The sequence below is a fragment of the Mytilus californianus genome, unplaced genomic scaffold, assembly GCF_021869535.1.
Source record: "Mytilus californianus isolate M0D057914Y unplaced genomic scaffold, xbMytCali1.0.p SCAF_5, whole genome shotgun sequence".
In the NCBI taxonomy this organism is placed as follows: domain Eukaryota; kingdom Metazoa; phylum Mollusca; class Bivalvia; order Mytilida; family Mytilidae; genus Mytilus; species Mytilus californianus.
The window spans coordinates 34,547,940-34,608,887 of NW_026262701.1; the positions used below are offsets into that span (position 1 = coordinate 34,547,940).

Here is a 60,948-nt window from a genome sequence, read left to right on the forward strand (position 1 = left end):
GCAATGTTATCATATTGACCTGAAATTTTGCATATATGATACCTTAATTGCAACTACTCGCTGTGCAAAATATTTAAAAAAAAATATCCAATGGTAGTCTCTTTATGAAGCGCCATCTATATATAGCCATGTATGGTCAAAATCATGCTGAAAATTGGGCAATTAAAAATATGTTAATATCTGAGGTTAAAAATTATTTCCCCTATATTTGCTCATTCTGGTCTAAATATCCGCAGTTTAACGAAACTGTTAAAATGGTGAAATTTGCTATTTTCAAAAGTGTACATTTTCTAAGAGGTTTTGCTTGGTTTTCTGGCAGACTGGCTCTTAAGAATAGCAACCCTCTCTTTGAGTTTTCTTTCTTTTTCAGACACTTCCCATTGACATTTGGTTAACTGGCTGTTATCCTGAATATATAGGAAGTAGTTGTACCTGTTCAACTACCAATCAATCATTGTACCAATAAATTTATTTTCCGAATAACCAAAAAAAGTAAATTAATATGTTCTATTTCTACAATATAAACATGCTTTGAGACAACACAAGGCAACACTTTTGATTTCTACATTTCTTATTAAATGCAATATATACATTAACAATATCTGTAAAGTGTAGGAAAATATCAAATGTATTTGACTAGCTTTAGAAACAGAGAGATAAGCGAGGCTCGGCAAGCTTTTACCCGGGTTCGTTGCGAGTATAACTACATTTCATATTTTCCTACACTGTACGAATATTGTATTCATCCTGCAATTCAACATTGAGCTTAAACTTCTATTTTTTTTTTAAATTCCAATCGTTGAATTTGTTATTGAGGACCCCAAATTGAATGTGATGTAAACAGTAATTTGAACATAACTGTACGCTCGCATCAGAACCAGGATACCAGGAGACTATAAACGTCTAGTATACGTTTATCGCTTCATATGTTATCTGTCAAACTGTATTTGTATAGTAAAAGGTCGATTGCAGGATACATGCTTTACTTTGATATGATTTCAGTCATATTGTATATATAAATGATACAATTGATCAACCCTTTATTTATAGACATGTACTTCACTCGGGATCTTCCAATGTATGTTAATAAAAAAGATTTGCACCATGATCCCATTCGATATAATTGATGTCCTGGATTTATCATGTTTTAGCATGAAATTAGGCTAAATTACTGAAAGAATCCCTCCTTCATTATCTAATCTGAAAAAAAACCCTTATTTTGCATTGACCATAATATCATGGTGTAACTTAGATACACCGTATCAGGCAAACGCCCTCCGAGATGGTTTGACATATCTTAATTTTTATGCTGTATTTGAAGTGTTAGTGATAACTTAATGTATAAGTCATTACGGAGATAGTTGGTCAAAACGGGTTACCGGTCATTTAAAACTAGATATGGACGTCTTCGACTTACTAGTTTGCAATCCAGTTTGTAAATAGTTATCAAAGGTACCAGGATTATAATTAAATACGCCAAACGCGCGTTTCGTGTACATAAGACTCATCAGTGACGCTCAAATCAAAATAGTTGTAAGCTACTTCTTGAAAGTGGGGGTAAAAAGCCTAACTGCCATGATATTGTATGAAGGCGATAAGTTGATAGCATGGAAGATTTGCGTCATGTCCAAATTATCAAGTCAAATTATGGTATATAAAAGGATAAAATTAAAAAAAATATAGGAATCTGCTACATTTTCCTTTGGACTAAACTTTTAGTATTTTATTAAAACTATAATGATCCTAATTATAATGGAATGTCTTCCTCAATGTTCATTATCTTTCGCGTAATTATTTTAGATATACAATTTATTACATAAGTAAACAAATATCTAAAGATTTAACTGTTCACTTCTGCATTTTCATCTCATAAAAATAACACGCCAAGAAAAAAATGCCTATGTCAAATTTATGTCTGACAGTTTAAAAATGTGTATCGTTGCAACTTATCAAGCTAACTTACAATTAAAAATAAATCTTCAGACGCATCAGTCACAAATCAAAATGTACAACTATTCAATTAGGAAGGTAAAAAATGCCAAAATGTATAGAATAACTCTAAAGTATTTTAAATTTATCAGTGACAGGTGCGCAGAAAAATTCGATACAAGTGTTATCTGCCAATTCTTATTTAATTGAATGCATGTTTAAGTACCACCTGAAGGAGTCGTGGTTAACTTTTATCTCACTGCAATGTCTCTCCTTATCATATAATAAAAGATTCTACTTATACATCAAGTTAGAATCGATAATTATCCACTCTATACAATTCAAGATACAATAAAATATATCAAGCTAGTGTAGAGAAGCGATTGCCAAATCTGTTTCTCTGTCAGTACCAGAATATAATAGGGTAAATATTTATGATTGGTTTTGTCATCTGCCAATAAAATGTTCTTTTTTCTGTGTGGTTGACTTTATGTGTGGTGTTACAATAGGAAAACCAGAGAATGACAAGAACATACAACTAGTACACATTTTTGTTTAGGGGCCAGTTGAAGCCCGTCTCCGGGTGCGGGATTTTCTCGCTGTGTTGGAGAACCATTGGTGGGCTTCGGCTGTTTTCTGCTCTTTGGGCGGGTTGTTGTCTCTTTGACACATTCCCCATTTCCGTTCTCAATTTTACGATACAACTGAAATTCAACCGATGAAAAATACTCCGTGAAACTTTGAAGAAATTTAAAGCGACTACATTATGTGAATGCGAGAACACATTGTCAGATTGGGATTGTAAGCGATTAATCGATCAGCAAAATTGAGATACACGAACATTTTAACAATTAATAATGTACTTTAGACAAAATCAATCTTATGATCAATAAATGTTGTCTTTGCACAAACCTTATATGCACTGAACAAATAAGTGGAAAGTTTCTCGCAATAGCTCCAATGAGCAATACAGTACCGGTTACCTGGAGAATACGTGCCATGAACCAATCTGTGCTATTAATTAAATTCATATAGGGCATCACAAAATTATTTATTACATTGCAGAAATAGTTTATGTGGTTATTATGTATCAATCATCCATCAACCCAATAAGAAATGACATTATGGACTACATTATTTGAGTCATAAGTCAATACATTAATGATTGCATGTTTTTTTTTTCTGTATATACTTTAGATTCATGTAATATTTTTTTTCATATGAACCCGTTATATCTAAAGCATCTAAGATATTAAGACAAATATAAACGATTGTAATACCCCCCCCCCCCCCCCCCTCCAAAAAAAAAGGAGAAAAAGATACAGTACAAACAGTACAGTTTACCATCTATCTGAATTATCTGCTCAAACAAGATTAATAAGCTTAGCTGCAAGGACATACTTAATACACAGAGTGACGCTGCAATGAAACGTGTCATGCTAAGTAAAGATACTAAAACATTAAGAATACTGACGGTAAAACACGAACAAAAAGACAACTAACCTTAAACTCAAGACCTTAAAAATTACAACTGCTGTATCTTTAATGTATGATAACCCATGTAGCTCTTCAACTTTTTGAAACATGTATATTCTGTACAGAGTGTATGCATATGTAAAGTCTTTTAAAGTCTTTTTGGTCTTTTGGAAAATGTTGTTTGTGCTGTATTTAGACCCCTCTACCAAGAAATTTGTTTTGCATGCACACGTATAAAAATTGCGGTTTTTATCCAACGCAATCATAGGTTTTCACGTTGTTTTCAATTTAGATTTTTGCATATATAAAAGTGATATTGATCTTAATTGCGTAAACGTTTTCAAAAATTATGTATTTTTGTCTGAAAGGTATTTTTTATCTACATCGATATCAATCAAACTCTCTTATTGCTTTGAACCACCTAAAAACGCTGTTTTTATTCATTTATATAAAATTCTGACTAAAAATGTTTCACGTTTTATCTTTACATGACTCATTAATGTGAGTCGAATTAAAACGGTTAAAAAACAAACAAAATCACTGAAGAGGTTGAAGAGGAAGATCAAAAGTTTCAAAAAGTTATGCCAAATATGGCCAAGGTCATGTTTGTCTGATAATAGAAAATCCTTGGTGTTTCAAATGATTTTGACATTTTATAAACAGTTTATTACAGAAATGATGTTGTATTTTGCCGCTGAAAGTTTAACTAACGGCATACCATATAGATTGCTATAAATACCTTCCATCCCTTTGAAATTGATGTGAAAAATTCGAAAAGGGACATCTAATGGTCTCGATGAAGTCAACAAATAAGTCAACACAAATATTCATCATCAAAATAGCACTTTATGAATTTGGTGCGTCAGGAATAACCAGGGAAGAATAAATACTTGATGAGCTATATGACTGAAATAGCTAAAACCATCGAAAGTCAATTTCTCCTCAGTGAGTTGCTATTAGTTTCGTAACAATTTTTCACTATTTATAAACGAAAAATTAAAGATATGTAGATAATAAATCATGTCAGTGACACTGCCTTCAGTTGCTACAATTAAGTACTAACAAACAGTCTACCAGCAGCGGTATTGATCCAATGCTAAGCATCAAAATGAATACATTGTAAACTTGGTGTATCCGAAACGCTTTTCTGGGTTCACCTTTAGCAGGAACGCTCAAAACCAAAGCATTCACAGTCATGGATGTTTAAATACTACAGGAGGTAGATTTACGACCATAAGGGACCTATAAAACTAGTCTAAACCATCTAAAGGCAATAATTTTGCCTGAGAGAGTTGAAACCTTAGTTTCTTAATATTTTTATTAAACCTATAAACGGACAATTTAAGGAATATAGAATATAAATATGATTACTGGATTGTTGATACACCCGGGATTCCCCAGTTCAGCAGCAGCGATACCTATCCAGTGCAAAACAATAAAGTAACACTTTATAAATTTGGTGTGGTTAACCCAAGGTACAAAAAATCAATATGTGTGCAATCATATTACAATATCAAAATTCATGTCACGTGTTTCTATTACAAAGAAAGACTTTTTAACCGGGGCTAAATACAGAAATTTATTGGCTTATATTACTAAAGATAGATAATTAATTCCAGTTTGATAGCTAGTATTTGATTGGAGATTGATTAGGTTATTCTGTCAATCAGAATCGAGCTTTCATTTGAATATGGTTAGCTACGTTTTAAAGTGGCAGGAAAAAGGCAAAATCAAGGTGAACAGTTTCATTTTGAAAATTTAAATGATGCTGAGTTAGACGAAAGACTTCTAACTTTTGATTTTTTTCACAAATAATAAGAAGGAAAAAAATGTTTAAAATGAGCACTGAGACGGAAAAAACGATAGTACAACTTGAAAATAATGGATAAAATTAACGGTACCAATTTGACCAGATGATGCGCTTTTCGACATATAATGTCTCTTCAGCGACGTTCGAAGCCAACACATTTGAAATTCCAAAACCCAATACAAACGTTAACGTTGAAGAGCTGAGTGCACACACGATTTACTGTTTTTGTGTTATTACACAATGAATTAATAATGTAGCTTGAAAAGTGATCAATATGCTACATAACAATAAAAGAGAATAGATACATCATGCATTTATTGACCTTATCGAAATGCGGTACTTTTTTAATATCAACTTTATATTCTAAATTCGCTATTGAATTAAATAGAATGACTGAAGTATCATAAACCAAGTTTACTCGTTTCGTCTTACCAATCTTTTTGTAAAGAAGTCTTCTCATTTTTATCATTCCGATGAGTTTGGCATTTCAAGAAGGAAGCGGAAATGTAAAAAAAAAAACAAACAATAAGAATTGTGTATTGCCATTTGGACAACGTACGGGGTTCTTGGACACAGTTTTAAAAATACATTATGAATAAACTATCAAATTTGTCTATTTAGGAGTTGTCGAACATTCAAGTTAATCGTAATCTAAAATAAACTGGTCATTTTGATAAAAGGGTTCTCAAATGCAATTTAACAAACTGTAACAGCTCAGAAGTTACTGAAATTATTGTTGACATGTTCAAAGAGACAACTTTAATTTACAATACAAATGTCAAAGGTACTTGATTATGCTGTTTCCCCATATACAAAAGTTGTAGGATTAGGCTAGCTGCTGTGGAATTTGTTTAAAAATGTGCGTAACGTGTGCATGTTATGATATCAAAACTATACAATCTTAGACTTTAGAAAAGAACTATATTAGAACTACATTTAAAATGATGTACGGCTATATTGGACAGCCTTTAATCTTAGTCATACATAATTTTATTCGAGAAGTATGCTTTCATTATCCAATCAAGTTAAAATTGTCTTTTTAAGGCATACATAAAATCATTTAACCGAGGACCAAATGAAACTTTAATGATCATCAGCTAAAACCTGCACGGATGTTAAGTCATCCTTCCATATTATCTTTGACAGGTGATGCTTATTTTAATCTCATGTCTTGTAATTCAAACCATTTATTTGCCACTGCTGCAAACGCAATACATCCAAAAGCACAATCTATGCAAGAAAAATCTCAAAGGGCAAGTAAATAATACTTAAGATCTGATAGAAATTGTAATCCCATGTCAATAACATGTAAAGGTTTAACATCCTATAGTAAGGTTTTAAACTGCAAGTAGTGCAGAATTCATTTGATAAGACTTTCATTGTGCATTTATTTTGATGTAGATGTAAAGCTTCCAGCACTGGAATGTCATTATTATTTATATTTCAAATGACGAATATACGTGATTTTTATTCTTTTTTGTGATGTTCTGAATATCAGTATTGTAATTAAATCATATATCAAAAAGGTATAACTTTTCTATGCCAGTGGTTAGCTTACATCATTGGTCTGCTATAGTTATGATATAACATTTTGTTGGTCGCAGACAGTTCTATTGTTTTAGCGTCATGTAAAACACCTCTTTAAATGATATTAAATATATTAAAAAAGAAATGAATTGAAAACAGTCTGATAAAAGAAAAGTCAAATTTGATTGAATAATACGGTCATGGATTTTTTTAAAAAGAAGCGAAGCCCTAAAAAGAAAAAAAATAATACAAATTTAATTTATGTTTTAACCCTCTTGAGCCCCTTATATATCAGAGACATCTAGATATACAGAAAATCTGTTTAACTATCATTAACAGTTTTTTCTAGTGAAATTCAATAGAAAAAAGTGTATACAAATATGATTTGAATAATAAATTTTAAAAAGTCCGAAGGTATTATATACTTTTCATTACTAGTATTTTTCTTTTTAGTCCTTATACTTGGGAGCCAGGATGATCGAAGCTCGAATCTAATCCATTGAGATAAGTAAATTACGGGAATTGGATGAAAAAGGAAAACGAACAGGATGACCGCTTATTGACCAAGGAAATGAAATGAAAGCACATGAATACGAAAGCATGACAAACATATGCTCACTAATACAGGAAGCTACCTAAGGTTATGGGGTGAAAACTGTTGCTCATGTAAAATAAATATGCATTTACACGAATGTAGCCTTGTTTTGTTTTATCCCTGTGTTCCCTAATATTGGATTCGATGTCGTTAGCATGAGGAATGAATCAGTTTGAAATATAAACTGCTGTGTACTTGTTTCCACCATCTAATACAAACAATGTCAAACTTCGACAGTCAACAAGGGTATAAAACAATTCTCTTAAACCATATTTTGTGATTTGTGAACTGATTGAAAATTCTCATTCAATATACAGTTATGGAAATTCTGTTTAGTTTCATAGTAGAATAAATCACTTCAAGTGACATTGAAACATTTTCCCGCAAAAGCGATGTTCTAAAAGCACCAATGTCGATAAATTCATTTCTTCATCTGTAAGTCCATTTTGCATGACATTTTTGATATATGATTTATTTACAATACTGATATTCAGAACAATATGACTTTATAAATAACATATAATCATTTTTTCACGACAATACAGACTAAATGATTGCTGCTAAGTTTCCGCATTTCCGTCCTTAAATTGAAAAATCAGTTTGATTCATGATCAGAACCTTTCCACAATTTCCTTTCCCCTTAATGGCTCTGCTAATGTAAGGACGAGAATTTTGACAAGACAGTCTTGATATAATGATTTTTCATAACATAACTATGTAAAAATTATGTTATTTCGTATCTAGATACGTAAAGGCACGTCATCTGAAACTGGCCTTAATAACTATTCATTATTGAATCCCATGCTGAGCGACTGATCTAATATACAACTCGTAGTTGCATTTATTTGAGCCTTAAAACAGTTAAGTCTAAAAAAGGTAAATGTGATTGATCATTATGTGTGAGTATTTCCATACAAAAAGTTACTTATCGGAATCATAATGAATCATTTATACGAATTAGAGCATCTCTATCATGACATCAGATGACAACCACTCGGAAAGGCATTTATCATTGGTCATTGTCGGAATATCCAAAAGTCCTGAGGATTTCCTTAAAGATTAGTGGTAAAAAATAAAGATGAAAGACATTATCATAGACAGAAGAACAATCAAAGGTTAAATGTAAAAACTATAAAATTTCATATTGGACAAAGACTTCAACAGTCCGAGAGAAGCATGACCTTGTGCAATGCCTAAATATAGTATATAATATCGACAGGATGTAGTACCATAAATGTTCATAAATGTATATCAATACATTTTCAGACATGTTTTAATATATCAAAAACAGCATCAATGTTAGTGGTAAAAATCAAAGATGAAAGACATTCTCATGGACAGAAGAACCATCAAAGGTTGATTGTAAAAATCATAACATTTCATAGTGTATAAGTAGTTGGTTAAGTAGACATATGTAATAGATTTCTTTTCCAATGAGAGAACTATCCAACATAGTCCAAATGAAGCGGATTGAGACAACGACAGGTCATCGTACGACCTTCAACAAAGAGAAAACCCCATTCCTTATAGTCAGCTACTAAAGGCACCGACATGACAAAATGTGAAACAATTCACACAAAAAAAAAAACTAAAAAAAATGTCTGATTTATGACAGAAAAACATATATGACTGATAGCAACAAACGGCATCTACTGAAATACAGACACCTGACTAAGGACAGGCACATATAGAATTTTACGGTGTTTAACATGTTTGTGAGCGTTCGATCCTCCCTTAACCTAGGACAGTGGTGTATCAATCAACACAAGATAACAAATCAAACCGTAAAAAGTAAAAAACAGCTCAGAAATAAATCTTGCTCTGCCAGACTAAAGTATCAATCGGTACACATCCGACGGATTTAGTGTAAAAAATCATGAAGCATGACCTTGTGCAATGCCTAAATGTAGTATATAGTATCGACGTAGGATGTAGGACTATAAGTTTACAAAAATGTACAGCAATGTTTTAATTTATTATTTAAAACATAACATCAATGTCGGTATCTAAAAAACTATACTCAAAGATCTTACTACGGTGTTAATTTGATATCCTGTAAGAATGATTTAAGTCAAATGATCAACGAGTTTACAAAGATCACAACTTTTTAAAGTATCAATCGGTACACATCCGACGGATTTAGTGTAAAAAATCATGAAGCATGACCTTGTGCAATGCCTAAATGTAGTATATAGTATCGACGTAGGATGTAGGACTATAAGTTTTTCAAAAATGTACAGCAATGTTTTAATTTATTATTTAAAACATAACATCAATGCTAGTATCTAAAAAACTATACTCAAAGATCTTACTACGGTGTTAATTTGATATCCTGTAAGAATGATTTAAGTCAAATGATCAACGAGTTTACAAAGATCACAACTTTTTACGGGCCTAAATTAAAAAGAATATATAGATATAATAAAATGAATACTCATTGCAAGATTTACACAAATCAGCGGAAGCGTATCGTGTTTTTAGAATTAGTATATATGTATGTACTGGTCGACTAAGAGACACCAATTTTGGAAGCTATTTGTAAATTGTATATAGTAGCATCAAATACCAGAAGTTTAGATATATTAATGTCAAAATATCTTTGGTAAAGTACGATTGACGGAGGCGAAAACATAGTTTTTTCGGTATTTACATTATAAGAAGAGGTATATTAATATAAATGAAGTCTGTTACTTATACTTAAGTACTGAAATTCTTATACGACTGACATGTAATAATTATTATGCTATTCCAAAGTCCAACTCCCTAGAAATGGTACAGGTAGGAAAATGACAAAACTGGTGACAATGTTTATTTGGACGTCGAATCTACCGCAGAATTAAAATGTGCCTTGCAAATTGAAAACAGCGACTGTAGAACTTATGAAGGGTGGGTTTCAATGATTCTTCCTAACATTATTGATTAATTTTCGAGTACAAAGCTTGTCATTGATGTTCCTTTTACCGAAATTGTCATGATGAGAATATGCTCTGGCATAATGTTTCATTTGTAATATATTAATTCCATAGATATGTTGGTCAAACTTATATTTTGTGCAGTTCGGGTTGCTCTATTTTTGATTTTCTGTGTAGTGTTTTGCGGATTGTTGTTTATCTGTTCCTTTGATTGTGACCATGGTATTGTATATCTTTCTTTGACTCATGGTTTTCAATCAATCGGCAAACCTCGGCAGATTCCTCTACCCTACATTAGATTTTTAAAACTGCGGATGTGTGACGAATGGATTTTCGATTGGGTCCCCGGTACCATCTTGATGGTATGTAACAAGGTGACGATAAGAAATACGAAATTGTCGCGTTTATATTGTAGATCATACAGATATGTAGTTTTTTGTTGCTCCTTTAAGCATGTTTCATAGAAAAATCTACATACTAGGCAGATCTTCTTGCTGCAATGTCACTCTTACGGTTTCATACAATTGTGTAGTTTTGTTTTGCTTCTTTACGCCAGTTTTGTAGAAAAATCTACATATAAGGCAGACCTCCTTGCTGCAATGTCATTCTTACGTTTTCATACAATTGTGCAGTTTTGTTTTGCTTCTTTACGCCAGTTTTGTAGAAAAATCTACATATTAGGCAGACCTTCTTGTTGCAATATCATTATTACATTTTCAACTTCACTGAAATATATGAGATGCAAGAGATCACTGCCAAAAGGAGTATTGAATGAAAGGATATAGTCAAAGTTTGAAATTGAAATATTATATCTAACTTGCTTGGCATCTTGTGTTTTTGTCTTTCAAAAGGTTATACATTATAAGTGTACACGAATACATCGACAAGAGCTCCACAACAACAAATATTCCGTGGGAACGACTACCTGTTGCAATATTAATCCAACGAACGCAGTAAATAGGTTGACAGTCAACACTGCAACATTCAACAAAAAAAGTCTTTTAAGTTTGGAGTCTCATTGGCACTCATACCACATCTTCTTATTTATATTGAAAAGAATTCTTAGGTAATTTAGGTATTTTAGGTATAAAATTCAAAGAGAGAAGAACAACATACTCTTCGTTTATATTCATACGCACCAAAGTTAGGAAAAGACAATTTTATGATCTATGACCAATAGCGTTGACGTTATCGATATTCATTAATTAAACGAAGTAGAAATTAAAAAAAAAAGATATTATGTAAGAGCAATCAAGATACTGCATATATAAACGGTTCGGTATACACACATAATATATTATTCATTACTTTACAAAGCACTTAATAATCATAAAAAAATACAAATAATGGGGCAATCATACTCCGAAATAAATACTGGTTATTTGCCAGCCAAACCAAACTTAACCATGTAATCTTTTCAGTTGTTGTTTGTTTAACGTCAAGTGGTATATTTCATGCATGTTCAGGACGAGAACAAAATGAAAATAAATACAATAGTCCTACAATAGGGGTCGACCTGGATAAAGGCGGGAAATTGGGAATGCCACCGAAAAATGAGGGTATATTGAACAGGGAGGGAAGTTTAACCTTACAACAAGCAAAATACAGACCCGTTAAAAAGTTGTTGCAAGGGTTTGGAACGTGCTGTGACACTCTCTCTTCCTGTGGCATCTGATGGCACATCATCATTGTAACCGGACATGGCTGCGAATGGATGCATTCCGACCAGCAAAGCAAACTTCCCAACATGGCATGGTTTAACTGCTGGTCGCAAGAAGATAAAAATAACCATATTTCTATACCCCAGTCACCTTTCAGGTTTTTTTTTTCAGTAGAAACAGTATAAATAGAAGGATGTAGAAATGATATAAGTTGTTACACAACTATGAAAATTATTGACACTTACTTTTCAGTTTATTATACGAAAACAAAATGATAAATAAATATCATGCTACATTAAAGAGCATAACAAACAGTGACGGCATACATCCATTGGTAAACAGGTGAAACAAAATTTTCAATATAAAAAATATCAGTATCAGTTAATTAAAGGCAACAGTAGTATACCGCTATTCGAAATTCATAAATCGATTGAGAAAAGAACAAATCCGTATTACAAACTAAAACTGAGGGAAACACATCAAATATAAGAGGAGAACGACGACACAACAGAAAAAATGGTGGGTTGAACCTGGTTTTGTGGCTAGCCAAACCTCGCACTTTTATGGCAATGTTAAAAATAACACTAAAATGACACCATTACATAGTTATTACTTTGGAAGAGTTTAAAAAATGTAAGTATACATTAGTTTTATTTAGATACCATTTATGAATTATACCTTGAACTTCAAAGAGAAAACCGAGGTTCCTTCTTCATTAACAACTCTCAGTCTCAGCCCTTTTCTTTGTTGTCTGGACCTCCATGTATTTAAAGTTCCTGGTTCTTTTTGTATGTTATATTATAAAGAAAAACTCGTCAAACGAGACATTATTGTTATTTTGATTTGAATTTACTATCACTGGAAAGATTTATGCTTAAGTATATCACCCTTTCAATAGTACGCGCTACGGCACTACGATGATATCTTACAAACATGATTTTGATAGTAGATCCAAATCCATTGGGTAATTTCGTTCAAAACGAGTTTGCTACCTCTTTCGTGACAGTTTTTAACTTCACTAATGAATCATAACATTTTATTGTGTATAAGTAGTTGATTAAATTGGAATATGTGATTGATTTCTTTGCCAATGAGACAACTATCCAGCATAGTCCAAATGAAGCGGATTGAGACAACGACAGGTCACCGTATGACCTTCAACAAGGAGAAAACTCATTCCGCATAGTCAGCTATAAAAGGCCCTGACATGACAAAATGCAAATAATCCAAACAAAAATACCCACAGTCTGATTTATGACCAAAAATATCCAAGAAAACCAAAAAGGACTGACAGTAACAAACGGCAACTACTGAAAAACCAGCACCTGACTTACGACAAGCACATAGAATTGTGCGGTGTTTAACATGTTTGTGAGCTGAGCGTTCAAACCTCCTTAAACATGGGACAGTGGTGTAACAACACAAGTAAACAAAGCAAACCACAAAAAGACAAAAAAAGATAATTAATAAATCTTGTTCTCCCAGACTAAAGTACCAATCAGTACACATCCAAGAGATTTAGTGTAAATATTCAACAGTCTGAGAGAAGCAGGACATTGTGCAATGCCTAAATATAGTATATAATATCGACGTAGGATGTATAACTATAAATTTTCATAAATGTATACAATGTTTTAATTTATTAGAAACAGCATCAATGTTAGTATCGATAAAACATTATTCAGATCTTACTAATGTTAATTTGATACCCTGTAAGAATAATTTAAGTCAAATGATCAAGATTTTAAATAAATCACATCTATTTAAGGGCCTGATGTAATATGATCAATAAATATAATAAAATGAATACGCATTGCAAGATTTACAAAAATCAGTGGAAGCGTATCGTGTTTTAGAATTGGTATATACATGTAATGGTTGACTCAGAGACACAAATTTTGGCCATTTGTAAATTATATATGGTAGCATACAAAAAAATAGAATATGAATTTTCTCCACAAAAGACAGAGTACTGGTATCTTGTTTACCGTAACGTAGTTAGAATAACTGTAAAGCAATTATAAAGGGGTACAGTGGAACATTTTGAAGATCTCGAAAACATTATTGAAAAGAATTCTTAGGTATTTTAGGTATTTTAGGTATAAAATTCAAAGAAAGAAGAACAACATACTCTTCGGTGATATTCATACGCACCAAAGTTAGGAAAAGATAATTTAGAATCTATGACCAATATCATTGACGTTGTCGATATTCATTAACAAAACTACGTAGAAATTAAATAAAAGGTATCATTTAAAAATATATATAACCGGTTCGGTTTGCACACACACTATATTATTCATTACTCTACAAAGTACCTGATAACCATAAGTCATTACAAATAACGGTACAATCATACTCCGAAATACTTATTAGTTATTTGGCAACCAAACCAAACTTAAACATGTAATCTTTTAAGTAGATTGATTGATTGAGTGATTGTTGTTTGCTTAACGTCAATTGGCATATATGTCATGCATGTTCAGGACGAGAACAAAATGAAAATAAATAAATAGTCCTGCAATAGGGTTCAACCTGGATAATAGGCGAGAAATTGGGAACGTCGCTGAAAAATGAGGTTATATTGAACAGGGAGGGAAGTTTAGCCTTACAACAAGCAAACTACGGACCCGTTAAAGAGTTGTTGCAGCGGTTCTTGACGTGCTGTGACACTCTCTTCATGCGGCATCTGATGTCACATCATCATTGAAACCGGACATGGCTGCGAATGTATGCATTCCGAACAGCAAAGCAAACTCCTCACCATGGCAATGGTTGAACTGCTGGTCACAAGAAAACAAAAATTAACCATATTTCTATACCCCAATCACCTTTTAGGTTTCTTTTCAGTAGAAACTATATAAATGGAAGGATTAGAAATGATAAAAGTTGTTAAACAACTTTGGAAATTATTTACATTTACTTTACAGTTTATTATACGAAAACAAAATGATAAATAAATATCATGCTACGTTAAAGACCATTACAAACAGTGACGGCATATATCAATCGGTGAAACAAAATTTTCAATATAAAAAGTATCAGTATTAGTTAAATAGTTATTAATTTGAAAGAGTGTAAAAAAGATGTAAGTAAACATTAGTTTTTTTGGGATACCATTTATGAATTATACCTTGAACTTCAAAGAGGACACCGATGTTCCTTCTTTATTAATAATTCTCAGTCTCAGTCCTTTTGTTTGTTGTCCGGACCTCCATGTTTTGAAAGTTCCTGGTTCTTTTTTTTAATGTTATTTCATAAAGAAAAGCCTTTCAAACGAGAAATTAATTAGTAGTTTGATTTTAATTTACTATCACTGGGAATTCCCGGTGTTTTGCTGCAGTATATCACCCTTTCAACAGTAAGAGCTTTGGCACTATCATGCTATGTTAGAAAGATAATTTTGATAATAAACAAAAATCCCTTGGGAAATATTTCGATCAAAACGAGTTTGCTACCTCTTTCGTGACAGTTTTTAACTTCACTAATGAAGTTTATTCCAAAACAAAAAACAAAACAAAAAACGCATTGCAATATCATATACCTAATTATCTTTATCATTTAAAAATACCAACCAATTACTTGCAATATCAAGGTTTACAATGTTGATTAATGAAGTTGTCTAAGATACAGTTTATTGTAAAACAAAATTAATTTCCAGGTCAAAATTTTCTTTTTTCATGATGTTAGTGAAAGTTTGTTACATGTTTAATGTATAGTAATACACGGTTCTTATGTGTTCAATATGAAAAGGAGGAGATGCGTGGTATGCTTTCATATAAATCAAATATTCACCAAAGACCAACGGACAAGGAAAAAAACTCAGACTACACCGTATGACATTCCACAGTGAGAAAAAATCCATAACGTATAGTTACTATGATAGGCACAGGTATTACAACATGTGAACTAATTTAAAATAGAAAACCAACAACCTAATCATAAGGCTTAGCTATTAATATTCAACATAAAACAATTCTGGTAGACAGCAACCAACAGGTTCCCCCTGGCTTTGGACTGTCACATTAGGAATATTGCGATGTTTAACATGTTTATGACCACACAAAAACTTTCCTAACATAGGAAGGAGTAGTGTAACAATACAACAATACAACAGAAGAACAAACTGTCAACATGAGTTGAAAAGGAATGGATGACGGATAGATGTTTAAAGTGACTATTACATGCACATTAGGACGATGTTTAGTTGATTTTAGTCTCTGATGCATGATTTTTTTATTATTAATTGTTTTTGGCTTTTAACTATTCAGTAATTGCGAGTACTCTGAAATCGTATTTTCTTGTTTATTTGACCTGTCGATACTATTGTAATGCTTTTTTGTTATTTACTTATTCAGGGTTATATCTGGTCTATATTCCAGCTTTGATAAGTGATTGGTATTACTATAATTTTTTCACTTCTTCGTACTATGAACATCAAAATTATTTATTTTGAAAAATATTTCCTTTCTTCATTTGAACTGTACACGTATACCTAACAACAAAATTATTTTCATTTACCTGTGTTTGAAGTAATTGCAAATAGCTGATACTATTGTTCAAGCATATTGTTTTTCTTAAATTGTTTAACATTTCACATCGGTATAACATGTTACTTTAATTATTCTTCCCTTAGTTTATTTATTTTGTATTTACATTGTATCATAGATCAAATTTATTTGTTCAGTGTATGTTCACTGGTGTTAATATGTCTTTTGATTGAGTTAAGCCATTTCAATTGATAGTTTATAGTGTGTCTTTCTATATTGTGATGTTACACTATTGTTTCAGATAGGGGTGAAGGTTTGGTACCATTAAAACGTTTAAACCCGCTGCAATTGTTTGCACCTGTCCTAAGTCGGGAATCTGATGTTCAGTAGTTGTCGTTTGTTGATGTAGTTCATTAGTGTTTCTCGTTTCTCGTTTTTTATAAGATTAGACCGTTGGTTTTCCTGTTTGAATGGTTTTACACTAGTAATGTTTGGGACCCTTTATAGCTTGCTGTTCGGTGTGAGCGCAAAGGCTCCGTGTTGAGGACCGTACTTTGACCTATGATGGTTTACTTTTATAAATTTTGACTTGGATGGAGAGTTGTCTCATTGGCACTCATACCACATCTTCTTATATCTTTTATGTGATATGAATATAAAACCTGCTAAAGCCGGATTTTAACATGATAGTTCACACAGTAATAGTCACTAGCAAGATGTATTACTCTAGCAGGACATATATCATAGGTTTTACTCCTAAAGTTTTTCCAACGAATAAATAGACCATGTAGACTGTTTTTTCAACTTTTTTTTAAATCAATCGTCTTTTTCGCTCTCAATACAAGGCTAATATGTTTTTTTTCAAATTAACTTCCCTTTAAAAGTTATCTTGGTAAGAGCAAGTGAGCATCTTACCTTGATAATGGTTGTTTCATTATTTTGTGTGTGGGAAACATTCATATAGTTACGATGTTATAATTAAAATACACCTTTACAATTAAAAAAAAAATACCACACACAACCAAATATATTAAGGCATTCCGACTGCTTGCGTTATAAAATCCTTTGAAAAACCTAGAAGAATGGTGTCGATTTGTTTGTATTGTCTATGTTTCATATACCATACATATGTAATAATAGCAATTAGATATAATATACACTGCTATATATACAACTTAAAAAAGGACAGACGATTATTTCAAACTTGCATTAATCCAAAATGAAGATTTAGTATATGCAGATGTCTGTACATTGTTTTAAATCTTCGTTTAGGATATTATAGGTATTCCAGCTTAAATTAACTTAAATCTAATCCGCTCAGTTTTACGTTTTACTTCATTAATGCAGTAGATCAACTAACCTATTTAAAGTGATCCAAATTACTCCCGACTAATAATATGTAATGCATAAATCTTAAAGCTACCTGTAGCTCTTCACCAAATTCAAGATCAAAGTATTAAAACATATAAGACAGGTGTGAGATTACTGGCCGATTAAGCTCGTAATAATTATATCCACTTGTGTTATTTTTACTGACTGAAGCTCTGATACTTGAAAGTCTGCAATATTATTTTTTGCACTAATTATTTTGAGCTACCCGAATACTGCAATGTTTTGATGGAAAACGGTTGAGTTTAAACGATAAAAAAAACCAATAAAATTGCACAAGAAAGACCAGATGCATGACCAACTCAACAGATTCAATTTAATAGAAAAGGTTAAAAACGCAGATTTGCAGTCAAATTTCTCTATATTTATCAACGAAGCTACTGTCAGTAGGTATAGCTGTAGTTAATCTGTATTTTCATTGACTCCATACATGGCTGGCAGATCAAAACAATTTGTTTGATATTGGAGATGCAACGAAGAACATTAAATCAAAATGGCATGCTCAATCAGGAAGAAATTTAACTGTGAAAAAAGAAAGGTCAATACGACGGCAATTCAGTTATAAAGGATGGCATTAAAGAAACATTTTCTGAGTACAAGACTACCATCCAACAGTCCCTGGTTTTACTCTTAAATATTTTGTCAATTAATACATAGAAAATGTCTTATATAAAGATAAGTCAACGTGGTATGACTGCTAATGAGACAAAATTCCACCATTTACCAACTCACTTAAAAGTTAGCAACAGTATGGAAATCACTTAAAAGTTAGCAACAGTATAGAAATCACTTAAAAGTAAACAACTATAGGACACCGTCCGGCCTTCAAAAATCAGCAAAACCAATATCGCATAGCAAGCTGTAAGCATGATAAGAGGCTTCGAAATGACAAATAGAAAACAATTCAAAAGTGAAACCTAACAGCTTGCTTAATGTACAAAACAATAAACGAAAAAAAATATATGTTATAACTCATCAGATCGATACAATTTTGTAAGCACAATACAACTAAAAATAACACAGAAGACAAAAAGTACGATTTAAGAGTACTCGCAGTACTAAAATATCATTCACTGCATAGTATCTGTTTTCTTAATTTTGCTTTTAAATCAATTTTCGGTCATTGTGCTCCCGATGCCAGGCGAATATTATTTTTCAAGTAACTTCTCTTAGAAAAGATATCTATGCAAGGACAGGTGACCACCACACCTTGACAATGGTTGCTTTCATTATTTTGTTTGGGAAACGTTCATAGCATTACTTTTTCATATGTAATAATAGCAATTATATGTAATGTATACTGCTATATATACAATTTGCAGTTAAAACAGAACAGACAATTAGTTAAAACTTACATTAATCGAAAGTGAAGATTTATTGTTTGCAGATGTCTGTTACAGTCTTATAATTCTTCGTTCAGAATATTTTATGTGTTCCAGCTTAAATGAACTTAAATCTAATCCGTTCGGATTTACGTTTTGCTTCATTAATGCAGTACATCAACTAAACTATTTAAAGTGAACCAAATGATTCCCCAATAATAACATATAATGCATAAATTTTAATTAGATATAAAAAGATGTGGTATGAGTGCCAATGAGACAGCTCTTCATCCAAGTCGCAATTTGTAAAAGTAAACCATTATAGGTCAAAGTACGGCCTTCAACACGGAGCCTTTGCTCACACCGAACAGCAAGCTATAAAGGGCCCCAAAATGACTAGTGTAAAACCATTCAAACACGAAAACTAACGATCTAATCTATATAAAATACGAGAAACACTTATGAACAACATGTAGCTCTTAATCAAGTTCAAGATCAAAGTACTAAAAAATGTTAGACAGATGTGACATCAGTGGCCGATTAAGTTCGCAATAATTATTACAACTTGTGTTATTTTTAGTGTCTAAGAATCAATCTATCTGTTTGTATTCAATCTTTAGAGTCGACCAAATATTGCAATGTTTCAAGACAAGCGGTTCAGTATGGAACGATTTAAAGGATATAAAACGTGCACATGTCCAGATGTATGAACAATTCAACAGATTCAATTAAAAAGAAAAAGTCAAAGATACAGATTTGCAGTCAAATATCTTTACAGTTAAAAAGAAGCTAATTTAAGTAGGTGTAGCTGTAGTTTCATTGACTTCTTTCATGTCTAGCTGATCAAAACAATTGGTTTAAAATTGAAGATACAACGAAGAACATTTATATCAACATCACATGCTCAATCAGTAAGACATTTACTCATGAATTTCGGTTCAGAGACTTGTGTATGTAAATGGTCGCTTGTCGCGATTAATAAAAGATGGTACAAAGAAAAGTCAATAAGACGCCAATCAGCTATTTAGGGTAGCATTAAATAAACATGTTCTGAGCAAAGACTAGCATGCAACAGTAACGACTTATTTGATTATCATAAACGAATAAAGCTAAATGGATAGTTATTATCTGACTGAGTCGATATGTGGTACTTGATAGAAAAGTTTCGTATCTGCATCTTTATTTCTTATAAAGCCAATGCATTACATCAGTACAGAGATAACAACAATAACTATTTACAATATATACAAAACAAGGAGAGAGGTTACAGAAGTCACTAGCCAGGAGGACAAACAAAAGTATTACCATTTTTTATAAATAAACAAAGTTTCTTCAGGACTGGTTTCCGTGTACTCGACATAAGTTCCGAGAATTTAGATGTATTATGTCGTTGTACAAAATAGGAGGATAAATACTCTGTACGTTTTTGATCGAAAAAAGTACATTCAATTATATAGTGATATTCGTCACCGATTTGTCGATTGTTACATTGATGGCAAACACGGTTTTCTCTCAATACGTTTTGCCACCTTCCTGTTTCAATCGGCAATTTGTTATTAGTCGTTCTAAATCGACAAAGAACAACGGCATCTTTAAAGTCCAAAATATTAAAATATTCCTCAAATTCCAAGTTTTTCTTAAAAATTTTGTAGTTTATAGCTTTTGACGAATTTTGAATAAGGGAATTCCAATTCTGAAGAAACTGGTCTAATAATCTTTGCTTTATAACAGTTTTTAACCAATCTTTATCTATATAATTTTGTGTTTCCCATATATATGAAAAACCACAATCTTGAAATATTTTTTTGACAAATAGAATCCATTTAGTCTGCATATTATAATGAGCGTTCATATGGCGAGAAAGTTGATACAATATGAAGGAAAACTTTGCTTGTTTGCCGTACATCAAATTTGCCCAAAATAATACTGCTCGAACTTTTATATCTATGTCAACCGGATGGCGACCTAGTTCCCCGTAAACCATATAATTTGGTGTTGAGGATTTCAGATTTAAAAGTAATTTACAGAATTTTAAATGTATCTTTTCTAATACCTCATTATTACTAAAACCCCATACTTCGCACCCATACAACAGAATGGGCTTGACAATTTTGTCAAAAAGATCTAGCTGACATTTTATGGAAAGCTGATACATCCTTCCCATTTTCAGGACTTCGTACATGGCTTTTAAGGCCTTATCGGATAAATGTTTTTTTGTCATATTAAAATTCCCTGTTTTAGTAAAAATAATTCCCAAATAGTTAAACTGCTTTACTATCTCAATGTTAGTGTCATTGTAAGAAAATCTGAGATTTTTTGGCAAACGTCCAAAACCAAACACTAAAGCTTTGGTTTTGTCAACGTTTACCTTCAATTTCCAAACCTTACAATAATCATGAAAGGCATTGAGTTGAGTCTGCAGGTCCTGTGCTGATTCGGCCAGCAATACCGTGTCATCTGCATACAATATAATAAAAAACTTTAAATATATTTCTAATTCTCTTTCCAGATCTTCTGAAATAGTTTTAAGTCCTGTGATATTTTTACTGACTAAGAAATTTTCTAAGTCATTCAAAAATAAAGAAAACATACATATCAGTACTTTAAAACTACGCAATAAGCATTCGGTAATGAAATAGAAACGCTTTGAATAAAAAATGTAAAAAAAATAACTTTTCAATAGATGCATAAACTGTATAACTCTTTCAGTGATGTATTTGCTTTATATCTTTTCATCAATATATTGAAACAATATACGTTAATGCTTTTAATTTTAATCGAGATTTTGAATATGAATTTGATTACTCTTCAAAAAGAGAGGAAAGTTTTAAAATTATATTGAACCATGATTAATATATTAATGCAAAAGTTATCAACAAGTTTATAAAATGTGTTCAATCTCCATACATATGTTATCATTCTGTGCCTACAATCATAGACATTACAAACAGAAAAATCACAAGACATCAACACGTCATTTGCGGGAAAACTTGCAATCATGGTTTGTTTAAATGTGTTGTTAATATGTCTTCACACAACATTGAATCTACACATAGCTCTTCACCAAGTTCAAGATCAAAGTATTAAAAAATGTAAGATAGGTATGAGATCACTGTAATAATTGTATTGCCACTTGTGTTATTTTTAGTGTCTGAAGCTCAGATAACTTAAAAGTCAGCAATATAACTTTTTGTATAAGATATAGAGAGACACTCAAATATTGCAATATTTTAAGTAATTGTGGTTAAGTATAGAATGATTGAAAAGGCTACCAAACGCGTACAAGACCAGATGCATGACCAATTGAACAGATACAATTAAAAGGAAAAGTTGAAAATACAAATTTGCAGTCAAATTTCTTCACAGTTAAAAGAATCGAATATTAATGGGTATAGCTGGAGTTCTAGCTGTAGATTCATTAACTTCCTGTATGACTGGCTGTTCCCAAGACATCTTGGTTAAAGTTGAAGATACAACGGACAACATTTAAATCAACATAACATGATCAATTAGGAAGAAAATTAATTATGACATTCGATCCACCGACTTGTATATGTAAATGGCCGCGATTAATAGAAGATATTACAAGGAAAAGTCAGTACGACGGCAATTCAGTTATATACGGTGGTATTAAATACATATGTTCTGAACACAATATAAATGAGAAGATGTGGTATGAGTGCCAATGAGAAAACTATCCATCCAAACAAGACTACCATGCAACAATAGTGAATTAGTTGATTATCACTTTTGTCCTAGCAGGACTTCCATAATTCTAACAATGTGTACTCTTGAATGACAATGTCTTATATCAAAATATGTCAATGTGGTATGACTGCAAATGAGACAACTCTCCACCAGTTACCAAATCACTTAAAAATTAGCAACATTATAGAAAGAAGTTACAATTTAGCAATTATAGGTCACCGTACGGCCTTCAACGATGAACAGAAAACCCATACCGTATGGCAAGCTACAAGAGGCCCCGAAATAACAAATGGAAATCAATTCAAACGAGAAAACTAACGGTCTGATTAATACACAAAACAATAAACTAAAAACAAATATGATATACAGCAACAAACGTCAACCACTGAATTACAGGTTCCTGACTTGGGACAGGCACACACAGAATGTGAAGTGTTTAACATGTTTGCAAACGCCCTAAACCTTCCTAGCCTGTAACATTAGTTTCACAGACTTATAAAATCATTTGAAAGGGCTGAACTCATCAGATCGATACAAAGCACGAAACAACTAACAAAAACACAAAAGACAGAAGATCAGATTTGAGAGTTCTCGCAGTATTTAAAGCTAGTTCAAAGCCAATAATAACTTATAAAATCATGTATCTAAGTCTAAAATAGTATGTTCTTTTTTAAATTTTGATTTTAAATCAATTATCGGTCATTGTACTCCCGATGTTAGGCGAACATGTTTTTTTTTGTTACCTTCTCATTGAAAAATTTTCTTTTTAAGGGCAAGTAACAGCAAACCTTGATAATGGTTGCTTCGTTGTTTTGTTAGGGAAACATTTCACATCATTACGAATATAATGTAATAATTTTAGTACACCTTTCATTTAAAAAAAGAGGCAAATATATTTAGGCATTCCGACTTGCTCTGATTGTGTTATAAAATTCTTTGAAATACCTAGAAGAATGGTGTCGAATTTTTTTTGTATTGTCTATGTCTTATAATCCTTTAATTTTTCACATGTGATAATAGCAATTATATGTAATATATACAACTTGCAGTTAAAAAAGATCAGACGATTATTTAAAACTTGTATTAATCCAAAATGAAGATTTATTGTATGCAGAAGTACTTTACATTGTTTTTTTACATTGTTTTAATTCTACGTTCACGATACTCTAGGTGTTCCAGCTTAAATGAACTTAAATCTAATCCGTTCGGATTTACGTTTTGCTTCTTTAATGCAGTACATCAACTTAACTATTTAACGTGAACCAAACAACTCCCCAACAATAATATATACTCAACAACAAAAGAAACGCACCATCTCCATTTCTTTCTTTGGAGTAAAAATGTCTATTGCATATAACGTTTAAAAAATATTGAAATGAGTCAAAATTTTAAAACAATGTTCTTGAAGTCATAAAAACCAAATTCTGTGAAAAATGAGAATTGTCTTAATTTCAATTTTTGAGATCTCAAAAAAATGCATGTTTTACCAACAACAAAAAATATTGCCAAATTTGTGAAAACTTAAGTAATGTGTAACTTTCCACCTGAAAACAACAAAAATGATCAATTTGAAGCTAACTTATCTATAAGACTTTTGATTTTTTACTTTTGAATCTCCATTGTCGCTACTAAAATGAAAGTTTTTTTTGTTAAAGAAACAAATCAAAGGATATTGGTTATCCATCCATGACACACAATCAGTACATGCACAGCAAAAACAAAGGAACAGCGTTTTTATTGCTGTAAACTCTGCATTCATTTCAAGGTTAATATGCTTAAAATACAATGGATTTCTTAAAATTTCTAGCAAAGCGAAGAGGCTGAAAAACTACTATATATGATAAGATGATGTGCGTTATTTGTGTTGTTAAGTATATAATGCACAAATCTTAAAGCTTCACGTAGCTCTTCACCAAGTTCAAGGTCAAAGTATTAAAAAATGTAAGATAGATGTGAGATCACTGGCCGATTAAATTCGTGATAATTATTGCCACTAGTGTTATTTTTAGTGTCTGAAGCTCAGATACTTGAAGGTCAGCAATATTTCAATTTGTACTAAATGTTTATAACCACTTTAATATTGCAAAGTTTTAAGAAGAAATGGTTATCATACGTGTATAAGACCAAATACATGTACAACGCAACAGATTCCATTAAAAGGAAAATTTGAAAACGCAGATTTGCAGTCAAATTTCTTTACAGTTAAAAAGAAGCTAATATTAGTAGGTGTAGCTGTAGTTTCATTAACTTCCTGAATGACTGGCTGCTCAAAACAATTTGTTTAAAATTGAAGAAACAACGTAGAACATTTAAATCAACATTACATGTTCAATCAGGAAGAAATTTAATCATGAACTTCGGTTCACCAACTTGTATATGTAAATGGTAGCGATTAATAAAAGATAGTGCAAGGAAAAGTCAATAAGACAGCAATTCAGCTTTAAAGGGTAGCATTAAATAAACATGTTCTGAGCACAGGACTGCCATGCAACAGTAACGAATTATTTGATTATCATTGACGAATAAAGCTTAAAGGATAGAAATTTTCTGACTGCGACGATGTGTGGAACTATGTAGAAAATGTTAGCGGCTGTAGAAAAATCGTTTAATTTACAATGACGCAATAAACATAACAGTAATAACATAGAAACGTTATTAGTAAAACATGTATTAAACAAACTTTGCCTTTAATATATGCATAAATTATAAAGAATTGTAAGTTCAGAAATTATTGCGTGCATTAATATTGCGATTTTTGAAAAATTAAAATGCGAGTTTAACTATTGTGAATTTAGGAAAAGCTACATACAGATATATGTATTTGATATCAGAATGCGAGTTATTATTACTGTGATACTCAAGTAGTCGTGTTATTCGCATTAATAAAAACCTCGCAATAATTTCTGAATTTACAGTAACTCTTTCAGTGATTTGCTTTATATCAATACATCAATTATTGAAATTATATACGTTAATGGTGTGTAACTTTAATCGAGTATTTGAATATGTTTTTGATTACTTCTTTATTTAGAGACGGGAGTTTTAACGATATGGAATCATCTGCATTTTTTTTTATTAATCTGGTGCAATCTCCATCAAATATTTCCATTGTGTGCCTTAAATTCAAAGAAACTACAAACAGCTATCAACAAGGTGTTTGCGGGAAGACCTGAATTGTTGGTTTACATATGTTGTTGAGTTGTCGTCTCATTGGTATTAACCCCCTAACATTTGTATCTTCATTTTTTTTCTAGAAAAACATCAAAAATAGGCAGATGAGAAAATTGTAAAATTAAGTGCAGAAACAAACATCAACAAATTTTGTAGTATAAAAAGGGAGCTGTGTCTATGAGAAAACAACTATTCCCCCACACAAATACTTAAATATATAAAAGCATAACCATACAAAATGAGCTGCCTCGGCACCCGATCCTGCAATGTTAGCCAGTAATAGTGGAAATCTATTAGTAAAATTAGTCCGCTAGTAGTACTAATAACAGTATACTTTTATACTGCACAGTACAAATGTTAGAAGTTGTAGAACTAACAACGTACAATATATACATATTACTTAGTACAAACACGGATCTTTCAAGTCCGGGATATTATGGCGTAGTATTACAGTTTCAGTGTTACCACTAATAAGGTTAACAACGTACTTGTTATATTACCCGGATCAACGCCGGGAACAACTTCTGCGGTAAGCGACTGCTTATGTCAGTTTTTGAAACAACACAAATTGTAATTATGGAGTATTACGATATTAGTCGTTATAATTAAGCGACAGCTTTTATAGTTAAAACAATACTCTAAATAGTCCTTTTCTTTTCTTTTTTTTAACGAATGCTTGCTATTCTAAAAAGACTGATTTTGCTTACTCGGAATCATAAAAAGTTTATTTATTTTGTAAAAACGGCTTTTTATTTGTTGGCTTTAGATATATACCTCCACCTGAAGCTAGGCAATAGCTCTTTGGCCAATAAACATCAGACTGAAAAATGAAACTATATTCATTTTTTTCTTCATCTTTTTAGGTTTTATTGGAAAATAGTTGCTATGACGGATCAGTTAGATGATACCTCAGTTCTCACTCCAGCATGATGCAAAATGTATCAAAATAAGCATATATGACTTAAGGATGTTCGCTCATTTTTGTCAGATATTCGGAATCCTCTGGTTTTATCCATTTAGTACCCATTAAAAAATTTGCCCATTAAGCCCTACTTTTCTTTTCATAATTTTATTACATATAGATTAAAAAGTCATATTTGAAAATCTTATAAAACCTTGTTATTTTTTCATAGTTTTTGAAAGAAAATGCTGCCAATGTTAATTTTATGAAAAATCTAGAGAGAATCATTTCCCGCCAAATTTTCAATGGCTTATATCTCAAAAACAAGCACACGGACCTATCATTTTTTTCTTCTTTTTAAGTTCCGTTATGATATTCTATAAATTCATAACAGTCTTGTTATTTTGAAACAGAGTAGCAAACATCCTTAAACATAACAGTTGGATTATCCATACCTGCATGATGGATTGGATACGAAATTTATTAAATAAGCATTATATGACATAAATCGACATAATGCGAAGCATACTTTTCATAACAATTATTGAGAATAATCTGTACATTGCATGTGCATAATCTGTATATATAATTTTTGAGAATATGTTCATGTGCCATGGTATTGTTTACTATTTTGAGCGCTCTTGAATAAAGAATATGTTATAAGACAATTTCGCAGTGTAATATTTTTTAAGATATATTTTTTCGTTTACATGAATTAAGACGCATTTTTTGGAAAAGCAGTTACAAATATATATCAAATATAAACCAGGATTTATAAATGTTTTAACCTATTTATCGCCCCGTTTATCACTCGATTTATTTTTTAATGTTCTAAATTATTTTTATTGGAATCTAGGCTAAACCTCGGTGCTACTTTTAGGTATGCACCCAGATCTACAACGTACGTCACGAGTCACGTGTTATTTGTAAGTTTCCAGCCGCCATTTTTGGAATTTTGAAGCGATCAAAGGTAAGTATTCTATGATTTATTTGCCATGAAAGCATGTATCGGTAAAAATATATAGACAAGCGCATAACAGGGGTCGATACTGACATGGTTTAGCATTACTGTTTCATGTTAACACGACCTAACATTTCAAACACTCTCAAAAACCGTGAGCGGATCCTGCATCTGTACAATGTCAACATTGACGTTTGTGAAAGTACTATCTTTTCCCTCGTAACAGAATGATAAATATCCGAGGGGGGTGGGGGTACAAGTCAAATCGGCACCTGGTTAAGGTAGCACTACAGTCAGAATTTTCTGACTCCAACCAACAGTCTTTAAAGATTAATTTCTCCAAAACTACTCAATGGATTTTAAAAATCTTTAACTCATTTTAAAGCTGAAATATAACTCTTTCTTAATCTATAGATAAATTTATTTTTGGTATGATTAATCTCAAAATATAGCTCATTAATTGCCAAAAAAGTGGTCTTCCAACTTGGATGAAAATGGCACATTCAGGTCAAATGGTAGTAAAAATTTGTTTTCATCCCTTTAATCAATCATTCACAATCTACAAAACCGTGTCTCAGATTTTTGATATATGCCTCCAGTAATAAGATATATTATTTTTACTGCTGGATGTCAAACCTCATTTCACCTTTCATCTTTGGAGACCAATAAATTCATTTAGAAACAAATTATCCAAAAACTGGGACACGGTATTGTAGAAAATACTCCCTTCAATCACATATATCAAAGTCAAGCCAAAGGGGGTACCCATAAAGTTTCTATTTTCATTTTTTCCTTACAATTCTCATGAAAAATTGTTCTGAGAAATGACCTTAAAACTGAATTTCCTCTTAAGAACCCCTATAAATGCCACATAAATACAAAAATTCCACTGGGAACACCCCAGGAGTGTTCTGACACCATTACTTTATCAATAGAACCACACACATTGTGTCTTTGATGCTCTAATGCTGTAAAATTTGCATTTTGTGTGCACTGTATAACAATAACTTTGCATTTGGCGGGAGTTTGACGTCACAGATTTGACCAACATCTGTGATGTAGTAATTAAATAAAGACAAAGCTCCGCCTCTGTCCAGACAGTCTAAGATAAGAGAATAACAGGATTGGCCAGCTGCATCATAATTAATATTTAACATATCATTATTCTCACTATAAAGAATAATTTTCATTTGAATTTTAAAAAGAAATATAATATGACCATGATGACTGAAATTAGTTAAAATATTAAAATTAAAATACATGTCCATAAAAAGATCAAGACCATCCCCTTCTTGAAAATAGACTGTCCAACATGATTTATGAGTTTCATGGAATTAAAAAATTTCACATAAACTTAAAATTAGTTAAAATGCCTAATATTATTTTTAAATGTAGAAGACCAAAGACGAGAAATTTATACAGGCAGTCAGAGGCTTTCAAAGATACTTTCACACTCTTTTCCGTAGTTTTTTTTTCATTTTGGTAGATTTTTTCCTATTCATATCTTTTTCTTTTTCTCTGTTCTAAACTTCCATGTTTTATAAATTAGTTTTGTTGCAATGCAATGAGATATTTATCTTGTGGTCAGGGATTAACAGCTGGACACTGGTATCAACAGATGATTGACATATTAGCCCCTCCCAAATTACCATGTGCTTTTATTTACATAAGTTCATTATCGATTTACTCCCTGTTGTGATATGATAATGACTTTGGGATTTTTACAAACTGTGCAGAATAATACTTACTTCAAAATTATGTGATAAAAAAAATATCTTCAAAAAATCATTGTTAGACTGTAGTGCTACCTTAAATCGGCATCTAGTCAAATCCAATAATATTTCATTATTTGATACAATATAAACAGATAAATAATTCAAAAAATCTCAGTAAAAATGTATAAATGATCTTTCTATCTTTAAATTATTGTTGGGGTTTGGCTTTATCTTTTTAATTTATATTACTCATTACATCTACATATAGCATGTATAGTTAAAAATCACCAAGCAGTTAGAATACATATTATAAGTTTTCTCAACAATCTATGACTGACGTTTTGAATAGTTATCTTTTCAATTGATATTAATAACTTTTATCAATTACAGTTATTATTACATAATTTATTAACATGTTTGTTTGTTTTAAATCTAAACAGGTTGTTATTGATGTTTTTTTACTTTAAAAACTTAGTAAAATACATGAAGCCATTACACAAGCTGTTGTTGTTTGATCATGAGAAAATTAGAAGTAGGAAAAGGGGAAATTATGAGTCCCTTTCATTACTATCACTAATCAACCTTGAATGTCAATTAAGGTGGGTTTTTTTCAGGAAAGTTTAAACAGCATTAAACCAACAATAATGGAAAATTCTCCTTTAGTCATGTTGGTTAAAACAGAGACATATATATGTCTCTGGTTAAAACATGCATAAAAATATCTATAAATACCGCGAATACACATCAAGTTGAATGGAAAAAATACATGCACAGAAACCACCCAAAAATGAAAATAAGTCAATATTTCTAGACAACGCCTTGTTTATTTTAATCTATTTGCTTCAAATACTGAAAATATTTAACATGGGTGGCGAAATGACTACATCGGGTGCCGATTTAACAAGGTACCAATTTGACCAAGTGCAGATTTGATCTCAGGTTACATTTGTACAAGGAGACAAAATTCAGCTAAATACCAAAATTGCAAATACAATTACACATAACCCAGAGATCATTATTTGCTTTCCAAAATAAATTACTGTACCAATCGGAATTTTAACCTGTGACCCTTTGCACAGAAAGTCTCTGCTCTACCAACTCAGCTAAATGAGTAATCCACAAGCACATGTTTAAGTATCAACAAGGTAAGACCTAATGACATACCGGCAATGTCAACATCACTTACCCTGGCTGTGTAAGTGTAATTTCATTCCACCCTGTTTTTATTCCAGGTGACTGTTTTTCACTAGAGAATATTGGATGTAAATAGTGTGAAAGCGTCGATCTTGATCATTGTTTTTGTCCAGCCTGTGACTATTGTCGCAGAAAGCTCGACATAGGGATAGTGATCCGGCGGCAGCGTTAGCTAACTTCTTAAAAGCTTTATATTTTAGCAGGTAGAAGACCTGGATGCTTCATACTTTGTATAAAGATGCCTCATGTTACGAAGTTTCCGTCTGTCACATGTCCATTGTCCTTGACCTCATTTTCATTGTTCAGTGACTACTTGAAAAAAAAGTTAAGATTTTTTGTAATGTTAATTTCTCTCTCATTATGAGTAATAGTATAACTATATATGGTAAGGTATGTGCGTAGCTTGCAAGGTCCTTATGCCCGTCAGACAGTTTTCACTTGACCTCTACCTCATTTCATGGATCAGTGAACAAGGTTAAGTTTTGGTGATCAAGTCCATATCTCAGATACTATTAGCAATCGGTCTTATATATTCGGTGTATGGAAGGACTGTAAGGTGTACATGTCCAACTGGCAGGTGTCATCTGACCATGATCTCATTTTCATAGTTCAGTGGTTATAGTTAAGATTTTGTGTTTTGGTCTATTTCTCTTATACTGTATGCAATAGGTCTACTATATTTGGTGTATGGAATTATTTTATGATGTACATGTCAGTCTTGTAGGTTTTATTTGACCTTGACCTCATTTTCACGGTTCATTGCTCAGTGTTAAGTTTTTGTGTTTTGGTCTGTTTTTCTTAAACCATAAGCAATAGGTCAACTATATTTGTTGTATTGAAGAATTGTAAGCTGTACATCTCTGTCTGACATGGTTCATCTGACCTTGACCTCATTTTCATGGTTCATTGGTCAATGTTTAGTTTTCTTGGTTAAGTCTGTTTCTTAATTTAGAAACTATAAGCAATAGGTCAGCTATATTTTGTGTATTGAATAATTGTAAGATGTACATGTATTTCTTGTTTGGTTTATATGACAGTGACCTCATTTTCTTGGATCATGTTAAGTTTATGTGATAGTTGTAGTAAAGCTTTATATTTAGGACTATCAACATAATATCAATGATTAGTATTTAAGAAGGCGAGACATTTCAGGATGTGCACTCTTGTGTTTATATTAGACCAGTTTATTGTTTAATACATAAATTAATAGGTTAAAATTAGAATAGTTTTCAAGGAACCAGTTTCATTATAAATAGATATTGACATTGAAGATATGATTTTATATCGAAGTCTACCAAAACGCAAATGCACAGAAAAACTTTGGCAATCCAGTATATATGAATATTACAATTTAGTGACAATTTAAAAGCATATATTATATGATTTAATTGATGGTTTTCATTAGAAAAATTATCAAAATTTAATTTGTAAATAAATCATTATATTGTGTTATCATGTAGTGTTCAAAGTGAGTACTAAAATAGTTCATCAGAAGACATCACTGTATATGAATCTTAAATACTTAAGTGTGATAAATCCCAGTTCAAAGTAACTAGTGCAATCATTCCAGGTACAAAATCACTAGTCAGTAGTGTAATAATTCCTGGTTCAAAATCACTAGTGTTATTGTAAGCCATAATAGTGTCCTGTGAAAAATTAAGTGTCCAGTTGGACAGTTTTTCATAGAATTTTGGTATTTAATAATGTCCATTGCCATGATATATTGTCCCTCAAGTAGACAGATTTTTACTGCAAAAGTTATGAAATAGTGTCCACCCACAGGACAAGTTTTCATACTAGTTGCTATTAAATTGTGTCCTCCAAGGGAAGTAATACAAAGGTCATTAAAAAGTTTTATTGTACTTGAAATTTTAATAAAATCAGAAGGATTGAGTAGAAATTGATTTATATAAACAAACAAATAATGGATGGAAGTGAATATAGATACATTTAAGTTCTAAGAAATACCCAGCTAATGCTAATAACAATGAAAGAAGAACAATAAGAAGGGAGTGTGTAAAGTATAAAATCAAATGTGAAGAACTTAACTATATTTATCATGAGAAGAAGGCAAAAGAAAATATTGAATTTTGGTATTAAATAATAATGTCCATTGCCATGCAATATTGTCCCCTAAGTGGACAGAATTTTACAGCAAAAGTTATGAAATATGGTCCACCTACAGGACTAGTTTTCGTAGTAATTGTTATCAAATTGTGTCCTCCAAGGAAAATAATATTGAACAGCATCTGTTACTTGTTTGAATTTAAATCATTATACATGTATATATATATATATATATATATGTTGAAAACATATACAAGTCTAAATTGAAAACGACGTTCAAACCTTATACCTGGTATGATTGCGTTGGATAAAAACCGCAATTTTTATACGTGTGCATATATATATATATATATTAAAAAATAAGAAGATAAGGATGGTATGAGTGCCAATGAGACAACTCTCTGTCAAAGTAACAATGTATTTAAAGTTAGCAATTACAGAATTATAGTATTAAATAATGTCCATGTTCATGGACACTTTTTCATACCTGAGGACATAATTTCATAGGAAATTGTGTCCGGGACACATTTAAATAAGTAAATATTGTCCATGGACAGTATTTACTATGAAATAATGTCCGGTGGACATTATTTCATGGGGACATTAATAAATCCTACATTATCAGAATCCTGGTTCAAAACATTTATGTGAACATTCCATGGATGAAAAACACTAAGTTTACTTTGTCCATTTTTTACATAAATCAGCTATGCAAGTTAAATAGTTAATTCAAATATCCCCCAAAAATACCAAGCCCCATTTTTTATACATTTCCCCTTCAAAAAACTCTCTATAAAATTTTATCAAGAGTGGTGAATATTTTACTCTGGACCTGGATTAAAAACCCTAGTGAATTTTTGTTGGTGGATTATAAACACTTGGGATTTTCATCCTCCACTGGCGGAATCAAACCACTGTTACAACTGCATGTAGGTTTTACTTTTAACCAGTCCCTTGGTTTTTTTGTGTGTTGCTTAAGTGTTTTGTGTGTGGTTATAAATACACTGAAAATATGGAAAAAAAATTCAAATAGTTATAATTGCCATATAATAATAATAGTATAGGTAATATAATAATTACATATTGTGTGAAAAGATTGATTATGCTAATGGTTTGTTTATATTTTCTTTGTTGAAGCTCCGTGCCTAGACTGCAGTTTTTGGCAATTCTCAACATTAGGAAAGAAAACTTGAAAGAAAACTTGAAACAGCAACCAAGATACAGATACATGTATGAACAGTTATTGAATATGTAAAACTTTTATTTTAGCGTACTCAACATCACCTGATTTTGTACTTGAATTAACGTTTTCTGGCTTTCTAATGAACATTGAAAATTTATACTACTCTTATTGGAGACTCAGTTGCAGCAAATTACATTAAATTTAAATTCAAAAGAACACACATTCTAAAATTGAGAATCATTTGAGAACTGAAATGGGGAATGTGTCTAAGAGAAAACAACCCCACCAAAGAGCAGAAATAATCCAAAGGCTACAAATAGGTCTTCATCTCTAGCCAATGTAGAATAAACAAACAGCACTATGCACAAGTCCTAGTCACATGTCAGAATAGGTACATTGTAAATGAAGAAACTAAGCAAAATGACCATGATACATAAATTTACAAAGTTCTACTATCCAGGGATGGGCACGGTTACTGACAAATGTAATCGATTAATAATCGATTACATGAAGGTATTTTGTGCAATCGATTAATAATCGATTACCCAGATTTTTGTATGTAATCGGTTGCAATCGATTACTTTATCAAAAGTAATTACATTACTTTTCGATTACTGTCAATTACATGCTTCAAAATTTAAAACAAAAAAAAAGTAAGTTAAAAACTATTATGTTGATCAACGTTTGTATAGTAGATATTTAGAACTTTACCAAAAAACAGCATTTAAATCATTGTTTCCAAATTATAAGTTGACAGTTGTTATCAATCTTACTGAGGATCAGAATTATTTAAAAAAATCTTGAAATTTGACTTTCAACATGAATTAGAGATGACATTGCATTCCATCAATCACTTATATATATGTTTAAGGTTTTTTTCAATGATTTTGCTTTCGTACTGACTTAAGGTAGCTTTTTTTTTTTATTCATTAAAAGCAGGTATATTTTAGCATAATTATTTACAATGTTGGAAGTTTTCTCTGAAGAAAGTATAAAAAAGTAGAATTATTAATTAGTTCAGCTAATTTTAAGGATCAAAATTTATAATTATAATGACAAACATGATTTAATCCTTTTGTTGGAAAACCACCTTAATTATAGGTTATAAAACTGCCAATGGAGTACAATTTATAACCTGGGGCAAAACATTGTAAATCTCCATCTTAATTAGACAAACAGTAATTGAAATAAAAACAAAGTATGTGTCTTATATAGTGATTAGAAGACTTTGATCATCTGATTAGTAAAGACAAGAAGTTTAAGATTTTTTTATTCTATAATAAAATTATAAACAGTATATATTTATAGTGTCAACGAGGGATACATGTATCTTTTTTCTGAAAAGAATTTCAATGCATAGGCATTGGTTCACTGTTAAAAGGATTGTGTGTACTTATTTTCTATATACATGTATATCATAACATTATAAGAAATCAACTGTTTATCTATTCTAAGCTTAAATCTTATTGAAAAGTATGCTTTTAGGAAATTTAATACAAATAAGCTTACTACTTTAAGGAAGTACAGAACTTAACTTAAGACAGTCATTTCTTATTTCAAATCTATTTTCTTATTTCAAATCTATTTTCTTATTTCAAATCTATTTTCTTATTTTAATATAAAAGGTGTTGACTTATTGACAAGCACATAAATCCATTTGTTTCAAAAGCTAGATATAAAGTAAATTATGGTAGGGGATCTGGTTGATCATAATGCAGCTTGAGACAATAGATAGAAATATAAAGGCAGTTGATAAACTCTTAAGTCATATCAGTACTTCAAAGTGATGAATACATAAATGTTTTCATTTAAAATAGGTTATATTTCATCAAACTATTTTACTAAAGTAATCGAAATGTAATCGAAAGTAATCGATGATTACATTATGATTTTTGCTGTAATCGATTAAATTACGATTACAGATAACGATTACCCCATCCCTGCTACTATCAGTTACTGACATGCCAGTTCCAGATTTGAACTAAACTGATTGACAGATTATGTCTTCATCATATGAAAATCAAGCATAATCCCTCCTGTTTAGGGTGTAGTATCATACCATGGTTAAAAATATGAGAAGAACATAAAATTGAGAATGGAAATGGGGAATATGTCAAAGAGACAACAACCCGACCAAAGAGCAGACAACAGCCGAAGGCCACCAATGGGTCTTCAATGCAGAGAGAAAATCCTGTATCTTGCCAATACCGGTACCTGGTTTTAGAATAAATGTGTTTACATCTGATTTAACGACCCTATGAATGAATCAATATTAATTCCAAAATATGCCATCTTTAATTACCCCAAAACAGTATCGTTACTATATATCCCTTCTAAATAAGTCAGATTAAACTTTTATAAACTGAGGTTTACTGGGGTGACTGACAACATTTTTGTGCTTTGTATAGAATATTACCATAAAATATTTGATGTGAAATTTAATTGCACATCCAAAGTGAAATACCTGAACGTATAAGATGTCTACATGTTGATCTTTATTTATGAATGATGTCCTTGTACCGATTATAATATTTCGTAAATGTTTTGACTAGTTTGTGATATCAAAAACTTTGATGTAATAATTTTCAGTAATACAGAAATTTCTTCCATTAAAATCAAATATGTTGTTACATACACGAGCGAATCGAACAAGTTCAGATATGTATAAACGTTACTCCATAAGATGGAGAGAATTGAATGTCAATAAATGTTTCTTATAATTAGTTCTTGAATAAATTCCAGTAGTATTGCTTTTTTCAAAGATAATATTGTATTATGATGTCATTTTGTGGGGAAAAAATCCCTCTAAACTATTCTATTAGTTAGCTAATTATTCACATACATGAATAAATCCTTATTTTCAGGTACAGATGCCCTTAAAGTTTTTGATGAAGTTAAGAGCAAGATACTATCCCATCCAGCAGTGATACGGTATGACCAATTCCCAGACAATATGACAAAGAATAACAATTGGACACCAACAGTTCACATATGAGAAGATGTTTTTAGGGTAAACCACATTGCCGGTCTTCAAATGACACAGAAATTAACAACTATAAGGTCACCGTACCCCTTCAACAAAGAGCAAAACCAACACCACATACATGACATAGTCACCTATAAAAAGCCCCAAAATAAAAAAAAGTAAAACAATTCTAACGAGAAAACTAATGGCCTAATTTATGTAAAAAATAATATGTATTACTCAGCAACAAATAACAACTACTGAATTCGTAACATATGTTCCTGACATGGGACAGGCACATACAAATGTGCAGGATTAAACTAGTTTGAAGACGCCAACCCTTCCCCTAACCAGGAACAGTGGTGTAACAGTACATCATAACAACAAACTATAAACTTTAAATCAGTTGAAAAAGGCTTCTAACTCATCTCATGGATACGAATAGAATTACATGTAACAAAAACACAAATTGGACATGGATGAGTACTTGTACATCCCAACAACAAAAACTAGAAAACTAATGGCCTAAAGTAATTAATGAACAAAAAAATGAACGAAAAACAAATATGTCAAGAGTTTTGTGCCGACCACCTTTCCATCAGGTGGTCAGCTTTTTTTTCAAATTCCGTTTTTTTTTTTTCGGTTCCACACCGTAAAAATTTAAATACTAATTGCGCCTCGCTGATTTGTTTTCATAGACAAAAATGGCAGATCGTCAAATTTCAATGTTTTCTTTTATTAATCGGGGGAAGAGAAAGGCAGATGACGATGGTGATAAGGAAAATTCTAGGCCAAATAAGTCAACTAAAATGGATATTTGTATTGAAATTGTTGAAATTGAAAAAAAGCATCAAAACAACGGAAAAGGCACGCAAGCGAAGATAAATATGAACAGGACTTTAAATGGCTAATCGTCACAGAGGAAGATTATTACTGTTCTGTGTGCCAAAAATACAGCACTAAAGCGAGGAACAGGACAGAAACTTGGATCAATAGGCCATGCATTCGCAGGAGAAGGGAGTCCTGCAAAAGCCATCTAGCTAGCTGCTATCCGAGATGCACAAAACTAATTTGTCAAATCAAATCAAAGAAGAATATTTGACAGTTTATGTGACTACATCTATTTATTTTTGTTCAATTCCATTAAATGTGAATACAATACTAATCCTTCTTTTTGTGACCCCTACCCACAGTAAAAAAAAAACCAGGTTGGAAATGTTTTAAAAAAAACAACACCCCGTTGCAAGTGTTTTTTTCAAAACACCCACCTTACCTTAGTGAAAAAAGGGGAACACTGTATGTAACACAGCAACAATGGCAATTAATTAACCACTGAATAACAGGGTCCTGACTTGGACAGGCACAAACACTTAAAGTATAGATCTGAGAGTACTCACAGTTACTGACAGCTAGTTCATGTAGTTCAAAGCCAATAACAACTAATAAAAAAAATCATGCATCTAAGACTAATTAAATTATCAATTAATACACATGCAACATCCATATATATGTATATAACTATATGATATTTAGTTTGATTTTAATTTACTGATAACAAATCAATATTAATACCAATAAAAGCAATATTCAAAGATCTAATTACAGTGTTGATTTTGGTAACCTTTTCGAATAAGTTTTTTTAAAGGATCTATAAGTTTACCTGGATCGTTTCTAAATTTCTGGGCTAGGAAAACAATTTAACATATGATCAACATATACATTTGTACTCATATTTGTTCTTTTTTTCTTTTGAGGCAGACTTCATACATGTACAGGAGCTTCTAAGGAGGAATTGAAAAGAAGATTGCATTATCCTTAACTTCACATTTTGCTATAAAGATGATTTCCTTTTATTGAATAATTCAAAGAATGTTGACTTTGTTGAACGCATGTATCCCATTGAACTTGAAATAAAGGATTCAACAGATACAGGTAAATCTGCCTCATATCTTAACTGACATCTAGAAATAGACAATGAGGGTCGGTAAAGAACAAAACTTTTAAGACTAAAGAGATGATTTCATCTTACTAATTATGAACTTTATATTTCTGCAGTTACCACGATCCCAATATGGCGGAGGTAGAAATAAGTAAAATCGATTTCTGCTAATTTTCCGTTTAAATGTGTTGTTTTCAAGAACTACTCAGCCGCCAGGTTGATCTGTATGGTTTTGTTGTGTATGTGTGTTATAAATATCATGTATGGCCTCATTACCGAAATAATATCCATCAAATATTTTAGGAAGATAATCGTAACTTAAATAAAAAGATAATGGTAACTTGTGGACAAATCACTTGAAAGATTAATTGTAACTGCAGAATATTTCAATGATAATAGCTGTTGATTTTGATTTAAAAAAAAGAAAATCATCACTGGTGTTAAACTGATCATAGAAACTGCAGTTACCACTATCCCAATATGGCTGAAATAAGTAAAATCGATTTCTGTTAATTTCTCTGTAAACATGTTGTTTACGAGAATTAGTCTGCTGCTAGCTATGTTGATCTGTTGATGGGGACAGCAACTATATCTAAATGTTGCTTGAAAGTTTGATAGTGTTTCGCAAAAGTTTAAATTGAGGGTAAATATTGATTGGTATTGAGTATACTTAAAGAGGTAAAACATGTACATGTATTCATTAATTTAAATGATTTTAAAGTTTTATTAGATAAAAAAATCAATCAATCAATAACCGTTTTAGCGTGCCCTTAGTACTGGCAACTTGGCTTGTGATACTCTCTGGGACTTGCAGTTCACTTACAGATATATCGACCTAGTAGTAGTTATAAGATTTTAAATAGTTACAATGATCTGGCGCTGCAACAGATGTGTATTTGACAACTCATATCAAGTCTTTTTTAAGTGATTCTCTAGACCAAAACCTAATATGCTACAAATGTCAATTGCCATAATTTGATCAAACTATCTTCTGTTTTTCTGGACAACTTGATATATCCTCTCTCTGAAACACAATTTGTTTTGACCTGCATCTCATTTTAGAATATAACTATGATTTCCCATTTTATGTTATGGCTTGATGGACAGACCGTATATCAAAAAGCTGTGATTAAAATAACTTGTCAATATTTTATGCTCAACCTATATATACCTATCACAATTTTCACAATAATTAAAAAATAAACATCACAAAAAATATTCATTTAAATGTAAAGTCCTATGCATACCAGTTATTTTTTTTCTAAATGTGAACTGTAGAAGCTAGGTCATTATTTGTATTGATATGCCAGGAATAGATTGTCATTATTCACAGTTATACTGTGGAACATGCTTTTTCCCCAATCTGTCAAAATTATATTAAAAAATGTCTACTTCTTTCAGGTGAATCCTTGCTGGGTCATTGAAAAACCTACTGGAAGTTCTTCTGATACTGGAAATTGAAAACAAATGGTCAGTATGATTACATTACCAGCATTGTATAAAATTCCTGTGGTAAAGAGGATTGCTTCAGTAAATGTCAAGCATTAATACTTCATTTCCACTTCATATTGACATTGTTGATGTCGGTGTATAAGATGATATTATATATGATGTTTTACAGTATTACAAAGGAAAATAATAGATTTGTAAATTACCCAAGTTTATTCTGTTTATTTATATCTTAATTTTCTCTTTCCTTAGTTACAAATGTTGTTTTAACTTAATTAAGTGAGTGTTGAATGTAAAAAGATAGAGATGTGGTATGATTACCAATATGACAGCTATCCACAAATGATGTGGATATAAGGGACAATAAATAATGCCTTCAACAATGAGTATTAAAGATCTGAACTTGACAAATTAAAAAGAATAACGACCAGATTTATGACAAAATAAAATGAAAAACAATTAATATGGAAACTAACCACTGAATTTCAGGCTCCTGGTTCCAGATTTTGGACAAGCACATACAGATTTTAATTTGGTTTAACTTGTGAGCACTTAACCAAGGAATATTAACAATATGTAACAAAAAATCTCTCCTTTGGCTTACCTTCTATTGAGTTCTTGCATAGAGTTTTCCATCTATCAGGAAACTGACTTATTTAATTCAAGAAATCCACAATTATTTATTTTTATTTTTCTCTTTATATATTGCATTTTTTCCTTAATATATCAAAAGCTATAATAGAAGAGAAGTGAACGATACCAAATGAACATTCAAAAGACCAACAGACAACCAATAGTGCACAAAACATATAACAGTAAAGACTGAGCAACAAGGACCCCACCAAAAACTGGGAGTGTTCTCAGGTGATCTGGAAGGGTAGGCAGATCCTGCTCCACATATGACAATTGTATAGATGTAGAGATAATTTAACTTGGTTTAACTTGTGAGCACTTAAATATCAAAAATGGTCTAGTTTCTGGTGTCAAAATTTATGAAACCTGAAACTGTATTAAATGTTTCTCTTTTGTTTGGGACAGAATTAAGTATTTGTTTATGTGCATCACTAAAATATGCAAGACAGGCCCTACACCTGACAACCTCATGTTTTTTTATATGACTGCAAAAATATTTTGGGGTTTGCATAATGCTATGATGCTGTCGTTGTCGTCGTTGTCTGATGACACATTTGGTTACTGGACAATAACTTTAGTTAAAGTGAATTGATCTCCATGAAATTTTACAAGAAGGTTCAATACCACAAAAGGAAGGTTGGGATTGATTTTTGGTGTTATGGTACCAACAGTTCAGGATTTAGGGGCCAAAAACAAGTATTTTTATAGTTTCTGGACAATAAACTTGTGTGTAAGTGTATGTGTAGGATTAAATAGTGTCCCCCATGAAATTATGTCCCATGGACAAAATTTCACGGATATGACCTGTGAAATTTTGTCCAGGACAGAATTTTATTATAAAATATTGTCCACTTCTGTGTAAAAGTGTCCCTTGAAAAGATATTCTATTTTAACCTTTGATGGATATTTTTTCGTAGTGAAATCATGTCCAAATTGCATAAAAGTCTTGTCTAATACCAAACAATTTAATTACAATAAATAATAAGACTAAATCGACATTTGTTTTTAAATATACAGTAGGAATCAATGAACTGTTTTAACATCTTTGGATTGTCATTTTTAACAAGATCAATAATATCATGAATAATATTCATAAATACTCGATTGTCGCTTCTTCTTGCGCATACGTTTGGGTCTAAAAGGCATGTATATAAAACATTTCATTGTTTTTAATTTCAAATTGCTTGGCCTTCCTTCTAAATGATCTTCTTTCATTATTATTAAACTCTGGAGGGTATTGACCATCAAACAAAAAGTCATATAGCTGTTTATATTCACCACTTTCCATATTTGTTCACATCTGTTGTCTTGATTTAAATTTCAATTATGATTTGACTAATTGATTAAAACATTTCAATGATTGCTAAATTATGTCCCTTCTTTAGGGACAGAAAAAACAGCTACACTATGAAAAGTTTCCCATGTGACATATTTTTATAAAACATCTATGAAATTATGTCCAAGTACTAGGGACAATTTTTCACTAAGGGAGACACTATTTTATTGTCGAGCCTTCGACTTAAGTCGAAAAAGCGAGACATAGCGATCCTACATTCCGTCGGCGGCGTCCACAAATATTCACTCTGTGGTAAAGTTTTTCAAATTTTAATAACTTTCTTAAACTATCCTGGATTTCTACCAAACTTGGACAGAAGCTTGTTTATGATCATAAGATAGTATCCAGAAGTAAATTTTGTAAAAAAATTAATCCATTTTTTCCTTATTTTACTTTTAAATGGACTTAGATTTTCTGCCAGGAAACAACATATTCACTCTGTGGTTAAAGTTTATAAAATTTTAATAACTTTCTTAAACTATCCTGAGTTTGTACCAAACTTGGACAGGAGCTTGTTTATGATCATAAGATAGTATCCAGAAGTAAATTTTGTAAAAAAATTAATCCATTTTTTCCTTATTTTACTTTTAAATGGACTTAGATTTTCTGCCAGGAAACAACATATTCACTCTGTGGTTAAAGTTTATAAAATTTTAATAACTTTCTTATACTATTTTGGATTTGTACCAAACTTTGACAGAAGCTTGTTTATGATCAAAAGCTAGTATCTAGAAGGAAATTTTATAAAAAAATAAATCCATTTTTTCCGTATTTTAATTTTAAATGGACTTAGATTTTCTGCCAGGAAACAAAACATTCACTCTGTGGTTTAAGTTTTTAAAATTTTTATAACGTTCTTATACTATTTTGGATTTGTACCAAACTTGGACAGAAGCTTGTTTATGATCAAATGCTAGTATCTAGAAGGAAATTTTGTTTTCTTCCAGTTAACATTACATTCAGTCTGCAGTTAAAGTTTTTAAACATTTATTAGATTCATAAACTATCCTGGATTTTTACCAAACTTGGACAGAAGCTTCTTACAATCAAAAGATAGTATCAAGAGGAATATTTTTATTGATTTACTTCCTCATTTTTGTTGAGCCTGTGATTAACAGAAAAAGTAGGCGAGACACTGGGTTCCGCGGAACCCTTACAAATTTTAGTTTACAATATTGATATTCTGTCCCGTGAACGAAATTTCACAGATGAACTGTGAAATATAGTTCAAGAAGACACAATTTCATGGGACAATGGATCTCTCTGAAATTATACCACAAGGTTCCATATCACAAAGGGAAGGCTGTGATTGAGTTTGGGGGTAATTAATTGCCCCAAACATGCAGGACTCAGGGGCAAAAAAGGGGCCAAAAACAAGTTTTGTTTTCTAGTTTCCAGACAATAATTTGTGTTTAAGTGTATGGATCTCTCTAAAATTTGCCTACATGGTTCCATTCTACAAAGGGAAGGCTGGATTTGAGTTTGGGGGTAATTGCTCCAGGGGGGGGGGGGGTTCAAACTTTTTTTAATTTCAAATTTTTTGTAAAGTTTTAAGAAGAAATCTTTAAATGCACAGTATTGCGCAATTGATTTTTAAGATCTTTGACAACATTTGTTTCTTGTCAGAAACCTATATTATGTCAAAAATTTGATCAGAATCCAAATTCAGACAGTAGCAAGCTTGAATATTGTGTCCAAATTTGCCCCAACTGTTCATGGTTCTCCCTCTGCGGTCGTATCAGGCTGCGCTCAGCGAAGCATTTCATTAGTTTCTTTGTTGATTTCAAAGGTATAGGGAAATCATGAATTTTAAATATCAAACAAAGTAAATATATCTTGTAGTCTAGTGTGTTTTAGTTGCATTGCATATCATATCTGTTATCCCTTGTAAAAGAAACTTTTTCTTACGTTAGACTATATTTTTTTTCACAAAATAAAACAAATTATTTTTTCATATTACAACAGGGACAGCATTTTTTTTTACCACCACCACCCACAGAAATAAAAATTAATTAGAACAACACTCCCTTTGCATTTTGGTATTTCAAATACAACCACCCACATAAAATTTTTAAAAAAATACCTTCACTGGGGGGACATAATATTTTCTGGAACAGCCCTTATATGTTTTTTGGGGGACATAGTATTTTCTGGAACAGCCCTTATATGTTTTAGTATAAAAAAAATAGATTTCAAATTTTATCTATTTCAAGTTGATAAACACAAAAAAACCTGTGATAAATTATCTATATTACTCTAACCCAGCTAGATATCAGATGTGGTATTAAGTTTGCCAATGAGACAACTCTCCACCAGAGACCTTATGATGTAGATGTTAATGATAAACCACACATTGAAATGCCTACCTGCTCATTCTGGATATGACATCAAATTTTTCATTATCGAAACAAAATACATTTTACTATCTGTAGCTAGTAACATTATTTTTATACTCTTCATAGATTAGTTTTTGCAAATTAAACTATCTCTTGCAGATGGATTCTATAATCAGAGGGGAGATGTGAAAAAAATCTTTATTAAAGTAGGTTGATAATTCAAATTGAAAAATTCAATTTTAGCACTAACAGGTGGTTTTGCATTTCATTTATTAAAAGTATTATAATTAATAATAGCCATGAAACAATGATTTTATTTTCAGGTCATTTTGGAAGAAAATTGATAGAGGAAAGATACAGATATACAAGAATTTCATATTTGAAATGCACTTAATATTTCTTTTGTATATGATCACCAAATTTTGGCAGTCAAATAAGGCCAATTAAAATTAATTGATAGATTTTCATCCCCGCCCGCCCCTCTGAAAATGTCCCGCTGCGATTTTTTTTATTTTTAAAAATATACGATTTCCGGATTTTGTTCATTTACGTTACCGGTAACCGCCGATAATTTCGATTCATTAAAACTTCCTTTTTCAAATTTCGGTTTTCGTATTTCTTCGAGTAATATAAGTCGACATATTCTTCTGCTCAATGATGACAACATTATCTTTTGAGAATATAGATTGATTACTAGAAGGACATAAATTATTCGGCTTACGAGTAATTGGCGTTGTCCAAGAACGGTAATCACGGTTTGTCACAAATTTCAGTGAATATAAAACCGTCGATTATTTTATTTATACAATGACATTGTGTAAGGAAATTTAGACTGTGAATGATATCCAAAGCGCAAAAATCGTGGAACACATTGATACAAAATCATGACTGGAATAAAGAAATTAACACAAGCACAAACTTGTGCGATTTATGACCGTATATTGAGTACAAAGAGTCGGCCAACGTACAAAATGTATTATAGCTGCCATGGCTTAGATTTACCTCCAAAGCTGTCATTTCAGCCCTTCAATAGAGTTATTAAATAACTTTTTTTTTTTGGTTCAGTTCATGTTTTACATTGTAATTATATTTGCACCTTGCATAAGAATCTTAAAAGCATGAACCCTAGTATTTTCAACACAGTTTGAGTTTTCATTTCACTCTGTACTCATAATATTTGTGTTGCATACCAATGCATATGCTTCATTTTATGGGCACTATAAATCATAACTTAGAAAGCAAAAAATGATCTATGTAGTCTAAAAGAGAACATTTTTCCACGTTTTTGCTATTTACTAAAAATCGGTTTCTAAAGCGGCAATTACATGTAGAACAATGGTTGCCAATCGGAAATATTGATTTAAGAATTAAAACAAAAATGTAGAATTCCTTATATAAACATGATATAAGCTTATTATTACCCTTGTACATTGTGTATATGAACAACACGTCTCAAAATGGTTAAGGAGGAAATAAAAATTAAAAAAATAAATCCTCCCACCCGCCCCATTTTTTTCAAAAATCTGGATGAAAATCTTCTTATTAATTTTAGTTGGCCTAATGGTATCATTGTTATCTTTGCCATATAAACAAATATACCTGGTAAAATTTGTTCATTAGAGGAAACTTTAATTACAAATATCTATTCACATTAAATTTAGATGATTTTTTTACCAATTTTTTAATTTTAAAAATAAATCAATTGTTTTTATTCTGTGGGATTCAAAATGTTTTGCCATTTATGATAATCTATTTATTTTGAATAGTCTGAAATACATTTCATGAAAATTTCAAATTCAAAATAAGGCCTCTACAGTGCATACTCCATCACAAATTGAGGTAATGTTAGTATTGATTCTGAGGTAAAGGAGTAGGGGCATTAAGGCCCAGTTTTGGCACAAGAAAATAAAATTTTTGACAACTTTTTCAAATTGGCACATAATGTTTGGAAATGCATTGAGTGAAGAAATATAAATGAAAAACATAAGATTGTTTATATGATGACGTCACAGTTACGTCATAATATGTACCGTTTTCATGAAAAAGATGAAAAATGCAGAATTTTCGCAATTTTTCATCGTTATTTCCATTACGGAAACATCGTGCGCAGCCAAGAAACAACAAAATAATTTAAGAGAAGCTTTATTATAACTATTGAAATAATCTCACCAAATATAAAGTTGTTTCTTGGGTGCGCACATACTTTGCCAATCTTAAATATACTTAGAATTTGATGAAAAACAAGGAAATTCAAGAAATTTTATAAAATATACAAATTTCGTCATGGTTTGTTGCCATGGTAGCTCGTTTAATGTGAAATTTGTTTTTATTTTCTGAAAACCTTGTACCTTAGTCTAGTTAGGACAAATTTAAGGATATGTATGATAACTTTTAAATTTGCAGTAATATTTGGGCCAAATAAGGGGCTTATTGCCCCTGCTCCTTTGTTGCATTTATTATTTTAATGCGGTCAACATATTGCTAGGTCATCATATTAGTGTGTCCAGCATATCGTGGATTCATGAACAGTAATGAGTGCAAATTAGCATAAATATGTGGTCAATTTATGCTGAGACTACATAATTTTTTATTTTGGTTATTATTATTATTATCCACAGTTGTGCATCATAAATTTTTAGAAATGTCTTCTTATAACAGCATTTTAACAAAAACTTATATATAGATGTATTAAGATAAATTTAGTAACTTGTATTAGGACGTCAGCAAAAATTGATAAATAATATAGGCCTATTATGTATTCCATGGGACAGATTTTGTTTTAGTCCATTTTTGTATAAATGTTGCACCTTTATTTTATCTTTTTCTAGATTTTATATGTGGCTCCACTCCTCACCCATTGACATGCTGGTTAAAAAGTAAAGAACACTATATATATATGAATATTTCAGCAAATTATGGTGGCAAATCTGTTAATTTTTTTAGAATAGTCATAAATTTTGCCAAATTATGCAAAAAATATTGTTTTAACAAAAACCCACATACATTTTAGTGGAAAAGCCCTCACAAACTTTCATTGCTTATTAGCATAGATGCAACAAGAACATTAACTAGTTGATTTATAAATTGTAATGTTTGTGACTCATGTTGACTGAAATGACATTGTATGAAATAAAGTTTGTGCCAAAAAATATTACTAGTTTGAACCCAGTATTATATGCAAGTTATTAGTACCTTACTGATGAAGTCAAAGGGAACTATAGGTTTGCACGCCGTTTGTCGGACTATCAGATCAAGTTAACAGTTTTCCACACTTTTTCGTCAGGCTTGAAGATATTTATTTGATATCTCTTGTATAGTTCTGATTGAATGCATTTGTTTTATTTTGTCTCCCCTGTGATGAAACACTATATTTTGGTGTATCGAATGATTGTAAGGTGTACAAGTCAGTCTGACAGCTACATGAACTGTACCATATTTTTATGGTTCATTGGTTAATGTTAAATTCTCACAGTTTGGTCTGTTTCTTAGATACTGTAAGCAGTAAGTCAACAGTATATGATGTATGGAATGATTGCAATCTGTACATTATATATGGTCTGATATTGAACTCATTTGTATGGTTCATTGGTCAATGATCAATTTTCATACTTGCCGGTACTTTGATTTCTCAGATGTTATCAACTATCAGATTTAGTGTGTGGTACGATTGTTTGGTGTATATGACCTTGATCCAACAGAGATTGTGGATTTAAGCAATTAAAGATTATCTGGCTTTCAACAAGGAACAATCGAATAACTCTGTCTCATAGGTGTATAAACAATGTATGAGGGCTTTTAACTAACTCCGACTCATTTAGGTGCATGAAGGTTGTATAGAGTTTACTTATCGAAAAAACTGTTTCATTGATATGTGAACGTTATATAGGTTCTATGCTTATCTGATAGCTCGAATAGCTCTGTTTCATTGGTGTATGAACGTTGTATAGGGTTTATACACCTCAAATAAATTTGTCTCATTGGTATATGAACGTTATATAGGGTTTATACCCATCGAATAACTCTGTCTCATTGGTGTATGAACGTTGTATAGGGTATATACCCATCAAATATTGCTGTCTCATTGGTGTATAAACGTTGTATAGGGTCTATATCCATCAAATAACTGTCTCATTGGTGTATGAACGTTGTATAGGGTAATATACCCATTACATAATTGTCTCATTGGTGTATAAACGTTGTATAGGGTCTATATCCATCAAATAACTGTCTCATTGGTGTATGACCGTAAGGTTGTATATTGTTTATACCCATCGGAAAAACTTTGTCTCATTGGTGTATAAACGTTGTATAGGGTTTATACCCATCGAATAACTCTGTCTCATTGGTGTATGAACGTTGTATATGGTATATACCCATTATATAACTGTGTCTCATTGGTATATGAACGTTGTATAGGGTATATACCCATCGAATAACTTTGTCTCATTGGTATATGAACGTTATATAGGGTTTATACCCATCGAATAACTCTGTCTCATTGATGTATGAACGTTGTATAGGGTATATACCCATCAAATATCGCTGTCTCATTGGTGTATGAACGTTGTATAGGGTATATACCCATTACATAATTGTCTCATTGTTGTATGAACGTTATATAGGGTTTATACCCATCGAATAACTCTGTCTCATTGGTGTATGAACGTTGTTTAGGGTTTATACCCATCGAATAACTCTGTCTCATTGGTGTATGAACGTTATATAGGGTTTATACCCATCGAATAACTCTGTCTCATTGGTGTATGAACGTTGTATAGGGTATATACCCATCAAATATTGCTGTCTCATTGGTGTATAAACGTTGTATAGGGTCTATATCCATCAAATAACTGTCTCATTGGTGTATGAACGTTGTATAGGGTAATATACCCATTACATAATTGTCTCATTGGTGTATAAACGTTTTATAGGGTCTATATCCATCAAATAACTGTCTCATTGGTGTATGACCGTAAGGTTGTATATTGTTTATACCCATCGGAAAAACTTTGTCTCATTGGTGTATAAACGTTGTATAGGGTTTATACCCATCGAATAACTCTGTCTCATTGGTGTATGAACGTTGTATATGGTATACACCCATTATATAACTGTGTCTCATTGGTATATGAACGTTGTATAGGGTATATACCCATCGAATAACTTTGTCTCATTGGTATATGAACGTTATATAGGGTTTATACCCATCGAATAACTCTGTCTCATTGATGTATGAACGTTGTATAGGGTATATACCCATCAAATATCGCTGTCTCATTGGTGTATGAACGTTATATAGGGTTTATACCCATCGAATAACTCTGTCTCATTGGTGTATGAACGAATATAGGGTTTATACCCATTGAATAACTCTGTCTCATTGGTGATTAACGTTGTATAGGGTATATACCCATTATATAACTGTGTCTCATTGGTATATGAACGTTGTATAGGGTTTATACCAACTGATTAACTGTGTATCATTGGTGTATGATCGTTGTATAGGGTTTATTCCCATGGAATAGCTCTGTCTCATTGGTGTATAAACGTTGTATAGGGTTTATACCCATCAGATATCTCTGTCTCATTGGTGTATGAACGTTGTATAGGGTATATACCCATTATATAACTGTGTCTCATTGGTGTATGACTGTTGCATAGGGTTTATACCCGTTGAATAACTGTGAATCATTGGTGTATGAACGTTGTATAGGGTTTATACCCATCGAATAACTCTGTCTCATTGGTGTATGAACGTTGTATAGGGTATATACCCATCAAATATTGCTGTCTCATTGGTGTATAAACGTTGTATAGGGTCTATATCCATCAAATAACTGTCTCATTGGTGTATGAACGTTGTATAGGGTCTATATCCATCAAATAACTCTGTCTCATTGTTGTATGAACGTTGTATATATAGGGTAATATACCCATTACATAATTGTCTCATTGGTATATGCACGTTGTAGAAGGTTTATACCAACTGAATAACTGTATCATTGGTGTATGACCGTAAGGTTGTATATTGTTTATACCCATCGGAAAAACTTTGTCTCATTGGTGTATAAACGTTGTATAGGGTTTATACCCATCGAATAACTCTGTCTCATTGGTGTATGAACGTTGTATATGGTATATACCCATTATATAACTGTGTCTCATTGGTATATGAACGTTGTATAGGGTTTATAACCATCGAATAACTTTGTCTCATTGGTATATGAACGTTATATAGGGTTTATACCCATCTAATAACTCTGTCTCATTGATGTATGAACGTTGTATAGGGTATATACCCATCAAATATCGCTGTCTCATTGGTGTATGAACGTTGTATAGGGTATATACCCATTACATAATTGTCTCATTGTTGTATGAACGTTATATAGGGTTTATACCCATCGAATAACTCTGTCTCATTGGTGTATGAACGTTGTTTAGGGTTTATACCCATCGAATAACTCTGTCTCATTGGTGTATGAACGTTATATAGGGTTTATACCCATCGAATAACTCTGTCTCATTGGTGTATGAACGAATATAGGGTTTATACCCATTGAATAACTCTGTCTCATTGGTGATTAACGTTGTATAGGGTATATACCCATTATATAACTGTGTCTCATTGGTATATGAACGTTGTATAGGGTTTATACCAACTGATTAACTGTGTATCATTGGTGTATGATCGTTGTATAGGGTTTATTCCCATGGAATAGCTCTGTCTCATTGGTGTATAAACGTTGTATAGGGTTTATACCCATCAGATATCTCTGTCTCATTGGTGTATGAACGTTGTATAGGGTATATACCCATTATATAACTGTGTCTCATTGGTGTATGACTGTTGCATAGGGTTTATACCCGTTGAATAACTGTGAATCATTGGTGTATGAACGTTGTATAGGGTTTATACCCATCGAATAACTCTGTCTCATTGGTGTATGAACGTTGTATAGGGTATATACCCATCAAATATTGCTGTCTCATTGGTGTATAAACGTTGTATAGGGTCTATATCCATCAAATAACTGTCTCATTGGTGTATGAACGTTGTATAGGGTCTATATCCATCAAATAACTCTGTCTCATTGTTGTATGAACGTTGTATATATAGGGTAATATACCCATTACATAATTGTCTCATTGGTATATGCACGTTGTAGAAGGTTTATACCAACTGAATAACTGTATCATTGGTGTATGACCGTAAGGTTGTATATTGTTTATACCCATCGGAAAAACTTTGTCTCATTGGTGTATAAACGTTGTATAGGGTTTATACCCATCGAATAACTCTGTCTCATTGGTGTATGAACGTTGTATATGGTATATACCCATTATATAACTGTGTCTCATTGGTATATGAACGTTGTATAGGGTTTATAACCATCGAATAACTTTGTCTCATTGGTATATGAACGTTATATAGGGTTTATACCCATCTAATAACTCTGTCTCATTGATGTATGAACGTTGTATAGGGTATATACCCATCAAATATCGCTGTCTCATTGGTGTATGAACGTTGTATAGGGTATATACCCATTACATAATTGTCTCATTGTTGTATGAACGTTATATAGGGTTTATAACCATCGAATAACTCTGTCTCATTGATGTATGAACGTTGTATAGGGTATATACCCATCAAATATCGCTGTCTCATTGGTGTATGAACGTTGTATAGGGTATATACCCATTACATAATTGTCTCATTGGTGTATGAACGAATATAGGGTTTATACCCATTGAATAACTCTGTCTCATTGGTGATTAACGTTGTATAAGGTATATACCCATTATATAACTGTGTCTCATTGGTATATGAACGTTGTATAGGGTTTATACCAACTGATTAACTGTGTATCATTGGTGTATGATCGTTGTATAGGGTTTATTCCCATGGAATAGCTCTGTCTCATTGGTGTATGAACGTTGTATAGGGTATATACCCATCAAATATTGCTGTCTCATTGGTGTATAAACGTTGTATAGGGTCTATATCCAAAAATAACTGTCTCATTGGTGTATGAACGTTGTATAGGGTAATATACCCATTACATAATTGTCTCATTGGTGTATAAACGTTGTATAGGGTCTATATCCATCAAATAACTGTCTCATTGGTGTATGACCGTAAGGTTGTATATTGTTTATACCCATCGGAAAAACTTTGTTTCATTGGTGTATAAACGTTGTATAGGGTTTATACCCATCGAATAACTCTGTCTCATTGGTATATGAACGTTGTAAAGGATTTATACCAATTGAATCACTCTGTCTCATTGGTGTATGAAAATTAAATAGGGTTTATACCCATCGAATAACTCTGTCTCATTGGTGTATGAACGTTGTATAGGGTCTATATCCATCAAATAACTCTGTCTCATTGTTGTATGAACGTTATATAGGATTTATACCCATAGAATAACTCTGTCTCATTGGTGTATGAACGTTGTTTAGTGTTTATAAACATTGAATAACTCTGTCTCTTGTTGTATGAACGTTATATAGGGTTTATACCCATTACATAACTGTCTCATTGGTGTATGAACGTTTTTAGGATATATACCCTTTAAAACTGTGTCTCATTGGTATTTGAACGTTGTATATGGTTTATATACATCGAATAACTGTGTATCATTGGTGTATGACCGTTGTATAGGGTTTATATCTATTGGATAACTATGTCTCATTGGTATATGAACGTTCTATAGGGTTAATACTCATCGAATATCGCTGTCTCATTGGTGTATAAACGTTGTATAGGGTCTATATTCATCAAATAACTATGTCTCATTGGTGTATGAACGTTGTATAGGGTCTATATCCATCAAATAACTCTGTCTCATTGTTGTATGAACGTTATATAGGGTTTATACCCATCGAATAACCCTGTCTCATTGGTGTATGAACGTTGTTTAGGGTTTATAACCATTGAATAACTCTGTCTCTTGTTGTATGAACGTTATATAGGGTTTATACCCATTACATAACTGTCTCATTGGTGTATGAACGTTGTATATATAGGGTAATATACCCATTACACAACTGTCTCATTGGTATATGAACGTTGTAGAGGGTTTATACCAACTGAATAACTGTATCATTGGTGGATGACCGTTGTATATAGTTTATACCCATCGAAAAAACTTTGTCTCATTGGTGTATAAACGTTGTATAGGGTTTATACCAATCGAATAACTATGTCTAATTGGTGTATGAACGTTATATAGGGTTTATACCAATCGAATATCTCTGTCTCATTTGTGTATGAACGTGGTTTTAGGATATATACCGTTTAAAACTGTGTCTCATTGGTATATGAACGTTGTATATGGTTTATATACATCGAATAACTGTGTATCATTGGTGTATGGCCGTTATATAGGGTTTATATCTATTGGATAACTATGTCTAATTGGTATATGAACGTTCTATAGGGTAAATACTCATCGAATAACACTGTCTCATTGGTATATGAACGTTATATAGGGTATATACCCACCGAATAACTCTGTCTCATTGTTGTATAAACGTAATATAGGGTTTATACCCATCGAATAACTCTGTCTCATTGTTGTATGAACGTTATATAGGTTTATACCCATCGAATAACTCTGTCTCATTGGTGTATGAACGTTATATAGGGTTTATACCCATCGAATAACTCTGTCTCATTGGTGTATGAACGTTGTTTAGGGTTTATAACCATTGAATAACTCTATATCATTGTTGTATGAACGTTATATAGGGTTTATACCCGTTGAATAACTGTCTCATTGGTATATGAACGTTAAATAGGATTTATACCCATCGAATAACTCTGTCTCATTGGTGTAAGGACGATATAGGGTTTATACCCATCGAATAACTCTGTCTCATTGGTATATGAACGTTAAATAGGATTTATACCCATCGAATAACTCTGTCTCATTGGTGTAAGGACGATATAGGGTTTATACCCATCGAATAACTCTGTCTCATTGGTATATGAACGTTAAATAGGATTTATACCCATCGAATAACTCTGTCTCATTGGTGTAAGGACGATATAGGGTTTATACCCATCGAATAACTCTGTCTCATTGGTGTATGGACGATATAGGGTTTATACCCATCGAATAACTCTGTCTCATTGGTGTATAAACGTTGTATAGGGTCTATATGCATAACTGTGTCTCATTGGTGTATGAACGTTGTATAGGGTATATACCCATTATATAACTGTGTCTCATTGGTGTATGAACGTTGTATAGGGTTAATACCCATCGAATAACTTTGTCATGGTATATGAACGTTGCATAGGGTCTATACCCATCAAATAACAATGTCTCATTGGTGTATGAACGTTTACAGAGCATATATTTATCGAATAACTCTGTAGAAAAAGTAATTTAATTTGGCATTTCAATTAAAGTTGTCTTTAAGTATGTCGTTTTACCTGTGGTGCCACCGGTCAAGTAACCACTAGATTGATTGATTGATGTTTGTTTTACATCCAGGGACAAATATTTCATTCATGTTCAGGACGTGATCATATCAATACAATAGTTATGTAATGTAATCGCTAGACTCCGTCTGTGCAACAAACTATTTACGTCCATTGGCAATTATTTCATTCATGCTCAGAACGGGAACAAATTAATAATGTGAATACAATAGGTTGGTCATATAACCACAGGACTCAGCCGTCTGTCCAATTGACTGGACAGAGTTTTTTTCTCGGCTTCAACGAGACGAAATCCTTTTGTATTTGGTCTGCAGCTTGGTAATGTTGTAGCCATTAAATAAGTACAACCGCTGTGCAGCCACTCAATTGTCCACCTGTATACCTTTATATGTGTTAGCACTTCATCCGTATCACCATGTTTCAAATATATGTCCGCCTGTTTCGATAATATATATTTTATAAGACTGTATCTAAGAACCACTGACAATACTTACAGACTGTACGTAAGAACCACAGACAATACTTACAGACTGTATTTAAGAACCACAGACGATACCTAGACTGTATCTAAGAACCACAGACAATACTGACAGACTGCATGTAAGAACCAAAGACAATACTTACAGACTGTATCTAAGTACCTAAGACAATACTAACAGACTTTTTTTAAGAACCACAGACAATACTTACTGGTTGTATCTAAAAACCACAGATAATACTTACAGACTGAATCTAAGAACCACAGACAATACTTACTGGTTGTATCTAAAAACCACAGATAATACTTACAGACTGAATCTAAGAATCACAGACAATACTTACAGACTGTATCTAAGAACCACAGACAATAATGACAGACTGTATGTAAGAACCTTAGTCAATACTTACAGACTGTATCTAAGTACAACAGACAATACTAACAGACTGTATCTTAAAACCACAGACAATACTTACAGACTGTATCTAGGAACCACAGAAAATACTTACTGACTTTATCTAAGAACCACAGACAAAACTTACAGACTGAATCTAGGAACCACAGACAATACTTTCAGACTGTATCCAAGTACCATAGACAATACTTTCAAACTGTATCTAAGTACCACAGACACTACTTACAGGCTGTATTTAGGAACCACAGACAATACTGACAGAATGTATATTAGAAACTCAGACAATGCATACCAAGGTTTGCTGTGGGTAAATTATTTCAATTTGCCTTACATATTTTATCATCTATATTTCATAACTCATTGTCTCGTGTACATGCTTATATCTTTCATTATCTATATTTTACTGATTGTTTCATGTACATTTGCCTTATATCTTTCATAATCTATATTTAACTAAATTAGACTAATGCCTTTGTTTTTCTGCTTGTATAGGTACAGTAAAAGTACATTTCAAAGGCAAAACATCATATTTGACTTCTAAAAACACACAAGAGTGCACACACTGAAATGTCTCACCTGCTTTACTGACCTTTGATTTTATGAGTCTTATAGATTAAGGTTTCACTACAAGTATCACAGACAATTCACATTTTAGATAAACCCTGTCAGACACACATGCACACCTTACAATAATTCCATATACCAAATATAGTTGATCTATTGCTTATGTAGTACTTGAAAAAAAGACTAAAACACAAACAAGAGGCTCTCAAGAACCTGAATCGCTCACCTGTTTTTTTTTGCTTAAAATCTTTCCACAATGATAATTTTGCTTTTCAATATATATTAATGAGTGTAGTAAAAATTCCATTAAAATGTTCTTTGTATCTGTCATATCTTCAAAAGCGAAAAAAATGCATTTTACCCCCTATGTACCATTTTAGTCATATGTTTCTTGACGTACAAGGAAATAAAAAAAAAATTTATACTAGATATTCTGAAACTCATTCAGCCTATGTTTTGCTGAAATTGATTCAGCAGTTTTAAAGCAAGCAAACTAGATGAACAAATTCAGAAAAATTGTCTTTAAAGGGCAGTAACTCCTTAAGGGGTCAATTGAAAATTTTGGTCATTAAACTTTTTTGTAGATCTTATTTTGCTGAACATTTTTGCTGTTTACAGTTTATCTTTATTATTAATAATATTCAAGATAATAACTAAAAACTACAAAATTTCCTTAAAATTACCAATTCAGTGGCAGCAACCCAACAATGGGTTGTTAGATTCATCTGAAAATTTCATGGCTGATAGAACTTGACCTAATGAACAATTTTACTTCCTATCAGATTTGCTCTAAATGCTTTAGTGTTTGAGATATAAGCCAACTAGAGGCTCTAAAGAGCCTGTGTCGCTCACCTTGGTCTATGTGCAAATTAAACAAAGGACACAGATGGATTCATGACAAAATTGTGTTTTGGTGATGGTGATGTGTTTGTAGATCTTACTTTACTGAACATTCTTGATGCTTACAATTATCTCTATCTATAATGAACTTGGCCCAGTAGTTTCAGTGGAAATTATTTTGTAAAAATTTACAAAATTTATGAAAATTGTTAAAAATTGATTATAAAGGGCAATAACTCCTTAAGGGGTCAATTGACCATTTTGGTCATCTTGACTTATTTGTAGGTCTTACTTTGCTGTACATTATTGCTGTTTACAGATTATCTCTATCTATAATAATATTCAAGATAATAACCAAAAGCTGAAAAAATTTCTAAAAATTACCAATTCAGGGGCAGCAACCCAACAACGGGTTGCCTGAATGGTCTGAAAATTTAAGGGCAGATAGATCTTGACCTAATGAACAGTTTTGTTTTTGAAAGATTTGCTCGAAATGCTTTGGGTTTAGATATATGAGTAAAAAACTGCATTTTACCCTATGTACTATTATTAGCCATGTCGGCCATCTTGGTTCGCAGGCGGGGTCATCAGACACAATTTTTAAACTACATACCCTAATGATGATTGTTTACAACTTTGGTTAAATTCATCTTAGTAGTTTCAGAGAAGATTTTTGTAAAAGATAACAAAAATTTACGAAAAATTGTTAAAAATTGACTATAAAAGGGCAATAACTCCTTAAGGGGTCAACTGACCATTTTGGTCATGTTGACTTATTTGTAGAACTTACTTTGCTGAACATTATTGCTGTTTACAGTTTATCTCTATCTATAATAATATTCAAGATAATAACCAAATATGGCAAAATTTCCTTAAAATTACTAATTCAGGGGCAGCAACCTAACAACGGGTAGTCCAATTCATCTGAAAATTTCAGGGCAGATAGACCTTGACCTGATAAACATTTTTACCCATTGCCAGATTTGCTCTCAATGCTTTGGTTTCATAGATATAAGCCAAAATCTACATTTTACCCCTATGTTCTATTTTTAGCCATGGCGGCCATCTTGGTTGGTTGGCCTGGTCACCGGACACATTTTTTAAACTAGATACCCTAATGATGATTGTGGCCAAGTTTGGTTAAATTTGGCCCAGTAGTTTCAGAGGAGAAGATTTTTGTAAAAGTTTACGGACGACGGACGCCAAGTGATGAGAAAAGCTCACTTGGCCCTTTGGGCCAGGTGAGCTAATAACTGCATTTTACCCCTATGTTCAATTTTACCCATGGCGGTGGCGGCCATGTTTTTTGACGAAACAGAAAATAAAACATGGACTTTATTATAGATACCCTCAGAATCATTCAGCTTAAGTTTGGTTGGAATTGGTTTAATAGTTTCAGAGGAGAAGATTTTTTAAAGTAAGATAACATGATAAACAAATTGTGAAAAATTTTCCTCAAAATGCAATAACTCCTTAAGGGGTCAATTGACAATTTTGGTCATATCAACTTATTTGTAGATCTTACTTTGCTGAACATTTTTGCTGTTAAGTTTATCTTTATCATTAATAATATTCAAAATAATAACCAAAAACTGCAAAATTTCCTTAAAATTACCAATTTAGTGGCAGCAACCCAACAATGGGTTATCAGATTCATCTCAAAATTTCGAGGCTGATAGAACTTGACCTAATGAACACTTTTACCCCATGTCAGATTTGCTCTAAATGCTTTGGTTTTTGAGATAGAAGCCAAAAACTGCATTTTACCCCTATGTTCTATTTTTAGCCATGGCGGCCATGTTTTTAGACGAAACAAAAAATAAAACACAAACTTTATTTTAGATACCCTAAGGATCATTTAGCTAAAGTTTGGTAGGAATTGGTTCAGTAGTTTCAAAGGAGAAGATGTTTGAAATATTTTACACCAGACGGACGACGACGACGACAACGGACGACGACAACAGACGCCAAGTGATGGCAAAAGCTCACAGTTCCTTTGGAACAGTGAGCTAAAAACTTAACATTGACCAGTGAATCATGAAAATTAGATCAAGGTCAGATGAAACCTGCCAGACTGACATGTACCCCTTACAATCATTACATACACAACCTATAATTGACATAATGCTTCCAGTATTTTAGAAATGGATCAGATCACATAACTTTAACATAAAATGAGGTCAAGGTCAGAAGAACCCTGTCTGACTGAAATGTAGACATTGCAAGGAACCCATATACCAAATAAAGTTATCCTATTACTCATAGTATGTAAGAAATTCACATGACAAACATTGTTTTTCTTTAAGCAGATGCTGAACCATGAAAATGAGGCTGAGGACAATGGACATTTGACAGAGGGAAATTTCGTAACATATGGTATCTGCAGCATCTAGGTCTTCTAACTTTTGAAATATAAAGCTTTATACAGACAAAAACTGAAATGAAAGGTGTTTTAAGAAAAATGATCCTGTAACATGATAAAGCCATGTATCATAATTTAAAACCATTACATATTGCATAGACTGTATCTAAGAACCACAGAAACAGCATACACGCTGCATGTTTGAATATTGGAAAAATACATTCAGACTAGATCTTGGAACTAGACATAACATACTGAGAATATCTAAGAATCACTGACAATACATACATGTATACATGTAGACCCTCTCTAAGAAACCCACATAATTCACACAGATTGTACCCTGATCTAGTTTTACTTAGTTAAAATAGTAGTCATCATTTAATAAAAAATCATTTCAAACATGCTTAGCTACAATACTAAGTCCAATGCAGGCTTTATATTGCATTCCTTCTGTAAACAGGAAATGTGAATTTGAATATGACAGTACAACCCTCTTGAAGCAATTTTCTCTCTTGTTTTCTATCTTTTGCAGTTTTATTTTCTATATCATGCAAGTTATATTTAAACGCCATATCTATTATTGGAACAGCTTTCCTTTTAATATACATATTGGATAAAAAATCAATCAAAAAATGTTTAATTAGTTTGGTTCTTTATTATAAAACTTTTAATTTTTCTAAATTTGTATATAGGTAAATGAATACATTACCATAAATACCTAAATAAAGTTTACACAACATTTAAAGAAAATTATCTATACATTAGTGACATGCATAAAGCACAAATTATATTTATCATGCATAATATTATGGTATAAAACAAAATAGACAAAAAAGTAACCAATTAAAAAGTATAGAGCAAGAGGTCACTATGTGGTTTTGAGAGATTTTTTTTTTAATAGGAAGACTAATTCAATTGACATTTTAATCTTTTATAATTTATAGACCAAACACATTATTAACAAATTTACCATTTTCAAAAATTAATAATGCACAAGCAATTTATCTTAGAAAGAGACAATATTTAATGCATTTCCTTTTATACATTTAAATAATTGTAAATTAATAAATTGTGATTTTTTGACTTTCTGTCTTGTAACTCTTAGTCCTTTGACTTCTTTCTGTTTTTCAACACATAATGTCAACAATCAACGAGCAT

At 31.8% G+C, this 60,948-nt stretch overlaps 1 long non-coding RNA gene across 5 annotated transcripts; it reads left to right on the top strand.

Moving 5' to 3' along the window:
* Nucleotides 1–27,637: 27,637 nt before the first annotated feature.
* On the top strand, nt 27,638–46,939 carry LOC127701229 (uncharacterized). Of its 5 annotated transcripts, none has more exons than XR_007981893.1 (6): nt 27,638–27,861; nt 33,966–34,058; nt 36,876–37,021; nt 38,731–38,908; nt 40,317–40,385; nt 44,993–46,939. It is a non-coding gene; the product is annotated as an uncharacterized LOC127701229 (long non-coding RNA). The 5 variants fall into 5 exon arrangements; XR_007981891.1 differs by having other exon boundaries at nt 38,735–38,908; XR_007981892.1 differs by having other exon boundaries at nt 36,876–36,942; nt 38,735–38,908.
* Nucleotides 46,940–60,948: the final 14,009 nt, after the last annotated feature.